The sequence below is a fragment of the Phyllobates terribilis genome, unplaced genomic scaffold, assembly GCF_046119375.1.
Source record: "Phyllobates terribilis strain yellow unplaced genomic scaffold, ASM4611937v1 Scaffold_1__5_contigs__length_1240528914, whole genome shotgun sequence".
NCBI lineage: Eukaryota > Metazoa > Chordata > Amphibia > Anura > Dendrobatidae > Phyllobates > Phyllobates terribilis.
The window spans coordinates 1,163,107,443-1,163,179,531 of NW_027362761.1; the positions used below are offsets into that span (position 1 = coordinate 1,163,107,443).

The 72,089-nt window shown below is 44.7% G+C and overlaps 1 protein-coding gene across 2 annotated transcripts; it reads left to right on the top strand.

Annotated features, from left to right (window-relative positions):
* Positions 1-937: 937 nt before the first annotated feature.
* Positions 938-37,475, top strand: SLBP (stem-loop histone mRNA binding protein). 2 transcript variants are annotated; one of them, XM_073649103.1, is made up of 12 exons: positions 938-1,096; positions 4,088-4,222; positions 5,325-5,462; positions 7,154-7,216; positions 8,249-8,389; positions 9,217-9,366; positions 10,627-10,678; positions 11,361-11,458; positions 16,844-16,975; positions 31,941-32,090; positions 33,391-33,442; positions 34,785-37,475. In XM_073649103.1, exons 1-12 carry the CDS (start codon positions 1,059-1,061, stop codon positions 34,896-34,898), a joined length of 1,263 nt encoding a protein of 420 aa, XP_073505204.1. In that variant the 5' UTR covers positions 938-1,058; the 3' UTR covers positions 34,899-37,475. The 2 variants fall into 2 exon arrangements, with proteins under 2 accessions (XP_073505204.1, XP_073505205.1); XM_073649104.1 differs by having other exon boundaries at positions 5,355-5,462.
* The last annotated feature ends 34,614 nt before the right edge of the window (positions 37,476-72,089 follow it).

Genomic DNA, 72,089 nt, shown 5'->3' on the forward strand with positions numbered 1-72,089 from the left:
TGGAGGAGGCACTGTGGGCGCATTATTTGTGAGGGATCATACTGTGTGAGGGAGTCACTATTGGAGCCGGGTACCGTGTGGACATCTTTTGGAGGCCATACTGATGGGGCCACATATGGACTTCCACCAGGGGCACTATTTCTGTGAGGGGACACAAATTACTGGGCGAGTTTCGTCTATGTGTGGTTTAGCTGAAAACAACATTTGTGACCCTCTTACAAACTTGGGAGGTACAATATTGTCCAATCAGAAGCGACCCCGTGGGTGCGTGAAAGCCGATAATGACGCCATGTACATTTATTAACTTTACAATGGGGTCCTATGAGCGATGCAAGGCTTCTATTGGAGGGGCAGGTGAGGACCCCCAGGACATAAATCTGCGAGAGCAGCTAAAACTTAATGTGAACAATGCCTGATACCATGGACAGACGCCATCATAAACCACAATAATAAAGATCCAGATGACACATAGCCAGTATGACACCACTATTGCAGTCAGTAAATCATGGCTTCCATCCCTTTATTAACTACTTGTCTCTTTCCTTCCTTTTATTTTAGCGCCAAAAAAACTCCTCGTATTATGGCGCGGAATCGCTTCAAAACTCTACACAACCACAAAGCCTCAACAACCAATCAGATGAGAGAACCAGCAACTTCCGTTCCCGCCCACCAGTTAACTGGCAGCGAGATCCAACCAATAGTCTTTCACTTTTCCCGGAATACTGCGTAGCGTGTGGAACGTTCCAAAAGCATTGTTTTGGAGGGGTGGCATATTTGTTTTCCACCCTAAAATATATTTTTTTAGTGCAGATAAATCTTAAAATTCATCACAAAACTCTAGTTATTTAACATATTTTTACATTTTTCTAAAAGTAAGTGAAATTTTTTTTTAAAAAAAGGGATAAATGGATTGTGTCTTGATTTGTACCTCCCCTCCTATTGTCCTGCAGTGGTATATTCCGGCTTGGTCAGTTAAAGGTGTCTGTTTCTGGCGCGCTTCGCTCAGTAGGTGGAGAGCGGAGCGTTGTGAAGCTGGTGCTGTAGGAAGTATCGCAGTCATGTACAGCCACAGGGAAAACCGCACTGAAGACCGCCGGTAAGTTGTGCTCTCTGGAGGGGATCGTGCTTGGTCTGTAACGGTTCTTAGAATTCTGTGGTCCTGTCTGTTGCTTTCCTGTTTTTTTTTTTTTTTTTTTATTCAATAACTTTATTAGCAATGTTCATTTACAGTAAATTTTAATAAAGGGTAAACAATATATATTTTTTCTGTTGCACCAAAGTAAAGTCTGTAAATGTAGGTGCTTAGGAGTTGTTAGTGTCCCCACCAGCAACCAACACCGCTCTCCTTTATGATATCCACATTGGTATGCTGTGATCTTCTCCCTATTACCTGATTCTGTGCCCAATTCATTTTTTATAACCTGTAAATCACTTTTTGTTACTTAAAAGCAATGGTTTTCCAAGATGGACCCTCCCTTTAAGAGTGGCTATGCATGGCTGTAAGTGTGCCTTTAAGGCGCCGTCCATTGTTGTGTATCTGAGGGGCAGGCAGGTGTCCTCTATAGGCTTCTGTGGTAAAATAGTGAAGTAAGAAACTATTAGTACACTATTGATGGGTTCATTTATATATTTCCTTCAAAGAGCCATAACTTTCTCTGTAGCCATGGGTGTTTTTTTAAAGGACTAGGTATGTATGTATGTTTTGTACAATTGCACACAAAGCAATTCAAAATTGTGTATAGAACATTTTTCTATTTTCATATATTTATATTTTTTCATATATATTGTATTTTGAGGAGGAAAACCCAAACACTTTTTTTTTTAAATAAAATGTTGGTGAGTCTTATGCGCTTTTACGGTAGCTTACCTGGGGTGAGGGGGTGCGGTGGAGCAGGGTCGCTGCTGTAGGAAGCTGGTGGAGACAAAAGATGCTGTGGGATTCGGGTTGGTAGGAGGTGGTCTGTGGAGGCAGGAGATGCTGCGGGCCCCGTGCTGGGAGAGGGTGTCCCGGCGGTGCGAAGCTGCGGGCCCCGTGCTGGGAGAGGGTGTCCCGGCGGTGCGAAGCTGCGGGCCCCGTGCTGGGAGAGGGTGTCCCGGCGGTGCGAAGCTGCGGGCCCCGTGCTGGGAGAGGGTGTCCCGGCGGTGCGAAGCTGCGGGCCCCGTGCTGGGAGAGGGTGTCCCGGCGGTGCGAAGCTGCGGGCCCCGTGCTGGGAGAGGGTGTCCCGGCGGTGCGAAGCTGCGGGCCCCGTGCTTCCATAAAATTTCGGTGGTGAGTGGAGCCCCCTTCCCATTAACTTTCCTGCGGTGGGCTTCGGGAAAATGGTGGCCGGAGGAGATGTGTGCGCAAATTGAGATCTCAAGACCTGACTCCCAAGATCTCAATTTGCGCATGCGCCGCCTCTTTTATGAAAGCCCAGGTCCAGCAGCATCACTGTTATAGGGGAAATAATTTATACTTTTTTTTCCTTATTCCCTTTATAGGAATAAATCCTGCAATCTCTTGCTCACTTATTCGGTGTACTGCTATACCACAATACTGTAGCACAGTGTTAAATTGAGGATCTTTTAGGAAGTCCAGCCAAGTTCTAACATGGGAAACACTGAGGACCTCCAGTAGGTCCTCAGCTGCCATGGCAGCCCTTGCTTTAGATCAGGGGTCTCAAACACGCGGGCCGCATGCGGCCCCTGAGGCTGCTTTATGCGGCCCGCAGGCACAGACCCCTTGACGATCCCGACCTGGTCCAGGAGGAGCCGCCGACAGCAGCGCTGAATTGCCGCACAGAGACGGTCTCCCAGCACTGCATTTCCAATGCCAGCCGCTGGCCAATCAGAGGCCAGCAGCTGATATCTGCGTGTCGGCGCAGCGAGTATGACGTCATTGCCATATGCAGATGTCAGCTGCTGGCCTCTGATTGGCCGGCGGCTGACATTGAAAATGCTGTGCTGGGAGACAGTCTCTGTGCGGCAATGCAGCGCTGCTGTCGGCGGCTCCTCCTGGACCAGGTCGGGATCGTCAAGGGGTCGGACTCTGTGGTGCCTGCGGGCCACATCTGCAGGAAGGCTGCCGAGGGAACGGAGGACAGGTGAGAATCATCTTTTTTTTTTTCTATTTTGTGTGTGAAGAACAACACAGGGGGCACATAGCCACAGGATGGGGACCTGGATGGGGCACATAGCCACAAGAGGGGACCTGGATGGGGCACATAGCCACAAGAGGGGACCTGGATGGGGCACATAGCCACAAGAGGGGACCTGGATGGGGCACAGAGCCACAAGAGGGGACCTGGATGGGGCACAGAGCCACAAGAGGGGACCTGGATGGGGCACATAGCCACAAGAGGGGACCTGGATGGGGCACATAGCCACAAGAGGGGACCTGGATGGGGCACAGAGCCACAAGAGGGGACCTGGATGGGGCACATAGCCACAGGATGGGGACCTGGATGGGGCACATTAGTACAAGATGGGGACTTGGATGGGGAACATTACTACAAGATGTTTTCCATTATTACTATATGATGCTAATTGTAAGACAATATTACTGTATGTGGCCAATTGGGGGAAATAAAATTGTAAAAAAAATAAAAAATAAAATAAAGCATGAAAAAATATTGGGCACTAAAAATGCTGTTTTATATGTAAACTAAAGTAAACACAAAAAAGTGCACGTTTATTATCGCCACATCCATAACGACCCAAGCCATAAAAAAATAAACACGGCAAAAATGTTCAAAAGGTGTATACAAAAAAAAATGGTATCACTAAAAATGTCACATTGAACAAAGAATGCGGCCCCCCAAATTCAAATTTTTTCCATGTGCGGCCCATATACCCAGCCGAGTTTGAGACCCCTGCTTTAGATAGTGTGGTCAATGGATGCCATGTTGATGTCTCACTTTTTTTTTTTTTTAAATGCCCCTGACATGCTTTCCTGTAGCATTTAAGAGGTTAAACTTGCTATCTGTGAGGGTCTCGCTGCTTTGCCCCCTCTAGCGATACATTTTATCACCTGCCTTTATCTTTGTGTAGATAAATTCATTGGTTAATTTTCTGTAAAAAAAATAATTTGTTTGTTTCCCCCTTGTAGATCTGAAGCGCCCGCCCGCTGGTCGCAGGGACGAAAGCGCCGATTAGGTGGTGATTTTAGGCGCCATAATGATGAAGAGCAGACGATATTCGACGAAGAGAAGCCGTCCAGCAGCTGTGACCAACGTCCTGACAGGTGCGATGGGTTTACATTCATCGTTACAGAATTCCCCTTTGTTTAAATTTAATCTATATTAAAGGGGTATTCCACTTAACCCTAGAACGCATGACCATAAAAATCTACACTTTCACATACCTGGGGCCTTTTAGACCAGTGTGCAAATAACATGGAATAACTCAAACAACAATGACAAACAACTATATACCTGAGGAATACCTAGAGTTTAAAAATTCTAACTAAAGTAATCTTGCAGAAAATAGAAAACAATTAACAGGGCGGGCCTGCGAGGCCCCAGGTATGCCTTCTAGGGTTGAAAATAATTCCACATGCTGTAAAATGCCAAAAATAACAGTATAGTTGCCTTCCTTGAGTCCAATGCCAGCTCCCCGCCGCAGCTGCTCTGTTCTCATTCATGTTGCCAATCACTGAGCTTAGATGGTCTACCATGGTCACTGCTGACCTCAGTGATTGGCTGCAGAGGTGACGCACTGTTTATGTGAAAATCTAGCAGTGGAGGAGAGCAGGTGCCGGACATGGCAAATGAGTACAGTCTACATGTTTAGGTTTTTTTTAGAGCTTTGAGTCAATTTTTCTGAATGCAAGAATCCCCTTTAAGATGGAAAATGTAAGAAAGCAGTGTCTTAAAGGGGCTGTCCAGTCCTTGTATATTGAACTATTTAAAGCTCCATACACCCCCCCCCCAGTGGCTGTTCTTAGGTACTGCAGCTGTGATCATGCACCACAATGGGAGCTGAGCTGCTGTTCCTGAGAACAGACCCTAAAGCGTAAGGAGCCAGTGTTTTGGCCTCAAACAAAACCTGCATATAGCTGATTGATGTCGGACCCCCCCTTCATAATTGGGAACAGGAATGATTTGGTGGGGCTGATCATGGACTCGTCTAAATGTGCCTTTGATTAGTTTATTTTCCCCAGAAGCTTTTTATCTCTGGGCGTTTGCAGCTTGTACTATTAAGCTAAATATATTTGTAAACTTATTTTTTGTTTTTTTGCAACTTACCGACTTGCTGTTAGCTGTCTGTAGACAATGTAATATTGCAGTATTGTATTCCTGGCGCTGACGGGGATGCCATTACTCAATCTGTGATTGATTTATTAGGCTGATCTCTCGGCCTTCCTTTCCTATCAGCTTCACCACACCAGAGAGCCACAAGCCGGTGTCCAGATGTAAGGACTGGGGCTCAGCCGTGGAAGAGGAAGAACTCCTGATGGAAACCGTGGAGAAAGACTTGGCAAAGTAAGAGCGAAAAATCCAATATCTCATTTCTATCTGCATGGGGTTTCTGTTCTGTTCCCTTCGGGTTTAAAATCCACTTACATCCTTGCTCAATGCGGGCACGAGTCTGCAGGATGCTCCTTCTCAGATTATGCATCCTCTGCAATGGTAAAAAGCATTTTTGCAGCAGATTTATTGGAAAAAATCTCTTTAATCTGAACCCTCAACTCTTGAAGGATCGGGAACATTTTTGTTCACTTTCCTTTCCTTCCCCTTTGTAAGTGTTTTGTCTCATCGATTGAAGTGCGAGAGCTTGTTTTTTTGCAGGACGAGTTGTAGTTTTGAATGGCACCTATCATTTTACCTTAAAACATACTGAATTGTGAGCAAAAAAAATCCAAGTGGGAGGAAATGATGCCAGTTCTGGCATTGATTTTTTTTTTTTCTTTTTGTTTTTACGGTTTTCACTTGCAGTAAGTGAGCTGGAAACATGATTGTCCCCATCAGTCCAATTATGGCGATGCTGAACATGCTTCACTTTATTTTTTTGTGACTTTAAAGAAATTCACAATGTTGTATTTTTCGTTGTGGAGTTTATTTTTTCCAAGTGGCGATTTGACATTTATTGATTGTGTATATATGTATAATATATATATATATATATATATGTGTGTGTATATGTGTATGTATGTATATATATATATGTATGTGTGTATGTATATATATATATATATATATATATATATATATATATATATATATATATATATATATATATATATATATATATATATATATATATATATATAATGAATGTATTATATTATATTTTTTAGGGAGTTGACAATGTAATAAATTCCATATTTTACTAGATCGGACTTTAACCAATGCTGCAGAGCTAAATGTTGATATTTTTCCTTTGTCTTGGGGGTTAACCTGGGCTAAATTAAAAATTTTGATATTTTTAATTTTCTATATTTTACTTTTTTTTTTGTCCCCTAATGAAACTTGTACCTGTTTGGTCGCGTATACTATATACCGTACTTTGCGGATAAGACGCACCCCAAATTTTGGGGTGTAAAATAAAAAAATAATTTTTTTAAAGTGGTGCACCTCATAATCCTTTTTACCAGGGGGGCAGTTGTGGAAAGGGAGGTCATATATACTGGAGATTAACGATGTTGTGGCCCTGGCAGAGGTGAGGTTCCCTAACCTGTCTATAGCCCTGCGCTGTGCTTCGGCAAAATGGCCGCCGGAGCATGCATAGATTGAGTTCTCTATAGACTAGATCCTAATCTGCGTATGCTTCGGCGGGCATTTTGCAGAAGTGCAGGGCTATGGACGGGTTAGGGAGCCTCGCTGCAGCCACCACCAACCTACTTTATCTGGGACCCCAATCCAACGCCCCCCCAAGGTGAAATCTGTAAGTTCGCATTATAAAACGCACTCCCTTTTTCCTCCAAAATTTGGGGTAAGAAAGTGCAACTTATAATCTCCAAAATACGGTAATTTAATATCTGCATTGAATTATATAATAAAAATCTGTTCCGTATGGAGCGGAGCTTCACAGTACAGCAGAATTAACAGTGAAAGGGATCTTGAGCAGATCCCCAGTTAATAGTAATCGGTCCCCCACAAAGTGAAAGTACAGAAACTTTAATGTGGATTTTTTTTAATTTGTATATAAAATGTTTTTTTTCTTTGTATGACAGGTACAGGAGAAAACTGCTCGTTAATGAGCCGGGTGCAAGAGAGCGGAGATTGTCGTCTGGGAGGTACGCTGCTTCCTTCTATGTTCTGTCCTAGGATAGAAGTGTTGTATGGGCTTTTTTGGATGTTCTTGAAATAAGAGAAACTCTTACTTATCCATGATATTGCCATTCGGTCCTGCAGTCACATAAATCACCCACATGATTGATGCAGCTACTTGCTGGCCTCAGCGTTCATGTAGTAGACGTGTCAATGTTTGGCTGCAGTGGTCAGTCATCGTGGCCGTGATAGAAGCGGGTCCGGACCCAATTAGTGGTGACTCACGTGTAGGACATAGTTCGGAACACCTTTTGGATGTGCTGTACGTGTATAAGATGGGAAGACCCCATTAAGTCATTCTGTACTGTTTATCCTTTGGCTATTAACCCCTTTACTCCTGGGCCAGTTTCCAAATTTTGCTCCCCTTCTAAGAGCCATTATTTTTGTAGTGAAAAAAAAAACGTAAAAAAAAATTTTTGAAGATTTTTTTTTATTTGTCACAATTTTCCGAGACCCATAATGTTTTAATTTTTTGGGAACTGGGGCCGGGTGAGGGCGCTTTTGCACCCTAAGCTGACATTTTTATTTATACGGTTTTATGGTAGATAAAAACATTGTATCCGCCTTATTGGATTTTATTGCAATGTTGCGGCGGCCCCAAAAAAATAATTTTGGCTTTTTGATTTATTTTTTTTTTATTTTCTCGTTACTCCGTTTTCCGGTTACATATGTTTTTATTGTTTCAGTGTTTCTGAACTCAGCGATTCCAAATGTTAATTTTTAATTTGATTATCAATGGGGCAAAAAACTTTTCTGTTTTCATAAATTTCCCTTTACTGTATTTTAAAGTCCCCTTTTTAAAGGAATTGACGCTGCGATCGTCCGATCGCTTGTTCTGTACATAGCAGCCCGCTTGAAAGTCAGGGACACTACATTTGACAAAATATACGTCATGTATCATAAAAGGGGTTATTGCCGGGTGGCGATATTACTGGTTTTCAATTTTCCAAGCTTTTTTTTTAAGTCTTAAAATATTTTTTTTTTTTTTTTTACTAAAGCTCTGATTCAAAGGAATCAAAGGATTCTTCAAACCCAGGAGAAATGGAAACCGATCCGGCGATTCTCGCCAGGAGACAAAAGCAAATAAACTACGGAAAGAACACAATCGCATATGACAGATACATACAAGCTGTGCCGAGGTAATAACTTTATCTTTTAAGTAATTTATCTGATCACTTTTTATAATGGTCGTGGCTCTTTGGTGGGTTAAACATGTCAAGTGCACCAAACTTTGCTATATTAGCCCCTTTCCAACAATAAATCCATGCTATTTTAGATGTGGCTGTATGCGGCATGAACCAAAGGGCCTTATGGCCTCCATCTGTGTATTCCCTTGGTCAGACTGCGGCCACGCTTCATGAGAGATGGTCATGGCAATACTGAATCCTTACACTGTATAGTAAAGTTCAAGGGAACGAAAGTGAGTTGGCTATAAAAGTAAAAAAAACTTACATGGGAAAAATGCTGTAAACCTGCAAGTATGGTGTCAATAGTCTAAAGCCATGTGGCCGTTGCACTGAAGGAAAACCTTTGTTTTAATGGTGAAAAAAGTAATTGAAGTTTTTTTTTTGGAACCCATAAGTTGTTTTTCTTCAATGCTTGAGTGGACTGAAATCACAAATTTAGATTTTAATTTTTTTTTAACCATGCTGTGAAGACGAGGCACAACTTAATCCCCCTTCCCCATAATTTAACCTTGCATTATATGGTAAAACGGAGTTGTTTAAACCTAACTTTTCCTGCAAAATAGAAAAAAAGCAGTCCTACTATTTTTTGCAGAAGCAAGTTTTCTTTGTAAGTTACTGGAGGAACAAGGCAAAGCTCAAATATTTGCCCAGTCTGGGAAAGGTTAGCCATTTATTTAGATGGCTGGAATTATGCATTTTTGCTTTTTAAAGAACTGTTATGCCTGTTACTTTGCTGTATATGTAAACTGATTTGTGCTATTTTTTTTTTCTCTTGCTAGACAATCGCGACAGCAAAAAGTTCATCCACGGACCCCAAATAAATTTAAGAAATACAGCCGCAGATCTTGGGACCAACAGATTAAACTTTGGCGTATTCAGCTACATGCGTGGGATCCTCCAAAACAGGATGTGGATGATCTGCAACCATTGTAAGGAGCTTTATTGCTTCTCTTATACTTTCTACAATAGATGCCGGTGGGAATTCTGTGACTACAGCTGCCACTATTCAGTCATTTTGCCTGGCGTTATTATACATTCATGCTCATGTGTACTGAAATCTGACATGAAATAATGTTGGGGTTCAGCTGCTGGAGACCATGTTGCAACTCTTAAAAAGGATGTGGTGGGTTGGTGATCATATATGATTAATGGACCTTTCACCTCAAACAATCAGTCCATTTTCCTTTCCTGGAGAACATGTTGGCATCCCCTAAAGAAAAAAATGAAAATAGACGGTCTTCCTCTGTCCTATCTTTCATAGTAGGGGGACAGCATTTACCGGTGGTTCTTGTCCTGTTACTGGAATATCTAACTGCCCAATGATTGCCCCATACTTAAAGGGGTATTCCCGTCTCCAAGATCCTATCCCAATATGTAGTAGGTGTAATAATATTAGCAAATACCTCCAATTAGAAATGTAGTATAGTTTTTCTGATTTGCTGTCTTTCCTCATGTGCAGACATCGCAGGACCTTAGGTATCCATGGTTACGACCACTGATGGTCAGTTAGTTGCTAATGGTCATAACCCTAAGGTCCTGCGATGCCTGCACATGAGCTAAGAGAGATAGCGAATCAAAAATACTATACTATATTTCTAATTGGAGACAATATCTAATATTACACCTACTACATATTGGGATAGGATCTTGGAGATGGGAATACCCCTTTAACAATTTATTTTTCTTTTAGTCCTATCCTTTTTATTAACATTATTGCTATACATAGCCGCTACTTGGTTAACAGCAGCAGCGCTGAGCTCCAATCGTTGCTGTTAATAAATTTGACAGTGGCACTTAAAATACCTTTCACCAGTTTGAGCTTTTTTAAGCTAGCCACATAATGGGAAGAGTGGCAGCTGAGCTCAGTAAAAAAAATTAATTTATTTTTGATATTTCCGCAACGGACAGGAGAAATTAACTTGTAAAATTAAATAATCTGGGCGTTACCAGAGATTTGATGCTGGGGGGGGCGTGTGCTTCTTCCTCTGCATGAGTTGTCCAATCATAAGGTGTCATGCAGAGGAGAAAAGGACACGCCTCCTCGCTGATCTCTGGAGCTACTGTGTAGATACACCAGTCAACCTTAAAACCTCATAACATCCATCTTTAAGTTGCCAGATTTGGAGAATTTTTAGCCTGAAAATATGCGTTGTCTGCTTTAACTAAACACCTGCAATTTTTTTTTTCAGTTCTGAAGAGATGATTTGCTCAACCTCTGACAATGAAACTGAAGAGAATCTTGTAAGTAAAATACTATATTTTGAATTATGTTTCCATGATGAGATTTTTTGGACTCCTCATATCTTTTATATATTTTTAAAACCTTTTTTTAATGTTTACTTGCTTCAATAGTCTCCTTAGGAGACTTGAAGTCGTGATCATCTGAACGTTTGTGCTATACGTAGCAGCTGCTATGTGTAGCAGAAATCCTCTTTGAATTCCATCCACACGCCGGCTTTCATAAGAGATTCACAATGCAAGTACGGGGGTTTCTTGCAGACCCTCATCTGTCATGCCAACACATCTGCGCACCATGATCACATGACAGGGGCACTGATGAGTCTGTCTTATGGCGGTGCTAGAGTTAAATGTTGCGGTCAGTGACTGCAGCGTTTAGCACGTTAACAGCTGCGGGTGGATCTTGATTCCACCCTCGGCGGTTAAAGGCATGACTGCTGATCAAGGAAAGATGCTGGCTTGGCACCTGAGCCTGCATCAAAAGGAGGTAGACTAACTTGGATATACCTATACATCCAAGCTCGTAAAGCTGTTAACCTTTCTAGTCCTTTCCTGCATTGGATACGTTCACATGCAGATTTCAACAGCAGCCTATTGATTACTTTTCAGTGGCAGAAATGTGTACAGTAAATATCCCAGAGCTGTCTATAGTCTCCTGTACACTAATCTTTGCTGTTCTTTTTAGTTTTCAGGCACTCCAACCAAAGTCAGAAAAGTGGATGCGGAGGGAGGATTTGATTTAAATGCCTGCCTAAATGATGGCGCTGACGATGACTTTGCTCAGTTAAGTGTCAGCTGATGGAGTTTCGCTCTCATACGTGTGCAGTACATGGATTTTTTTTTTATGCCTGTATATGTATATAGGGCTCCCTGAGGATGGAGCTCGTGTTCGCTGCTTGTTGTGCAGCCCTTATGTAGAACTTTATGCCAATCAAGTCCTGTGTGATGTTGGTGCCGGCAGCTATATATTTTCAGTGGAGCACTTCATACTGGAACAGCCATGCCGTCAATGCTCTATCTACTGCTCGGCGTGGATGCGTCTGGTGACCGTTGCTGGGAATAATCCATTTCTAATTCTTCCTTTTTTTTTTTTTGTTATATAACTGGTGTACTGATGTTAATTATTGTCCGATATTAAAGATACGGGGGGGGGGCGGGGGCGAGCACATGCCCCAAGAAAAGTCTTTGCTGGGTTGCCTGTTCAGAAAGATTACCAGAGTATTTTTAATAAGTAAATGGCTTGTTTTTACATTTTTCACCATTGGTGATTAGGCTAACCCTTTTCTGCTTGTATGTGGCTTTCAATAAGAAACTAAACTGATTTTTTTTTTGGGTCGCCTCAAAAATCTAGTGCAACTGATATAATTGCTCCTCTGCTCTGCAGCGCCGGTCCCACGCACAGCAAGTGATTGGTGCGGTGTTGTGCTGCTTTCTCATGTAAGGGCTCGTGCAGATGTCTGTGCACAGAGCGTGATGGATGGGCTGCCTGTCTCCTGACCTGATCTTGACAGCCCGATTTATATCCCTCAGGCTGTCAAGGTTGGATTGGAAAATTCGCAGGCTGTCCATGCTAAGACCGCGTTGTGTGGATGTCTACATGAGCCCCTAGTCTGAGACTTAAAGGACCAGAATAAAACTATAGTGTTGCCAGAAACTATTTTAATACTTAAAGAAGTTGTCCATTACTTTATATGAACTTTCCCAATGTATCCCCCTTGCAGCCCAGAAGTTTTTGTAAATACCTAGCGGTACCTTTTCTGCCCCTGAGCGGTGCGATCGTGAGCCGCTCAGAGGTATCATGTGACATGTCGCGTCAAGTAAGGTGTGACAGTGACGCGCTCCCCGCGGTGGGTGGGCTTACCCAGTGCATCACACCCAGCATCCGCTGTGCGCTTTCCCAGTGAATGAGGAGAGGGAGAGTGCGCGGTGGATGCTGGGTGTGACGTGCTGGGTAACTACACCCACAGCCCAGTGTCCACTGTGGAACACAGAAGTGAGTACCCCCTGCTGCAGCCGGAATTGACACGACGTCAGCCGACTGCAGCCGGGGGGGTCACGTGATGCCTGTGAGCTGCCAGCGATAGTGCTGCTCACAGGCAGAAAAAGCACCACAAGGCATTTAGAGAAACACTTATGGGCCCTGGGGGAATACATTGGGGGATCATATAAAGTAGTGGACAACCCCTTTAAATTGTTAAAGCGATGAGACTTAATTGATCAGCCTTTGTAAAGTTATGAAACTTTGTAACTTAATTAGCTCATTTTGCTTCCTTCCATCCATGCTGGCAGTGCTGTTTTATCCGCCTAGTTCATGCCATCTTAGTTGCTGATTTGCGAAGATCCGTATGCCTTCTCTGCTCCCATGCTTGGACTTCATTTACAAGCTCTGTCCCTGTCTGAGCATGCGAATATGAAGCCGAGAAATCCACAGGAGGATGGATCAAATCAGCTACCAAGACTGCATGAACAAAGGAGATAAATCAGCACTTTCTACATAAGATTAAAGAAAAATAGAAGCAAAATAAGGTACTGAACTATGTTACAAATACTACACTTTTTTTATTTTACAGAAGCTGATCAATAAAGTAAAAAAAAGTTTAGTTATGGTTTAAGAAGTAATTTGTATTGAAAAGCCAGGTGCCTAGTTGGGTAGGGCCGAAGGTGAATTACACTAGTTTGATGCAGGCTCCAGTCCTTTGCCTCATGAGTCTGCTCTGGTAATATGACAATGCATGTTAAAAAAACGAAGGTCTGTGACCCTTCTCCACATCGCCCTCATATTCACATTTACACCAGCATGCGAAACGTCCATTAAGAAAATAAAAACAAAAGTTTATCTTGATTCTTTACTGTTAAACTTTAAATTTATAATTTGAGTTACTAACTTGCCAGTTCCTGCTTTTAGAAATTGCTTGTGTGCATGTTACTTGCCTCGCATATTAAAAAAAACAAAACCAAAAATTTGTAAATTGCTTGGATACATAAGAGCTGGAGGTGTGTTGACTGATGGTGGCCTCGGCAGCCGTTCACTGTGCTCCCTCCCTTGTGTCACCTCTGCCGTTTGCAGCTGGGAACTGAGATCTGCTTGAGTACGGGCTGCACAGCAGTGACCCCTGCTGGCAGGAGGAGGGGCAGTGTTGGCAATTCAACATTAAAGATGTCATCAGAAAGTGACCTTTTTTTGTACTTTCATGGAAAAATTATATAGATATCTCTATCTCTGTTCACACTGAGCTTCTGCAGTGCATCCTAGGCTTCTATATGAATCCACCTAAAAACAGGATTCAGAAGGGGCGATGGATTGCAGTAACGCGAACAGCATTTAAATGAACCTTCTTGTTTGTGGTTTTCTTCTGGAAGTGTCTGATTCTTCAGCCGGGCAGACGTGGTCTTGTTACCTTTCTTTGCCCTTCTAAAGAGACACTTTCAGATGAGAAAATGGGGTTTATTTGATTTCTGTTCATGTCACTGCTCTTTATGGTCCCATTGGGGGTTCTTCTGATTCCCCTTTTTAGGAGGGATTTGGGTGGAAACCTTGGGCACGTTTTTAAAAACATTAGTGTGAACAGGGCCTAATGAGAAAATAAAAAAATCTTCCAAGTTTCACACAGACCATTGGGGCTATTTTAGACTTTCAAAAAGGATTACAACCACTCCTCTATATATACACTGACACCAGCCACAACAGGAGAGGTCACAGCTCACCTCTGCCCCCTACCTTCACAATGACTTGCACATGCTCCTAAGATGCTTTAATGCAATAGTTAGGGGCACACTGTTCATTGTGGGTTTCCTAAAACAAGCATGGACTCTGAAATGTTTCCCATGTAATTTAAAAAAAAAAAAAATGACTTTAAACAACCTTTTTGGTGATATTCCCTTTAAAGGAAGGCTCAGGATTTTATTACTTTGCAGCATCTGCTTTCCAGTTCATTTATTGCTCTGGTGGCCTCAGTCTGTTGCGATCACTTTACCTCACTGGCTTCAATAGTTATAACTCCAATGACTTCCTTACTGGTATTGATCTTGGTTTGACTTAAAGTTGAAGTCTAAGATGTTTCCTTGTGAAATGCTGTTTAAATTCTACAGTAAAGGTTTCTATTTGGACAGGGCAGTGTCACCTTAGCTATAACCAGGTGCTCTGCGCTCCTCAGGGAAAAAGTGATCGACCTCCGGTCACTACTTGCTCCCATGTCTGCCTTCCTTGCTGACTGGAGGAGTTGTCATAATGGCCTGGGCTGGGCGCGGGCCTCCAAATTTAGATTTTTTTTTTTTTATTGATTCGTCGGTGTTTGACTCTCCCTGATCCGGGCATGGTGTAAACAGGACTGTTAGTCTGACAAGGCTTGTTACAATGGCCTCTTTCCATGTTTCCTACAACATTGTCAAAACTTTTTGCTGTGATAAAACTGATACTTGAATTTTAATACTCTGTACACATATTGTAAATGTTCTTGTACATGCAGTTGTATGCCCACTGTTAACACCATCTGTAACAAATGAAAATTATTATTTTTTTTTTTAAATAAACAATTGCTGTGTTTTTGGTCTTACAAAGTCGTCTGTTTATTATATGGGGGGTTGGTGGGCTATTTTAAAAGGAAATTAGCTGCTGCCAAATAGGGGTCTGCCATGTATCTTCCAGACGAGCTGATAATCAGCAAAGCGGAGAATGTTTATTCCCGATTATCAGCTCCTGCCATCAATAACCTTGACTAAATAAAAAGCTTGTTCAATTTTTTTTTTTTTTTTTTTGTGCCGGCAAAGATTATTGGCAGCACATTGTCTGGTGTAAGTGTCATGTACTTCTGGTAACATGCACTGTACATGGTGCAGAACAATCGTATGAACAGTCGTTCTGTCCCCATCATTGTTCATTTGCCTTTATAAAGAAACTGGTAAACACCAAACTATGACAATAGCCTGTTTTTTTGTTCTCTGATCACCACTGAAATGGGCTTTTGAAGTTTTTATTCAAATTTACCCTCAACTAAGGGGTTGTTGGCGGATTTTTTTTCCCCTGCATCATGTCGTTATATAAAAGTCTCACGAGGAGGAAAAAAAATAAGCAAATGTCCCCAGAGAAAGTCAGAATAGACTTGTCAGTCTTACCAGATATTACACAAATCCCCTTGCTCCTCTGGATGCTTACTGATTACAAGCTCCAGGAGCGGATGAGAGCTGTGCTGTAATGTCATGACCAGACAGTGCCGGGAGAGGAGTGCTGAAGCACAGAATTGATTGTGCGAGCAGCGTCTCACATATAATGCTTTGGCTCTGTTCCAGGCATGTGAGTCTCTGCTTGCGCGATTGTCAACTCTGTGCTGCAGCGCTTCTTTCCCGTCACTGTCAGATCATTACATTATGAATGTCGTTGTAGTGTCAGTAAAGAGATGCATTGAAATGCCATTACAGCTCCAGGAGCAGGGAGGCCCATAACGTTTCAACTTTTCGTGATATGGGGCCGGGTGAGGGCTTATTTTTTTTGTGCCCTGAGCTGATTTTTATTTTAATACCATTTTGGGGTAGATACGATGTTTTGATCACCTGTTATTGCATTTTATATTGCGGCTGCCAAAAAAGTAATCCTGGCATTTCGAAAAAAAATTTTTTTTTTTTCCTCATTATGCCGTTTACCAACCGGATAATTTTTTTTTTTTTTTTTTTTAAATCAAATATTTTTGTTAACTTTATTTGTAACACAACAGCGAAACAAATAAAACAACCCAACCAAAGAAGGGACCCAGTCCCTATTCTGTCCTTCCCCCCCCACAACACATTGCCCTTTCAAACAAAACATTTTGGGATAATTTTTTTATATTTTGATCACACTTTCTGTATGCAGCGATACCTAATGTCTATTTTTAATTTTGATTTTCAATGGGGCAAAAGGGTGATTTGAATTTAGTTAAAAAAATCTATATAAAAACACTATTTACTGTACGAGTCCCCTTAGGGGACTTGTAGCTGTCAGTCGCTTGTTGTACATAGCAGCTCGCATTAAAGTCAGGGATGCAACATGTGACGAAATATATACGGGGTTAATGCCGTGTGGCAAAATGCAAGACTGGGTCGATAATAAATTGCTGCACTAAATTCTGTTTTTTTAATTTTCCAAGCTTTATTATAAAAATCCTATTTTTTTTTTATGTATTTTTTTAAATAAAGCTCTGAATCAAAGGATTCTTCAAACGAAGGAGAAAAGGAAACTGATCCGGCGATACTTGCCAGGAGGCAAAGGCAAATAAACTACGGAAAGAACACAATCGCATATGACAGATACATACAAGATGTGCCGAGGTAACAACGTTATCTTTTACGAAATTTATATGAACAATTTTTATAATGGTCATGTCTTTTTGGTGGGTTAATCGTGATGTAAAGTGCACCAAATTTATTTTGCTACATTAGCCCCTTTCTAACAAACGCATGCCATTTTGGATGTGGCTGTATGCAGCATGAACCAAAGGGCCTTGTGGCCTCCATCTTTGTATTCCTTTGGTTAGACTGCGGCCACGCTTCGAGAGATGGTCATGGCAATACTGAATCCTTACACTATATAGTACAAGATCAAGGGAACTAAAATGAATTGGCTATAAAAGTAAAAAAAAAAAAAAAAAAAAAAAAAAGGGAAAATATAGCTTGATTCTGAAATGCTAAAAATAATTTTAGAAAATTGGAGCTGCATTACTGCCATAGAAAATAATTAAATGCTAGCTTATGTACATATGGCATATTGGAAAATGGAACTGAAATATTGCTTTAAAAAAATTACAGAAGAAAGGTACTTGGCACATTAATTGGCCAATGTGAACCCAGCAGCCATCGACAAGGCGTACCTTATTGTTGGGACCCTCACCTGATAAGTCGCCTCTCCTGGGCTGAAAAGCCTACAATTTATGGGGCAGGAAGGATCCAGCTATATATTCCCTTAGGTTTATTGTCTTAGCTGGCACCTGTACACATTAGTATGGATGTGCTGGGCACTTATTTTCCCAGTCCTGGAAAAGGTACAAGTCCTCTACAGTGGGGAAAATAAGTATTTGATATGCTGCCAATTTTGCAAGCAAAACAAAGAATGGAGAGGTCTGTAAATTTTATTGTAGGTACACTTCGACTGTGAGACAGAATCTAAAAATAAAAACCAGAAAATCATATTGTATGAGTTTTACATAATTTGCATTTTATTGCATGAAATAAGTATTTGCTAGAATAGAAAAACAGAAGTTAATATTTGGTACAGAAACCTTTGTTTGCAATTAGAGGTCAGACTTTTCCTGTAGTTCTTGACCAAGTTTGCACACACTGCAGCAGGGATTTTGGCACACTCCTCCGTACAGATCTTTCAGATTTAGGGGCTGTTGCTGGGCAATAATGAGTTTCAGCTCCCTCCCAAAGATTTTCTATTGGGTTCACGTCTGGAGACTGGCTAGGCCACTCCAGGACCTTAAAATTCTACTTACGGAGCCACTCTTTAGTTGTCTTGGCTGTGTTTCGGGTCATTGTCCTGCTGTGAGACCTAGCCATGACCCATCTTCAATGCTCTTACTGAGGGAAGGATGTTGTTGGCCAAAATCTCGCAATACATGACCCTATCCATCTGCCCTTCAATACGGTTCAGTTGTTCTGTCCCCTTTGCAGAAAAGCACCCCCAAAATGTTTCCCCCACCATGCTTCACAGTTGGGATGGTGTTTTTTGGGGTTGTACTCATCCTTCTTCCTCCAAACCCGGCAAGAGAAGTTGATACCAAAAAGTTCTATTTATCTATCGCTTCACTGGGGGACACAAGAAACCATGGGTGTATGCTGCTTCCACTAGGAGGCTGACACTACACACAATAAAATTAGCTCCTTCCCAGCAGTGTACACTCCATCGATCAGCACCAAGTTAGTCAGTTTAGCTTGGTGTCAGGAGGTGGACATAAGTGTTTCACTACACTCATATCTACCTCTGTTTTTGGCAGGTTTTTTTCAGTAGCAATTTCCCCTTTTTTCTGAGGGTTGCGTCTTTCCCTTGGAGGGATACAGTGTGAACAGTCACTGTAGTCCCACGTAGAGACTGAGTACGGCGTGAACTGAAAACCCCGTATCCTCATCTGTCCGACAGGCCCACAGCCCCTAACAGATCAAGTTTGTTCAGGTTATTCAAACATCGGTCCTGCCCCCCACTTCTGCCCGCTCGCCCACCAGAGCCTGTTAGCGTCAGTTCACATCCCACAACCCAGTGAGGTTTGCAAGTCTGTTGCTACATCAGAGTAATCTTCAGGGACGAAGAGGTCCCCCCTCGGGTCTCCAGTCTGACAGTGGAGTGTCTGGCCAGGAGAGGATCTATGATATCAAGGATCTAATGTAACAGGATCTACACTTATTGGGATTGTTTTTGTGTACCTGTGGGGTTTTATTTTCTCACTGTACTGGCCATGATATCTCACAGGATATGTCCTCCGTGCTGCAACCCCCCCTCCTGTGCCAGCCTCTCCTCACTTGAGGCCACGGCTTCAGTGTGGCCTAGCCGCGGCATTTGGCTCTGCCCCCTGACTCGCTCATCGAACTGGCTTTTTTTTACTGAACACTCCCCATCTCCTTCTGTAGCGCCGGAGGTTGCGCACTTTTTTACCTCAAAGAACTGCCTCTTCCTCCCCACGGTTGCCATTTTCTGGCTCTGCATCATAGGAGCCCCTCCAGCCAGCGATTGACCCCCAGCTCTGCAGAACCCTGGGATCAACTTGTGGGACACTGCTTTCCTGTGGGGTAAGCGCTGCTTTGCAGTCTTGACACATTCCTCATCAATTCATTTTCTGTTCTCTAGCCTCTGGCATTTGTTAGTGAGCCTGCCTCTCTTCTATCATGCCTAACCCTAAAGGAGAGCGTTCGCACGGTTCTCCGGCCTCTACTGCGCTTGTCAAACACTTTGATTGTTCTTCCTGTAAGTGCAGACTCCCTTCTGGTCAGTCTTCTCTGTCAAGATTGCAGCAATAGCAAATACTCTGCCCTTACTGCCCAGGAGTCACCCACTGCTCCCGGAGAGACTGCCCCCTGGTCCCAGATTAACCGTCTTTTCTCAATCCATTACGGATCTGACCAAGGTGTCCCAGACCCTTGTATCAGTACTTGACAGATTGCCGATCCTGCCCTCCCATGCTGGAGGATCCCATAACCCTTCCCCACATCCCCCTAAATAATATCTGTAAGAGGGCTAGGCAGGAGTCGCTCCAGTTCCTCTTCTCCCACTGGAAGGGTAGCTTCTTCCCAGTCGTCTTCCCCAGAGATGCCAGCGGTACCGGAGTCTAACTCTGGTTCTGAAGCTGAGTCGGACCTGGACCCAGACCTGGTAGCATGACAGTCTTATTGTAGTGGTCAATCAGACTCTTAATGTTAAGGATGCCTCTTGAGAGCCGTCCGATTAGGGAGTGTTCTTCAGACATTCTAGGCGAACTCCTAGAATTTTTCCACCCATAAGGAATTTAAGGGGAGAGGGAAAATCCAACCAGACGCTACGAAAAGGGAAACTACTATGCATTTTGTATCAGTTTGCCTCAGTGCTTATGGAAAATTGGTCTGTCTCTCCGACAGACTCCCACACGGTCCACCAACACTGTCCTTCCCCTTACAGACGGGGCATCACTTAAGGACTCCAATGACAGATTCATGGAGTCAATTGCCAAGTCAGCCTTTGAAGCTGCAGGCTCTTCCTTATTCTCTGCGTTTATCACTACATGTATCAGTCTTATTTCTGCATGGGCTAAGTGGCTCCGTCAGGCCATCCTTGCAGGAGCTGCAACTGATGAGTTAGCCGACTTGGCAGACCAGATCCCACAAGCGGGAAATGATGTAGTGGCCGCCTCCCTGGACGCTACCTCCTGTGCAGCTCAAGGGTCCAGTAACAGTGGCCATCCGCAGAACTATATGGCTAAAGGCATGGCAGGCAGACTTGTCCTCCAAGAAGTCCCTGACGAGTCTACTATTTCCGGGGTCACGACTGTTTGGATCCAAGCTGGACCAGATCATAATGGAGGCCACCGGTGGAAAGTTTTTTTTCCCTCAGGCTAAATCTCGGCGCCCCCTCCAACGCAGGTTTCGGCTGTTTCTTGTCTACTACAGACTCCTCCCATCAGGAGAGGCTGCAGAAATGGAAGCAATCTTTCATCAAACTATTTGAGTTTTTCAAGATTATAAGGTCAAACGTTTAAACCAGGGATAATAAAACAAGCGAATTATCTAGGCAAAGAGAAAGAGGTGTAGGGGAATTAGAGGGGAGGGAAGGAAGCTAACACACTTAATTGGCAGGAAAAAAAGGGAGGGAAATGAAGAGGAAAAGATAAAGCAAGGGGGGGCTTAAGTCTCCGAGCAATACTACATTATAGAAAAACATGAGTATATGCTGTGAACTCAAATAATTGTTCCAAACATATAACTAAGAAAACAAAATCAAAGTTGGGTATTCCAGGTTCTGACCATCTTAATCATCTGTATTAGTGGTGGGATTGGCCTTGGATTGGAATCGTTTATTCCAGAGATACCATTTGACTATATTTTTCGAGTGTCATTTGTAATTGCAGAGGATAGTTCAAATGTGTTATAATAGATAAAATATCATCCCATAACTTCAACAGAAGGAGTTTTGGATGATTTCCTATTGGTTGCTAACAAATGTTTCGTAACCAAAAAGGTATATTGTAATGAATCTGGAATTAGTAGGAAAGTCATCTGTCTAGTGAAAATAATAAAAGGGAGGCTTCTCTAGGAATGTTTATGTTGGTAATTTTCTTTATAGAACTAAGAGATCATCCCATAGCTTCCTGATCTTGGGGCAGTCCCAGAAAATACAATAGAGGTTAGCTCTAAGTCCGCAATCTTTCCAGCATTTGTCTGAACTTGTGGAAAGCAGATTTCAACCTTTGTGGGAGTGTAGTACCATTTAGATAGAAGCTTAAAGGACTCATGAGGAGTGGGGTTAGTTGTAGATGCATAAGTAAGTTTAAGGGCTCTTTGCCATTTTTCAACATTGAATTGGTTACCCAACTCCTTTTCCCATTTAAGAGAGTATAAAGGCTTGGAAAAAGGAGTCTGCGTTAAATGGAGGCCATCTTTCAAGCCAACTCCTTCCTGGCGCCCTCATAAGGCAGATCCTCTAGAAGCAGACCTAGCTGATTCTCTTCCACATGATCTTTCTCTTCCACCCAGAGAGTCCTTCAGGGTTTGTGGTCATCTGTTTTTCAGGGACGCTTGGGTCAGAGAAATGGTATTGTCTGGATAGACGATAGAGTTCAATTTTCGGCCCAGAGACAGTTTATTTGAAACCCGACTCCCAAGAGACCCCTCACTGGTTCCAGGGTTCTTCGCAGCCATTTCCTCGCTCCTCCTAACAAACGTCCTTGTTCCTGTCCCAGCTCAGGAACTTTTTACAGGTTTCTATTCAAACCTCTTTGCAGTTCCAAAAAAAGGGACTGTTTGACCCATCCTAGATCTCAAGCTGCTGAACAAAAAGGGTCCATCTTATGATTCCATTTCAGAATGGAATCCCTTCGTTCAGTCATATACTCTATGGAATCTTAGGAATTTCTGTGTTCGGTGGATATCAAGCACTCATCTCCAAGTCCCAATTTGTCCAAGTCATCAGGTTCCTGCCCTTTGCGGTACAGCAGGACCACTTTCAATTCATCGCCCTACCTTTTTGCCCTTGCAACTGCACCCAGGGTCTTTGCGAAGATTATGGCTGTAGCGATGGCCATTCTCCGGACCAGGGGGCTGGTAGTCTTGCCCTACCTCGACGATATCCTCAAGGCCCCCCCCACGTCCTTCTCTCTAGCCTAGGAAAGCCTATCCATCACTCATGTCGATTGGATAGTAAACAGGCCAAAATCTTGTCTTGTCCCCTACCCAGCGCCTGATTTTCCTGAACATCAGTTCAGCACCCTTCAGATGAGGGTCTTTCTCCCAGAGAAAGAGCAGCTCTCCAGCGCAGGGTGTTCGGTCTTTTCAGGCCACTCAGTCTGCATCCCTTCGTTCGGCCATGGCAGTTTTTGGCAGGATTGTGATGGCTGCACAGACTATTCCCTTCCCTCAGTTCTGCACTGGGTGCCTCCCAACAGACTATGCTATCCCAAGGGAACAGGTCTGTCCTCTCCCTGGATCATCCAGTCCAGATTTCATCCTGAATAAAGGCATTCCTAAACTGGTGGCTGTCCTCCCACCCCCCCTTCCACCCCTCCCTCTCATTTGCTGGGGTCAGGCTTCTCCCCATCTACTGGCAGGTGATCCCAACAGATACCAGTCTCCTTGGCTGGGTAGCGGTCTTCCACATCCTAAATCAAGGGTCACTGGTCACCTGAGGAGTCTTTGCTGCCTATCAACATTCTCTAGATCAGAGCCATTCTTCTGTCCCTCCTCTACTGGCAGGACCTTCTCCTGGGCTTACCATTTCGAGTCCAGACTGACAATGCCACGTCACTGGCTTATGTTAACCACCAGGTGTAACTCTTGAGTCCTCTGGCCATGGCCGAAGTCTCCTCCAAGATTCTTCTCTGGGAAGAGAACAAGGTCCTAGATAGGCAGTACACAACCCCAGGGTAGACAATTGTGCCGTCGAATTTCTCAGTCACAAGGGTCTCGCGGCAGGAGAATGGTCGATACATCAGTACTTTTCAGCAGATTTGTCTCTGGTGGGGCACTCTGGATGTGGATCTCATGGCATCCTGGAATAGAAAGGTCCCGCAGTGCGTCTCCAGATCCCGTGACCCTCTTGCGGTGAATGTCGACACTCTGGCGATACCCTGGTCTTGGTTCGTGCTTCCTTACCTGTTCCTGCTGCTTCCCCTTCTTCCCACGCTGTTTAAAGAAAATCAAAGCAGAAGGGGTGCCGGTCATCTTGATGGCATCGGATTGGCCCAGGGGCCTGGTATGCAGAGGTCGTCAGTCTACTCAGACACCCCTTGGAGACTCCCAGACAGACCAGAACTCCTTTCTCAGGGTCCCATCTGCCACCGTAATTCTCGGTCGCTCGATTTGACAGCGTATCTGTTGAAACCGTGGTTCGAAGAGCGTCAGGAGCCTAGGGCCATGTGATTCAGACGATGATTCACCTCTGAAGTCTACATAGTCTCGAGTCTATCTGTTCGGAAAGCCTTTTTTCGTTGGTGTCTAATCAGACCGCGCCTATGGCCTTCTCTTCCATTCTGGCCTTCCTTCTACCAGGATTAGATGCAGGACTCTCTTTCGGCTTGTTGAAGGTCCAAGTTTCAGCGTCATCTATTTTGCAAAAGAACTTTGGTTCTGACCTGAGAGCGAGAAGCTTTCTTCAGTGAGTGGCGCATGCAGCTCCCACATATCTTACGCCTGGTTCTGGAAGCGCTCAGGTGTCCTCCATTTGAACCGCTCAGAGAAGTCTGTCCCTCCTTTCTTCGAAGGTGGTTTTCCTCGTAGCAATTCCATCAGGAGAGTGTCAGAGCTGGGAGCTCTTTCTTGTTGCTCCCCCTTATTCCACATCAGGCAAAGGTAGTTTTACAGCCAGTTCCCTCTTTCCTTCCCAAGGTAGTTTCTGCCTTTCATCTCAATGAGGACATCATCCTTCCTTCATTCTGTCCTTCTCTGGTGCATTCCCTGGAGCGCTCCCTGAAGAGTTTGGACCTGTTCACGGCATTTTGCGCTTACTTTTCCAGAACCTCTCCCTTCCGGAGGATGGATTCTTTGTTCCTGAAGATTATCGTAAAGGCATTCCAGCGTCTAAAACCACGATTGCTCGCTGGATCCGGTTGGCTATCTTGGAGGCATACTGGGTTAAGAATAGAATGCTTCCCCCTGAGATTAAGGCCCACTCTACCCGAGTGGTGGGTGCTTCCTTGGCTCTTTGCCATTGGGCATCCACCTTACAATTGTGCAAGGTGGCGACATGGTCTTCACACATTCGCCAAATTGTACAGAGTTTATACCTACACCTCAGCAGATGCCAGCCTAGGTAGAAGAATCTTGCAAGCGTCAGTGTCTAGTTCTGACCTGAATAGTTTGTACCGTTTTCTCTCCCAGGAACTGCTTTGGGACGTCTCATGGTTTCCTGTGTCCCCCAATGAAGTGATAGAGAAAATAGGATTTTTGATTACTCACCGTAAAATCTGTTTCTCTGAGCCTTCATTGGGGGACACCGCACCCTCCCATGTTGGACAATTGTTTTCTTTCTATTTTTATTTTTGGGTTTTGTGGTATATTCTTCCGTTGTTGTTTCTCCTACTGCTTTCTCACTGATTCTAGTTCCAGTCGGTGGGGTGTACACTGCTGGAGAGGAGCTTATTTTTTTGTGCCTAGTGTCAACCTCCTAGTGGCAGCAGCAACATACAACCATGGTTACCTGTGTCCCCTAATGAAGGCTCCAAGAAACAGATTTTACGGTGCTTAACTAAAAATCATGTTTTTTGTGTCATCTGACCACATTACCTTCTCCCATGCCTCCTCTGGATAATCCAGATGGTCATTAGTGAACTTTAAACTGGCTGGGACATGTGGTAGCGTGAGCAGGGGGGACCTTGCGTGTCCTGCAGGTTTTTAATAGTAATGTTTGAGACTGTGGTCCCAGCTCTCTTCAGGTCATTGACCAGGTCCTCCTGTGTAGTTCTGGGCTGATTCCTGACCTTTCTCAGAATCATCCTTGCCCTACGAGGGGAGATCTTGCATGCATTCCCAGACTGAGGAAATCAAATTCTGTTTCTTCCATTTTCTAATGATTGTACCAACAGTTGTTGCCTCTCAGCAAGTTGCTTGCCTATTGTCTTGTAGCCCATCCCAGCCTTGTGCAGGTCCACAATTTTGTCCCTGGTGTCCTTAGACAGCGCTTTGGTTTTGGCCATGGTGGAGAGGTTGGAGTGTGATTGAGTTTGTGGACAGGTGTCTTTTATACAGGTAACAAGTTCAAACAGGTGCAATTAATACAGGTAATGAGTGTGGAGTAGGAGGGCTTCCTAAAGAGAAACTAACAGGTCTGAGAGCCGGAATTCTCGCTGGTTGGTAGATGATCAAATACTTATTTCAGGCAATTTAATTGTTTGAAAATCAAAAAATGATTTCAGCAGCAGAATGGAAGGAAGGGAGACACAGACATTACTAGTGGGTAGGCGGAGCCCACACAGGATAGAACACCTCAGATTACAAAAAAGTGTTGGCCGGCCCCTCCAGCTTGGGCTCCTCCTACTCCAGCTCCCCAGTCTAAAATTTGAGGTCGCAGAGGATAGTCGCTGCGGGAGCAGCTCCTCAGAAATGTTTTTATTTTTATCGGACGGCGACTTGGACCCCCACCTCTCCCCTGGCAGATCTGCATACCCTTTATGGTGGTCCCTGCAGAACCCTGCCGGCCCCGGGGGATGAGGGACGCTTCCCGGTGGAGACGCAAACCTCGCCATTGGGGTCCCTGCGCGCTCCGCCCTGGGGGGAAGCTAAGGGCCACAGCGCCACAAATCCCTGGGGGTCCCTGTGGCGCTCAGCTGGGTGAGTACTCAGCATTTGTAAATGTGTTTGAGTGCTTCAGCGGCTGCTGCGGCGGCCGCTGTTACATGTGTACTGTTGGTGACTGTGTGTTTTTTGTCCGCAGGTGGATCCCTGCAGGACATGTGAAGCGGGGCAGGAGCGGAGGAGTCACGCGCTTTTTTGAATGCCGGCAGGGGGCGTGGCTTCGCGCCTTCCCGGTCTTTTCGTGGGCAGGTAGCGCTCTGAGCGCGCGCTTTCTCCTGTCCCTCCCCTTCCGGCTTCTCTCTCACTGCGCGGCGGCCATTGCTGATGGCCTCCTCCGGCTCCTCACTCTCCTCTCCTCCCGTCAGAACCGAAGGAACGCTGCACCGCGGCCAGCTGGGTGAGTCGCTTCTGCCTGTCAGGGCAGAAGCTTAACCTCCTCACCCCCACAGCACAGGGCACCTTTCTGCGGCACAATTAGGTGGCAGACTGCGCTGCCCTGCAGCTGCTACCTCATATAGAGTTTTTTTTGTCTGGGACTCGCACACCTCTTTCATTTAGCAGAGGTTGTGGGGAGTCTGCTGCATTAACCCCCTGGTAGGCGGTTAACCCTTAATTGGGGGACAGCTAGGGTAGCTCTCTTTAAGAGCTTTAACCCTTCAGCGTTCGTTTCTTTCCTTTTAGAAGCCACACGGTCCTAGTTACTGACAGGTTTAAGCCTGCTGTATACTGAGTGAGGGCATGTCAGATCAGGGTCCAGGAGGCGCGGACCGTCTCCCAGGTCCGCTACAGGATCAGTCTCGCGTATCTGACTCGCAGGAGTCCTCGACGGCGTCAAGTGTAGCGCAGGTCGGGGGGCTCAGTGATGTTAAAATGGAGGCTCTCACTCGTTCTATTGATGGCCTGTCTGACCTTCTAGGTCATTGGGTGTCAGCTAGATCCCAACTGTCTTCTCATGGCAGGAAGCGCCACAGGCCGGTACTGTCCTCCCCGCGCAGCGACTCGGAGATCTCTGATATGGAGGGTTCCCCTTCAAGCTCTGCTGGGGAGATGTCCGATTCGGATAAAGAGGGTCGGCAGGGGCGCTCTGCCTCTCTTTTGGGCCGTGTGGATGCTTTTATTGGAGCTATGAGGGAGGCGTTACAGTTACCGGAGGAGGTAACTAGACGCCCTGGTAAGTCGGCTCGGCTGTTTCAGGAGTCGCATAGGTCGCGGTCAACGTTACCATCTCTGGATGAACTTGATGGGGCGGTGGAGAAGGAACGCTTGTGTCCGGATAATCGTTTTCAGTATCCGTGTTCTACGGAGTCGATTGCTAATTGGATTCCTTCTCCTGAAGTGGATGTCCCTTTATCCCAGCTTAGCAAATCTTCATTACTTCCTGTTAAAGGGAAGGCGAGTCTGCAGGATCCACTAGATAGAAAAACGGAGATGGCGGCTAAATCCATCTACGAGGCCGCGGGTCATGGATTCAGAGCGGCGTTAAGAGCCATGTGTGCTGGTGAAGCTTCCCTGAGGTGGTTGGACCGCCTACGGACGGCGTGGCAAGATGGATCCCCGCTATCCGAGGTGGAAGGGATTTTCAGGTTGTTGGAAGAGGCAGCGCGATATGGCAGAGATGCAGTTCTGGATACTACGTTACTGCTGTCCAGGGCGCAATCCTCTGCTGTCAGTCAGAAGAGCACTGTGGCTTAAGCAGTGGACCGGAGACGCGGTTTCCAAGCAAGGTTTGCTGTGTTTAGCTTACAAGGGTGGTCAGCTGTTTGGGTCTGACCTCACGGAACTGATTGCTAAGGCCAAGGCAAAAGAAACGGCCTTACCGCAGCGAAGAGCTGTGGCTTCTGCGTCTGGCAAGTCTAGTGCCGGTAGTAGTCGGCGGCCCTTTCGGCCCATGGGACGGTTCAGTCAGCCCTCTTGGGGATCGGGTCGTCCCTCGTTTTCAGGAAAAAAGACCTCTCAGAAATCCCGCACTCCCTGGAAACAGAACTTCCGTCAAGACAAACGGGAAGCTGACAAAAAGCCCTCTAAGGCGGACTGACGCCAGGGTCTCACTCGAGGGTCCTCGAGTGGGGGGTCGCCTGCTCCAATTCGAGTCGACTTGGGCGTCCCACGTTTCAGACGCCTGGGTGACGCGGGTTGTGTCGGCAGGCTATTTCATAGTTTCTTTCTCGACCCCCGGACAGATTTTGCCAATCTCGCATTCCGTCAGAGCCCAAGCTAGCTGCCGCTCTACGGCGGGAGGTCGATTCCCTTCTGCAGAATGGTGTGGTGGTGCCGGTTCCGCCGGAGGACTGGGGAAGGGGGTTTTACTCCAACCTCTTTGTGGTCCCCAAAAAGGAGGACAAATTTCACCCCATTCTGGATCTCAAAAAATTGAATCTGCATGTCCGGACCCGGAAATTCCGCATGGAGTCGCTTCGCTCGGTTGTGGCGGCTCTGTCGCAGAACAATTTTTTAGTGTCAATCGACATTCGCGACGCTTATTTGCATATTCCCATCGGAAGGGCCCACCAGCTCTTCCTACGTTTTGCCATAGGTCAGGACCATTACCAGTTTGTGGCCCTGCCATTCGGGTTGGCCTCAGCGCCCAGAGTTTTTACAAAAATTCTGGCACCTCTCATGGCGATCCTTCGAAGGCAGGGGGTTACAATTCTTCCCTACCTGGACGACCTTTTGATTGTGGCATCCACAGAGGAGGAGGCGGTGAGGGCTCGCAATCTATCCCTTCAGCTCCTGGAGGACTTCGGATGGCTAGTCAATTGGAAGAAGTCATCTCTGGAACCGTTGCAGTCTATCCTGTTTTTGGGGATGCACTTCGACACGGTACGGGCAGTGGTGTCCTTGCCTCCGGACAAGCAAGCAAGTCTTCGTCAACATGTACGGGTTATGAAGTCTTCGACAGCAATGTCCCTTCGAAGGTGTATGCGCCTTCTGGGTTTGATGGTGGCGTCAATGGAGGCGGTCCCGTTTGCTCAATTTCATTCCAGGGGTCTCCAAATGCTCATTCTGACCCGTTGGGATCGATCGCAGGCTTCGCTGGATCGCAGTGTCATCATCTCACACAGGGTGCGAGAGTCTCTAGGATGGTGGTTACATCCAGAAGCGTTATCCCAGGGGAAGTCCTTCCTCCTTCCGCGGTGGTCGGTCATAACCACCGATGCCAGTCTGATGGGCTGGGGGGGGGGGGTCTGGAACGATCTCTGGGTTCAGGGAGTATGGTCGTCAGAAGAGTCTGTCCTGCCGATCAACATCCTGGAGTTGAGGGCGATTTTCCTTTGCCTCCAACACTGAACGGTCCCTTTTAAGCGGTCTGCCAGTCCAAGTGCAGACAGACAACGCGACGGCGGCCGCGTATATCAACCATCAAGGTGGGACGAGGAGCTCCAGGCTCATGATGGAGGTCTCTCGGATCATGGTATGGGCCGAGGCCAGGGTTCCAGCCATCTCCGCGATTCACATCCCAGGAGTTCAGAATATCACGGCGGACTTCCTCAGTCACGAGAAGGTGGATCCCGGAGAATGGAGTCTTCATCCGGAAGTTTTTGCATTGCTGTGCTCCCGTTGGGGAACTCCCCAAGTGGATTTGATGGCATCCAGGTTCAATGCCAGGTTACCGACGTTCATGTCCAGGTACAAGGACCCGGAGGCTGTGGCGGTGGATGCTCTAGTGGCTCCGTGGGACCAATTCGAGCTGATCTATGTGTTTCCGCCGATATCCTTACTTCCTCTGGTGTTACGTCGGATCAAACTGGAGAGTGTCTCGGCTATGTTGGTGGCCCCAGATTGGCCAAGGAGGACGTGGTTCTCAACGCTGGTGTCGCTTCTGGCAGCGCTTCCACTTCGCCCGGACCTGTTAACCCAAGGGCCCATTCGTCATCCGGACCTGAAGTCTCTGCGTTTGACGGCGTGGCTCTTGAGACCGAAATCTTGACCCGTCAAGGATTTTCAGCCGAAGTCATTGCCACTCTGCGAGCGGCCAGAGGTCCTGCTACCACTAGGATTTATCACAAGACTTGGGAAGCCTTCTTCTCGTGGTGTTCGGGTTCTTCAAGGAACCCCAGGATTTTTTCCATTCCCAATTTGTTGGCCTTTTTGCAGTATGGGCTGGACAAGGGTTTGGCAGTTAGCACCCTGAAGGGTCAGGTTTCCGCTCTATCCTTGCTGTTTCGGAAGGCTATCGCCTCGCGTAGGGACGTACGTTCCTTTTTTCGCGAGGTAACCCGTCAGTTTCCGCCGCGGAAGGCACTTGTGACTCCTTGGAGGCTCAATCTTGTCATGGAGGCTCTTCAACATGGGCCTTTTGAGCCTATGGACTCTGTTAGCCTTTCATTGCTTTCCTGGAAGGTTGCCTTCCTGGTGGCGGTCACCTCTTTGAGAAGGGTTTCTGAGTTGGCGGCTCTTTCTTGCTCGCCTCCTTTTCTGGAGTTTCACCCGGATTGCGTAGTGCTTTGCACACGGGGCGACTTTCTACCTAAGGTGGTGTCACAATTTCATGTTAACCAGGATATTGTGTTGCCCTCGCTCTGTCCAGAACCGAGGAATGCGAAGGAACGGGCCTTGCACACATTGGATTTAGTGCGGGCGTTAAAGTTCTATTGGTCTATTACTCAAGGTTTTCGGAAGTCGGACTCACTTTTTGTGATTCCAGCAGGTCGTCGTCGTGGTCAACGAGCTTCCAAGGACACTATAGCTCGATGGATTCGGTCGGCCATTTTAGAGGCTTACCGACTTAAGGGCGAGCCTTGCCCAATTAAGATTCGAGCTCACTCCACGAGAACTGTGGGTTCATCGTGGGCTTTTCATCAAGGGGCCTCGGCAGCTCAACTCTGCCGGGCGGCTACCTGGCGCTCCGTCCACACTTTTACAAAGTTTTATAAGGTGGACGTCAGTGCTTCCGCTGATGCGGCCTTAGGACGCAGGGTCCTGCAGGCGGCTGTAGTTTAGGTTATCTCCTTAACTTGTGTTTAGCGCTGGTTGCGCATTTATCGAAGTTGTTGGGAATCTGCCTCTGTTGTTTTCCCACCCTTAATTTCTGGACTGCTTTGGGACGTCCCACTAGGAATGTCTGTCTCCCTTCCTTCCATTCTGCTGCTGAAAGCCGGATTTTGGTAAGAACTTGCCTGTAATATCCTTTTCAGCGAAGGAAGGAAGGGAGACACAGCTCCCTCCCATGGCAGAAGTGTGTTGTTGTGTTTTCAGATGCAGCGTGACCCTTCTCTGATGGCGGTTATCTGGGCTGGGGTCGGCACGCTAAGGCTCTGTTCCAGCATTGCCAGCTCATCGCAGTGGTCAGGTCCAGTGAGTAGTACCTGGGACTGTGTGGTTTTTCTGTTATATGCATAACCTGTCTTCTTGCTTTTTTCTGAGTTTTTCAGAAGGGGTTATGTTGCTCCGCTGGTGTTAATTGCTCTTCCTTAGCTTGTGTACGGACTGGAGAGCTGGAGTAGGAGGAGCCCAAGCTGGAGGGGCCGGACAACACTTTTTTGTAATCTGAGGTGTTCTATCCTGTGTGGGCTCCGCCTACCCACTAGTAATGACTGTGTCTCCCTTCCTTCCTTCGCTGAAAAGGATTTTACAGGTAAGTTCTTACCAAAATCCGTCTTTTCTGGTTATTTTTAGATGGTCTCCCAGGTGAAGTGTACCTACGATAAAAATTACACCTCTCCATTCTTTGTAAGAGGGTAAACGTGTGAAATCGTCAGTGTATCAAATACTTATTTTCCCCACTGTATTTGGGTGGCTGGAATTCTGCCTTTTACTTTGTACAGATTATTTTTGTTCTCCCTTGCTGTATATGTAAACTGCTTTGTGACATTTTTTTTTTTCTTGCCAGACAATCACGACAGCAAAACGTTCATCCACAGACCCCAAATAAATATAAAAAATGCAGCCGCAGATTATGGGAGCAACAGATTAAACAGTGGCGTATTCAGCTTCATGCGTGGGATCCCCCCTCAAAAAATACGGAGGATCTGCAACCATTGTAAGAAGCTTTATTGCTTTTCTTATACTTTGTGCAATAAACAGCGGTGGCAGTGCTGTGTCTACAGCTGCCACTATTGTCATTTGCCTATTAAAGGGGTTTTCCGGTCAAAACCGATTAAGTCTGCAGTCACTGTGTGACTGCAGATTTATGAATCCACCCCTCCCCCCAGCGCACGCACTGCGAGGATTTGCTGGTTTCAGACCGGGGAGCGGAAGGTATGTATATGTTATTACATATACATGTTATACAAGGTGTGACTTTGCCCCATAAACTTGTGTTGAGCGAGGCTGCACCCTCTAGTTGGACATACCCACTGGCTTGTCGCTTCACTTCTCAGGGCGCGGCCTCTGCTCAATACAAGTATATGGAAACGAGGCTGTGTCCACTGGCCGTGAGTATGTATAATGCATACATACCCTCCATTCCCGGGTCTGAAATCAGCGAATCCCCGCAGCACACCGTATGTGAGCTGGAGGGCGAAGGGAGATTCATAAGTCTGCAGTCAATGACATATTAATGTTATACATAGCTGGTACTTTGCTAACAGCAGCAGGGCTGAGCTTCCAAGCTTTGCTGTTAACAAATTTCTGACAGTGGCGTTTAAATGACCTTTCTCCAGTTTGAGCTTTGTTGAACTAGTCACATAAGAGTGGCAGCAGAGATCAGTAAAAAGTTTATTTTCAATTTCTCCTCTCCATTGTGGAGATATTAACATGTAAAATTTAGATTATAATCTGTTAAATTCAACTGGGTGTTACCAGAGATTTGACTCTGGGGGGGGGGGGCGTGTACTTTTTCCCCTGCATGAGATTGACCAATCATAAGCAGGTATCATGCAGAGGAGAAAAGGACACGCCTCCTCACTGATCTCTGCAGCTACAATTTAAAGATGCAGTAGAGCGGATTACAGTATTGCTACACATCGACTAGTCAATTCCCTCAGCTGAAGGAAAGAGGTTATAAATGCTTTGCTAAAGCATTTACTTAACTGAATTGTTATACAGGGCTGGTTAGGGAAGGGGGGGTATAATCACAAATGGCTGAATGTTGCTGGATTGAAGGGCTCGGGGGACCTGACATGTTCCCTTTAAAGTTTACACCCCTTATTGGACTACTTTGTGCCATAATTTGAGCATGTTATGTTGCATGTTAAGCCGCACACCCTCATCAGAAAAGTTAGTGTCTAAAACCTCATAAAATCCAGAATTCATGTTCAATTTGCCCGATTTGGTGCAAGTTTAGCATCAAAAATATGCCCCGTGTGCTGCAACAAAACACCTGCAATTTTTTTTTTCAGTTCTGAAGAGATGATGTGCTCCACGTCTGACCATGAATCTGAAGAGAACTGTGTAAGTAAAATAGTAAATTCTCACCAGGAGTGTTTTTTTTTTTTTTACCTAATATTTACACTGTTTGAAAAACCCTGCGCCTTACGGTTCCAGCAAAGTGGATGGAGTTTGTAGAAATCTCATACCCGTTGTGCTTTCTGTAAAATGACCGGTGCGGTTTTGAAACCTGAATTTCTCTTGTGGGGTAACACTGAGTTTTATGTGCAAAATTTCTCCATAGAATTGCTTAAGGCTATGTGCACACGATGCGTATTTCATGCGTATTTTGTGCGGAAAATTCCGCGGCGTAAACGCATGAATTACGCATGTTAGCCTTCTGCCATGGTCCCCTATGGCATTCCGCAATTGTAATGCCCACGATGCGGAATTTTCCGCAGCGTTTTGTTGTGCGGAAAATTCCGCAGCATGTCAATTCTTTGTGCGTTTACGCATGCGGAATTGCAATCTACAATGCAGTAGAAAACGCAAGGCAATTCCGCATGTGCAAAACGCGCGAATTACGCGTGAAAAGCGCATGACAAATTCCGCATGCGTTTTCCAGGAAAAAGGACATACGGAAATGAAGCGGAAATTTCCGCTTCAAATACGCATCGTGTGCACTTAGCCTTACATGTGAAAATCTGTAGGTAAAAAAAGATGCTTTTTCAGTGAGTTTCCGCTTCAGAAAAGCTTGTAGTCTGCATATCACTATCAGTAAAGTTTTGTTAAAACCGAATACCCGAAAGGATCAAAAACAAAGCGGCTTTATATAAAAATTACCAAAAAGACAAACTGCAGAGTTGAAAAATGGAATGAAAAGGAAAACACTAAAACCCTAATAAGTTCAGAAAATCTGCATCAAACGGTTTGCCTTAACCCCTTGCTATTTTTCGCTTTTACGTTTGTTTTTTTTTTGTTCCCCTTCTTCCCATGCGTTCATAGGAGATTCACAATGACAGGAATTGGGGGTCTTCTGCAGACCCTCAGCTGTCATACCAACCCATCGGCGCCCTACGATCACGTGACGGGCGGGTCTTATGTCACGCTCCAGTTAAGTGTTGCTGTCCGTGATTGACTGCAGCATTTAACATGTTAACAGCCGTGGGTGGATCGCGATTCCACTCGTGGGTGTTAGGGGCACATGACAGCTGATAAGATGCGGGCTCAGCGCTGGAGCCTGCATCAAAGGGAGGCTGGCAACCTTGGATGTACCTATACATCCAATTTTGTAAATGGTCATTCCCTGCATTGGATAAATTCAGACATTTCAACAGCAGCCCATTGATTGTCAGTGGCAGAACTATATATATATCCCAGAGCTGTCTATAGTCTCCTGTACACTAATCTTTGCTGTTCTTTTTAGTTTTCAGGCACTCCAACCAAAGTCAGAAAAGTGGATGCGGAGGGAGGATTTGATTTAAATGCCTGCCTAAATGATGGCGCTGACGATGACTTTGCTCAGTTAAGTGTCAGCTGATGGAGTTTCGCTCTCATACGTGTGCAGTACATGGATTTTTTTTTTATGCCTGTATATGTATATAGGGCTCCCTGAGGATGGAGCTCGTGTTCGCTGCTTGTTGTGCAGCCCTTATGTAGAACTTTATGCCAATCAAGTCCTGTGTGATGTTGGTGCCGGCAGCTATATATTTTCAGTGGAGCACTTCATACTGGAACAGCCATGCCGTCAATGCTCGGAGTGGATGTGTCTGGTGACTATTGCCGGGAATAATCCATTTCTATTTTTTTTTTTTTATATATAACTGGTGTACTGATCTTAAATATTGTCCGATATTAAGGAGATCAGCGGGGAGGAGAACAAGCCCCAAGAAAAGTCTTTGCTGGGTTGCTTGTTCGGAGAGATTACTACATAGCATTTTTTAAAAAAGTAAATGGCTTGTTTTTACATTTTCCATTATTAGTGATGCTGAGGTGAACGCTTTTCTGCTTTCAATAAGAGTACCTAAACTAGATACTTTGTCACATTAATAATCGAGTAATTAAAATTGCTGCTGAGACTGCTCTGCAGCACCTATCCCACGTGACTGCTCTGCAGCACCGGTCCCACGTCATTGAATTTATTTGAGTAACTTGGTAGCTCCTGCTTTTAGAAATTGCTTGTGTGCATGTTACTGGCCTTGCGTGTTAAAAAAAAAAAAAAAAAAAAAATGTAAATTGCTTGGATACATAAGAGCAGGAGGTGTGATGACTGATGGTGGCCTCGGCAGCCGTTCACTGTGCTCCCTCCCTTGTGTCACCTCTGCCTTTTTGCAGCCTGGAGCTGATATCTGCAGATGAGTACAGACTGCACAGCAGTGACCCCTGCTGGCAGGAGGCGAGTACTGTTGGCAATTCAATATTAAAGGAGATGTCATCAGAAAGTGATCCATTGTTGTTTTTACATAAAACAAGTAAAATATTATAGCTCTGTTCACATTGAACTTCTGCAGTGCATCTGAGGGTTCTCTATGAATCCACCTAAAAACAGGATTCAGAAGGGGCGATGGATTGCAGTGGCGCAAACAGCATTTAAATGAACCGTCTTGTTTGTGGTTTTCTTCTGGAAGTGTCTGATTCTTCAGCCGGGCAGACGTGGTCTTGTTACCTTTCTTTGCCCGTCTAGAGAGACACTTTCAGATGAGAAAACTGAGTTTATTTGATTTCCGTTCATGTCGCTGCATTTTATGACCCCATTGGGTGGGGGTTCATCTGATTCCCCTTTTTAGGAGGGATTTGGGTGGAAACCTTGGACCAGTCCACAGAAATTCAATGTGAACAGGGCCTAATGAGAAAATAAAAATCTTTCCAAGTTTCACACTGACCACTGGGGCTATTTTAGACTTTCTGTCCTTTCAAAAAGTTTTCAATAGACTCATCGCAGACAGGATTACAATAAGCACTCCTCTATATGCACAGCTGATGACGCCAGGTGAGATCACAGCTCACTTCTGCCCCCTATCTTCACAATGACCTGCACATGCTCATTAGATGCTTTAGTGCAAACATTGGGGTCACTCTGTTCATTGGGGATTTCCTAAAACAAGAATTGACTAAAATTTTTCCCATGTAGCTTTAAAAAAAAAAAAACTACCAATATTAAAAAAAAATAATAATAATTAAACAAACTTTCTGGTGATATTCCCTTTAAAGGAAGGCTCAGGATTTTATTCCTTTGCAGCAACTGCTTTCCAGTTCATTGATTGCTCCGGTGGCCTCAGTCTGTTGCGATCACTTTACCTCTTACTGACTTCAGTAGTTATGCCTGTTTGTATGACATAAGACTGCTGATGCCAGTGATTGGTTGCAGTGGTAACACAGGAAAAAAAAAATAAAAACCCTTCTGCCAGTCCTGGACAACCTGATTATATCTAGGTCTGGTGATCTTGTGTACCACGTGCCCTCACCTGGGCTGTATGGGCTTTCCACCGGTGGTAGTGTCGGGCAGCAGCTCTTCAGGAGCTTCACACCCTCCAATAACTACCTTAGTGCTATTGATCCTACTTTGACTGGGGGCGCGCCGACGGCTCCCCTGGGGGCGCGCCGACGGCTCCCCTGCAAGTTAGGTGGATACTATCTATATGAGAAAAACTTGGTGACGGGTTCTCATATATCCTACCCAATACTGGATGGGCCATGTTTATTTGCGATGTCTACGGAGCTTCCCTTTACATAACCTCGAGACCTTTTCTTTGTGGAGGATCTGGCTGGCAACATGTTGCAAAACCTAAAATAAGATTTGCTTTCAAACCAGTTTAGCACTTTGCTTCATCCTCCAATTTTTGTATTTTCCATTGATTTGTCCGTGTCGTACTTTCTCCGATCTTTCTAGGACTTTCTGGACTGAAAGGCTTGATGCAATGGCCTCTTTCCATGTTTCCTACATTGTCAAAGCTTTTTGCTGTGATTAAAACTGATACAAACTTGAATTTCAATACTCTGTGCACATATTGTAAGTGTTCTTGTACATGCTGTTGTATGCCCGCTGTTAACATCTGTAACGAATGAGAATTTTTTTTTTCCCCTAAATAAACAATTGCTGTCTTATCGGTCTTACAAAGTCTTCATCTTTATTACGGGGGGGAGGGTTGGCGGGCGATTTTTAAAAGAAATTAGGGTGTCAGCCATGTATCTTGTAGACAAGCTGATAATCGGCAAATCAGAGAACGTAGGACAGTTCATTCCTGATTATCAGCTTCTGCCATCGATGACCTTTAACAAACAAAATGCTTGTTCCTTGCTTCATTTTATTTATTTTTTATCCCAGAAAATATGATCGGCAGCACATTGTCTGGTGTAGCAGTGTTTTGTGCTGCTGGTAACATGCACTGTACATGGTGCAGAACAATCGTATTAACAATCGTTCTGTTGCCATCATTGTTCATCTGTCTATATAAAGAAGCAGGTAAACAGACGCCTAACTACTTGACAATAGCTTGATTGGCACGTGGTACCAGGCTTAGTGTTTCTTTTATTCTCTAGTCACAGCTGAGATGGGCTTTTGAAGTTTATATGCAAAACTAAGGAGCTGTTGGCTGATATTTTTCTATAAGAGCATAAACTTTTTTTCTGTGTGATTCAGAAAAAACAAAAAACAGCATCCTACTGGGAGTAACAAAAAAGCCAATGTCCCAAGAGAAGGTCAGACTAGACTCATCAGCCTTACAAGATCACACACAGATCCCCTTGCTCCTCCTGGTGATTACTGACATACACGCTCTGGGAGAGGATGAGTGCTGCACTATAATGTCATGACCTGACAGTGTCGGGAGAGGAGCGCTGCAGCACAGAATTGATCGTGCGAGCAGCGTCTCACATACAATGCTTTGGCTCTATTCCAGGCGTGAGACGCTGCTCGCACGATTAGCATTTCTCTGCTGCAGTGCTCCTCTCCTGGCACTGTCGGGTCATTACATTATGAATGTCATTATAGTGGCAGTAAAGAACAGCTGCATTGAAATGCCATTACAGCTCCAGGAGCAGGGAACAGTGATGAAGATTGAGAGCCGCAGTTGTCACAATGCTCTGGATCGATCGCAGGTATCCGAGCAATAGTACCAGATCCATGGGACAGATCTCAGAGCATTGGGTGTAGTGACATGACAGTGCAGCTCTTCTCCCCAGGAGCGGAGATCTGTGTGATCAGGTTAGACACTTAAATACCATACCATAAGAGAGAACCAGCAGCCCTTCCTGTTGTGGTATTGCAGGAACAAAGTACAATAAACTTCTCCCCTCCGGTGTTGGTGCTCTTTGAACATTAAGCATGTCAAATATCCACAAGAGTTATATTGATGCACTTCTGTTAATAATCCAAATATGGGAATAACTGACAGGAGTAACTAGAGAGGCTCAATGTTGACCTTTAATCAAAGTGGAAACACTTTACTCTTAAGCTAATAAACTTTACTTGCTAATTTACATTCATCACCAAGTGGTTTGTGTCTCTTGGAAAGTCTGGTTCACTATCTGCAGCACTTATTAGTGCTATTTAAGGCTCTACAGCTCCTCCTGGCACTTTTACTTGTCTTTGCACACTAGCCTTTCCAGACCACATAGAAAAATCTGATTCTGACCACCTCCTGGGGACATTTTGTTTACACTTCTTCCCCTGTATGACACTGGCTTGCTTATGATTGGGCATCTTTGTACAGGAGAAAAAAAAAGTAAACTCCCCTCAGAGAATAATCTATTAACACTCTCTTGGTCGAAGGGGGACAGTTTTGTATTGACTGCAAAATTCCATTTATCCTCAGTGCTATGAGGTAAAAGAAAGCACTTTGACCAGCCCGTATACCCCTATATTTCTTTTTCTACTCTCTCCCCGTCTGTAACACATACGCTCCTGTACTCACCCACAGAGAAGGGGGTTAACTGATCAATGGCACAACAGTGGGACGCTATAGTATAAAAGTAATAAATGCATTGAGATCATAACAAAGCCACAATGACCACCTTACTTGCCAAAAAAAATATACTGCTCAAAAAAAAATAAAGGGGAGCACTCAAACAGAATATAACTCCAAGTAAATCAAACTTCTGTGAAATCAAACTGTCCACTTAGGAAGCAACACTGATTGACAATCAATTTCACATGCTGTTGTGCAAATGGAATAGACAATAGATGGAAATTATTGGCAATTATTAAGACACCCTCAATAAAGGAGTGGTTCTGCAGGTGGGGACCACAGACCACATCTCAGTACCAATGTTTCTGGCTGATGTTTTGGTCACTTTTGAATGTTGGTTGTGCTTTCACACTTGTGGTAGCATCAGATGGACTCTACAACCCACAGAAGTTGCTCAGGTAGTGCAGCTCATCCAGCATGCCACATCAATGCGAGCAAAGGCAAGAAGGTTTGCGGTGTCTGTCAGCGTAGTATCCAGAGGCTGGAGGCGCTACCAGGAGACAGGCCAGTACACCAGGAGACGTGGAGGGGGCTGTAGGAGAGCAACAACCAAGCAGCAGGACCGCTACCTCCACCTTTGTGCAAGGACGAACAGGAGGAGCACTGCTAGAGCCCTGCAAAATGACCTCCAGCAGGCCACAAAATGTGCATGTGTCTGCACAAACGGTTAGAAACCGACTCCATGAGGGCCCGACGTCCACAGATGGGGGTTGTGCTCACAGCCTAACACCATGCAGGACGCTTGGCATTTGCCACAGAACACCAGGATTGGCAAAGTCTCCACTGGCGCCCTGTGCTCTTCACAGATGAAAGCAGGTTCACACTGAGCACATGTGACAGACGTGACAGAGTCTGGAGACGCCGTGGAGAGCGATCTGCTGCCTGCAACATCCTTCAGCATGACCGGTTTGGCAGTGGGTCAGTAATGGTGTGGGGTGGCATTTCTTTGGGGGGCCGCACAGCCCTCCATGTGCTCACCAGAGGTAGCCTGACTGCTATTAGGTACCGAGATGAGATCCTCAGACCCCTTGTGAGACCATATGCTGGTGCGGTTGGTCCTGGGTTCCTCCTAATGCAGGACAATGCCAGACCTCATGTGGCTGGAGTGTGTCAGCAGTTCCTGCAAGATGAAGGCATTGAAGCTATGGACTGACCCGCCTGTTCCCCAGACCTGAATCTGATTTTGTATATAAAATGAGAATGCTTGGTCTGGGGGATAATGTGTGCAAGTGGGTAAATAGCTGGCTGAGTGATAGAAAGCAGAGGGTGGTTATCAATGGAGTAAGCTCAGGGGGTGTCAGGGTTACTAGTGGGGGGCCTCAAGGGTCTGTCTTGGGCCCTATATTATTTAATATATTTATTAATGATCTAGTGGAAGGGTTGCATAGTAAAATAGCAATATTTGCAGATGATACTAAACTTTGTAAAGTAGTTAATACAGATGAGGATAGGGCACAGCTACAGGAGGATTTAGATAAATTGGGGAGTTGGGCCAAAAAATGGCAAATGGGGTTCAATGCCGATAAATGTAAGGTCATGCACATGGGAAAGAAAAACAGCAGTCACCCATACTTATTAAATGGGAAACCGTTGGGGAAATCTGACATGGAGAAGGACCTGGGCGTCTTGGTTAATAGCAAATTAAATTGGAGTGCCCAGTGTCAGGCAGCAGGTGCGAAGGCAAATAGAGTCATGGCATGCATCAGAAGAGGAATAGGGGCATATGATGAGAACATTGTTCTTCCTCTGTATAAAGCGCTGGTAAGGCCGCACTTAGAATATTGTGCACAGTTCTGGGCTCCGGTGCTTAGGAAAGACATATTGGAGCTAGAGAGGGTACAAAGGAGGGCGACTAAGGTAATAAAGGGAATGGAGGGACTAGAATACCCAGAGAGGTTGTCAAAATTAGGCCTATTTACATTGGAAAAGAGAAGGCTTAGGGGAGACCTCATAAACATGTATAAATACATCAGGGGGCAGTACAGAGATCTCTCCCATGACCTGTTTATACCAAGGATGGTGACAAAGACGAGGGGGCACACTATGCGTCTGGAGGAAAGGAGGTTCCTGCACCAGTATAGAAGGGGATTCTTTACGGTCAGAGCCGTGAGACTCTGGAACTCTCTGGGAGAGGAAGTGGTGATGTCCAACTCACTTAATGAGTTCAAGAGAGGCCTGGACGCCTTTCTTGAGAACAATAAAATTACATTTTACGCTTAGTGATAGTTAATTAATCCAGGGATTTAATCTGACTGCCAGATTGGTGTCGGGAAGTGAATTTTTCCTCAATGATGTAAATTGGCCTATACCGCATGGTATAGGAATAGCGGAATAGCTGCAGTGCACAAGAAATAGGCTGAACTGGATGGACGCTTGTCTTTTTTTCGGCCTTATAAACTATGTAGCACATCTGGGACATCATGTCTCGCTCCATCGACCAACGTCACGTTGCACCACAGACTGTCCAGGAGTTGGCGGATGCTTTAGTCCAGGTCTGGGAGGAGATCGCACAGGAGACCATCCGCAGCCTCATCAGGAGCATGCCCAGGCATTGTAGGGAGGTCATACAGGCACGTGGAGGCCACACACAATACTGAGACTCATCAGGAGCATGCCCAGGCGTTGTAGGGAGGTCATACAGGCACGTGGAGGCCACACACAATACTCAGCCTCATCAGGAGCATGCCCAGGCGTTGTAGGGAGGTCATACAGGCACGTGGAGGCCGCACACAATACTGAGCCTCATTTTGACTTGTTTTAAGGACATTACACCAAACTTGGATCAGCCTGTAGTGTGTTTTTCCACTTTAATTTTGGGGGTGACTCCAAATCCAGGCCTCCATTGGTTAATAAATTTGATTTCCATTGATGATTTTTGTGTGATTTTGTTGTCAGCACATTCAACTTTATACAGAACAAAGTATTCAATGAGAATATTTCATTCATTCAGATCTAGGAGGTGTTATTTCAGTCTTCCCTTTATTTTTTTGAGCGGTGTATATATCTATATCCTCCAGCATTGGTTCCCGATGACAGGGTTTGCGGGTGGAAAGCTGTGGTGGTCTCGGCTGATCTCCCTGATTGCGTTACTCAGGAGAGGTGCATGCGTTCATCACCAGGGATTACTTTATGGGGAAGCCTGGGGCTGCTGCAGCGACCTTCCTCAGTGTCTTCAATGGAAATGATTCTGTGCGTCATCTGGACCTGCTGAAGTTCTCCAGCGCTGGATGTAGATCACATTACGGCTAGAAATCTAAGCCCTGTTGAAAGTGTGGGTATTGGGGTGTTGTAGCACAATCTGCCTTTGTGTGTAGATTTAGGTGTTGCTTCTGCCCCAGTGTGCACTCTCTGGACATTTGCTGTTTCTTAAAAGAAATCGGTCAGCAGTTTTTTATGTTATCTGACAGCAGCATGGGGTAGGGACAGAGACCCTGATTCCAGCCATGTATCACTTATTTTACTGGGTGCAGCAGTTGTGTGATACAATCAGTTTGTAATGCTGAGGTGTGTATAACCCCGCCCACACCACTGATTGGCTGCATCTGTGTGCATTGTCAGAAAGCTGCCAATCAGTGGTGGGGGCGTGGTTGGACCAGGAGGCACGAGACACCTAGTCCTGTAGTGATAATCTCCTGCTGATAAAACACTGATCTTATTGAAACTGCAAAACACAACCCAGTAAGCGACATCACTGGAATCTGGGTCTCTGCCCCTACATCATGGTGCTCTCAGATTACATGTCAAAAGATTCCATTTAACCTTTTTAGCATCTGACTTGCACAATGGACACACCAGTGAGTTAGTGTGGACGAGGCACCCTGTCATGGGAAAGTCACAAAGTGTTGCTCAGTGACATGTGGCTGCTGTAAAGCACTAAGGAACGTAAAGCAGCGATTGCTTCTGTAATACTTTAACAAAACTTGCTAAAGGATTATTAATTGTCGATGTTACTAGCCACCTGTTAGGACAGGCATCTGGGAGCCCTGGGCACAGCATGGTGCACGTACCCCTTAGTGGGGGGCGGGGTCTACTGACTGAGCCCAATAAGTGAGGACATGCACGTTTTTAGGTCGACTGGGGGTCTCCTAGGCTTATGAGGCTAGTGAGTTCAGGTGACATTAGAAATATGCAGCTCGCATAATTTAAAACCTGTAGTGTGATGCTGCCCTCTGCTGGTAAAAAGAGAAACTTCACTTAAAACTTATTTCCAAGTTATTGTTGATTGCACAAAAGTTCATGCATTACATGTTGTTATATGGAGCAACAATACTGTTCCCACAAAAGTCTGAGCCCACCCTTTTTCCATAGTGTAGGGAGTTTATAATGCCATAAGAACTCCAGGTATTGCAGTTTGTGCAGACAGCAGTACTGAGTTTCTGCATCCGAAGGCTCCTATAGGGTCCCATCATTTCATCTTTTTCATTGTATTTGTGTGTGTATATTTACTTGTTCTTAGAATGATCCAGAAGATCTCACATTTACTTTCATAATATGGCGCCACCTGGTGTTCAAAATCTATAAAATTGTGCTAGTATGGTGCCACCCGATTTTCAAAATCTGCAGTAATGTCCTAATAGCGCCACCTGGTGTTTAAAATCTATATAATTGTGCTTTGGCACCACCTGGTGGTCAAAATATATAGCAATGTGCTAATATGGCGCCACCTGGTGTTCAAAGTCTATACCAATGTGTGTCCATCTACTAAGCAGAGTACTGAAGGACACACAGTCAGGACTCTACATAGTTTAGTTTAGCCATTTTGTTCTAGAAACTTTTACAAAAAAGTTGGGATTCTATAAATTCCCTATTTTTACATTAATCATGTAAATTAATACCTTGCTGCCCACTTGTCCTGCCCCTGACACAGCCCAACGTCTACTTCCTCCAGGTCATCTAGCTTATTCTTTCCTCCTTGCTCCGGCACTACCTTGTGGTGTCATTACGTGTGACGCCGGAAGAAGAAAGAGGACGGATGGAGCACAGGACCAAATAGTTTTCTGCCTGCTTGTCAGGGAAGGAGAAGAGTCCATGCAGGAGTATGAAAATATAGCAGATATAACTTAGATGGGAAAGTAAGAAGCAGCTGTATTGTCAGCTGCCAGAAGGGGAAGGAGACTGATCCAACCCATGGTAGCAACAAAAAGAATGCATGAAAGCAAAAAAATGATATGAAAAGTGGATTTTTAATTCTAGACACACTAGAAAACTGCCCGGATGGCACACTTGGTGCCTACATCTGTGGAAATAAAGCTGTTTGGGCAGTATAAAAGCCATAGGTAGGGAGGGCATCAGCCAACCTAAACCCGACCCTGGACCCTGATTGTTTTTGTTCTTTCCTTACCCCTGTATTATATAGTATGTTAATATGATATTCAGTATGTCTTAAAGGGGTTGTCCAGAATATTGATCACCGGAGTCCTCTATATGTCAGCGCCGGACAATCCCTTTAATGTAATTAGCTAGTCTGGTGGAGGAGCTTGTCGGGTATTTATTATTTTTATTGTTGGAAATTGCTATTTAGGCAAATTCCCCAAAATTTTCTTTGAAGCGACCCTAGATTTGTAACTGATGCCACCGATGACCTGCAGGGGGCAGTATCGGCCCTCGTTCTCTCTGGGTCTTCCTGCAGAACATTCCTGGTTTTATGACCTTCATAACAACCTTTCTTTTGAGCTGAATAGTTTTGACTCCTGTTTATACCAGAATCTACAAATATTTTGACCTGAGCCGACAGCTCGCAGATCCAGCACGAAACTGAAAATGATATTATTGTCGTGTTCAGGATATTCCGATGTTCCTCCGTGATTGTTCTTCCGTCTGACCCCTCTCAAGACCTCCCTCCGCTCGCGGAAAGTGATTGGGCTGAATACTTTTTTTTTTTGGATGAGTTTCTGCTCCTCACACTGGTTTTTATACTATGACCGACGCTGCCGTGTGAGGCGGTATTCTTTTAAGCTCTAAAACTGAAATGTTCCCATTCACTGACAGCAATCGGAGATTTTAATGAGGTCGTCTCAACTTGATAATTAAAATGGCAAAACAAGCAACTTTGCAATTTAACTCATATTAAAAATCCTCTTCGTTCTCAAGAAAAGAGATTACCGGCCACCTCTGCAGCGTATCAGTGGTGGCCGGTCTCCTAGGCAAAGAGTGCAGCACTTGCAAGCTTTTTGCTATAGAGCTTATAAGTGCTGCTCTGAGGCTGACCGGATAGCTCAATTCAGTATCCTTATGCTCTTCTGAGGCTGCAGAGACAAAGCTCCCTCCGCTTGCAGCATTGGAGCACACGCAGTTTGGGCCGGCGGCACAACCATATTGCTGATCCGTGCTGTCAGTCATCTGGAGCACACCGACTTCCATCCCTGCTAAGCTAAGGGGAGAAAACCCCTTTAATATATGCACAGAAAATCCCTTTAAGGGGAAAAAAAAACATAAAAATATTTTCTCTGACCCAGGTGGAGGCTGTATTATATGGCGGTATTTTGTATGAGGGCACCGAGCTGGCTGTGACAGACCGGCACTACATGAGCATCATATTGGTGATTGTTTAGCTGTATTATTTATTGGCACATTTATTTATGTTTATTCTATGGTGGTATTGGGTAAATGTATAGTAGCGGTATTTTTTTATGTGCACTGTTTGGTGATATTATTCATATGACACTGTATCATGGAGGCTTTCTTTCTTTTGATGAAACATTGAAGACAATTTTTCTAGGAGATTATAGGCATGCGGAGAAGGTATTGCGGAGCCGAACACCTGTAATATGGCCGGCCATACAGAGCCGTACTACCGTTATATGAATGAGGATCGTATTGGTGATTGTGTAGCACCCTGAGGATTCGGCTGCTACAGGGGTATTGCACCTCGAACCAGAGGTGTGGTATTTCACTCCCGGGTAAGGATGGAGTGTGGACTAGAACTCAGTTAGCTGCATGTGTAGCACCCTGAGGATTCGGCTGCTACAGGGGTATTGCACCTCAACCCAGAGGTGTGATATTCCACTCCCGGGTAAGGATGGAGTGTGGACCTGAGCTCGGTAGGCTGCATGCACTACACACATCCCATTTCCGAGGAACAGACCAACGGTACTCCCACTTAGAAATGTGCAGGTACGACCGAGTCTGTTCCTGGCTGGAGTGGGAGGGGGGTGGTACATCCCAAGTAGTGTAGGGGCAGATAGGGGGAGCAGCCTGGGTAAAGATAGGAGCTCATTGGGTGCTGGTCACCTGAGCTCACACATAGAGGGTGTATATAAGGTGGGCACCATCAGAGAACAGGGTCAGTCTGTCAGAATCAGGAAGAGGAGCAGAGCAGAGCCCTAGAGAGAGAGAGAGGAGAAAGCAAGAGAGACCCAGAGGGGGAAGCAGAAGAGAGGACTCCAAGATCCCAAATTAAAACAACGGGTGAAGAGCCGGCATCAGGGTACCGGAACCCAAGCTGGTGGGGGCAAAAACACACCCCAGCCAGAGACCGGAGGCCGTGGGCAGCGTCTGCCACGGCCACCCACCACATCCACCACGAAGGCATACCACGTGGAGGGTCAGGGAACCCAAGGCCAAGGGTCACCCAACAGAAGGCCCGAGGGAGCTGGACCTGGGTGGATCAATAGTGGGGACGGCCAGAGAAAGGACAGAAGGAGAGCTCAGGGTCACGCTCCGGACTCGCTTGGGGGTTGGCTGGATCCAGGACCTGGTGGACGCAGCACGGCTCGGGTGGTCACTTGAAGCTGGAGTGACCGGAACATCAGCAGTGAGTAAATACCCTAAACTGCACAACCCGACTCTGTCTTCCTTTAACATCTATGCTGCACCACCACAACCCCCATCCTCTGCACCTGACCCCCTGAGGCTATACCCCACCCGTTGGGGGTTATACCATCACAAGCTGCACCTACACCATCAGCCTCAGCGGACCCTGCTGCAGCGGCGGCCATAGTGACCGCAACACAACGGGTGGCGTAGTCGACATTAAGAACTTAATAACATCTGTAGGACTGCCACACACAACTGAGTTTGACACCCTGGGCACGGACCGGGTCACAGCCACTCGGAAGACTACAACCCCCATCTGATCCGGCTCCGGATATTCCCACTAACGAATATGGCCCAGGGGGCGCGTCAATTGTTTAGCGGTATTATTTATTGGCACACTTATGTTTATTCTATGGTGGAATTAGATAAATGTATAGTAGCGGTATTATTTTCTATGCACTGTTTGGTGATATTATTCATATGACACTGTATTATGGAGGTTTTCTTTCTTCTGATGGAAGATTGCAGATGCCACAATTTTTCGAGGAGACTATAGGCATGAGGAGGAAGTTTGGCGTAGTCTGATACACGTAATATGGCCATACAGAGCTGTACTACCGCCATATGAATGAGGATCGTATTGGTGATTGTTTAGCGGTATTATTTATTAGCACACTTATGTTTATTCTATGGTGGAATTAGATAAATGTATAGTAGCGGTATTATTTTCTATGCACTGTTTGGTGATATTATTCATATAACACTGTATTATGGAGGTTTTCTTTCTTCTGATGGAAGATTCAAGATGCCACAATTTTTCGAGGAGATTATAGGCATGAGGAGAAGGTATGGCGGACCCCAACACACTTAATATGGCCATATAGCCGTACTGCCATCATATGGTAGTGAGGATATTTGCATTGTGGTGCACGCCTGCTGCTGCTGCTGTGTGAGGACAGGTAGGTTTTGCATATGGCAGAGACTCGCTCCTTCGTGTTCATGCGGGTTTTTTGCTTGTAAAGCATTTTCTCACCCTGAAATCCGATCCTATGAAGTCTTTCCACCTAAAATCAAAACCAAATGTCGGTAAAATATACGACGACGCTGCCCATGGAAAGTATTCACCTCCCTGCACCATGTGTCGTCCTCGTGTAACTCCAGACCTTTTAAATAAAGTTTATTTAAATGTTGTATAATAAACTTTCACACTTTAAGAGCTCTGCTTGCGGTCAGTGAATGGGAACATTCTTCTTCGTACCCCCCCGATGGTTGAAACCCTGTACAGATCTTAATGTTTCTCGCAGCTGAGGGTTTGTTACAATTGGATTCAGTCTAGATAGATCCCATGTGAACAAAACAGCCTGAATTGATACGTTATAAGGATGTGTTCACACTGAGGGTTTTTTTTTTTTGTTTTGTTTACGGAGATTCCGGAGCTAAAACGTTACAAGGCGAGAAACTGAGCGGAAATTCTAAAAAAAAAGAAAACTTCCTTTAACCCCTTCATAACCTTGGACATATAGGTACGTCCAAGGTCTTCTCCCCTGCATTTGGAGCGGGCTCCGGCGCTGAGCCCGCATCTTTCCCTGCACATAACAACTTATTTGATCAGCTGACATGTGCCCCTGCGGGTGGATCCGAGATCACGTAATCGCAGGGCGCCGATGGGTTCTCATGACAGCCAGGGGTCTGCAGAAGACCCCCGTGCCTGCCATTGTAAATCTCCATGGCCAGCGTTAACAGGAGATCATGTTTTCTGTTATATGTAGCCTTGCTATGTATAGCACAGGAGATCAGACGCTCGCAGCTTCAAGTCCCCTAAGGGGACCGTTGAATACAGTAAAAAAAAAAAAAAATAGTTTTATAAAAATATTTAACCCCTTTACAGCCTGGTATGTAATAGTACGCACCAGGCTGTCACCCCATGTTCACCGCGGGCTTCGGCGCTGAGCCCGCACTGAACCAGACACATGTCAGCTGATTTATACAGCTGACATGTGCCCGCAACAGCCGCGGGTGGAATCTCGATCCTCCCGCGGCTGTTAACATGTTAAATGCCGTTGTCAATCTCTGAAAGCGGCATTTAACAGCGCTGCTCCTGAAGTGCTTCACTTACCCAGCCCATCGGTGACCCCGTCATGTGATCGCGGGTCACTGGTGGGTGGGCATGACAACCCTGGGTCTGCAGCAGACCCCAGTGGTTGTCATGTACTGATTGCTATGATCGCCACCTAGTGGTCGGCGCTCATAGTACAGGAGCATTTCTGCTACATAGAGGTGATCTGCTCATCACCTCTATGTAACAGAGGCGATCGGACAGCTGCTGCTTCTAGTCTCCTATGGAGACTATAGAAGCAAGCAAAAAGTGAAAAAAAAAATGTTTTTAAAAAAATATAAAAGTTTAAATCACCCCCCTTTCGCCCCATTCAAAATAAAATAATAAAAAAAAAACACATACACATATTTGGTATCGCCGCGTTCAGGATCACCCGATCTATCAATATAAAAAAAGAATTAATCCGATCGGTAAACGGCGTAACGAGAAAAAAATTCTAAATGCCAGAATTACGTTTTTTGGTCGCTGCAACATTGCAATAAAATGCAATAACGGGCGATCAAAAGATCGGATCTACCCCAAAATGGTATCAATAAAAATTTCAGCTCGGCGCGCAAAAAATAAGTCCTCACTCGGCCACAGATCCCGAAAAATGGAGACGCTACGGGTCTCTGAAAATGGCGCCATTTTTTTTATTTATTTATTTTTTTTAGCAAACTTTGAATTTTTTTTTTCACCACTTAAATACAAAAGAACCTATACATGTTTGGTGTCTACAAACTCTTAATGTCCTGGAGAATAATATTGGCCGGTCAGTTTTAGCAATCAGTGAATGTGGTAAAAAAAAAAAAAAAAAAAAATCTGTGGTATTGCACTTTTTTTTCAATTTCACCGCACTTGGAATTTTTTTCCCGTACACCATATGGTAAAACCAGTAATGTCGTTCAAAAGTACAACTCGTCCCGCAAAAAAGAAGCCCTCACATGGCCATATTGCCCAAAAAATAAAAACGCTATGGCTCTGGGAACAAGGGGAGCAAAAATCCTTGAGCTCAGAAATGTCCGATATATCAAAATATAAAGTAAATTAATCCAATCAGTAAACGGTGTAACAATAAAAATGCCAGAACTATGTTTTTTTGGTCGCCACAACATTGCAAAAACAGGTGATCAAAACATCGTATCTACCCAAAATGGTATTAATAAAAACACCAGCTCGGCGTGCAAAAAATAAGCCCTCACCCAGCCCCAGATCCCGAAAAATGCAAACGCTACGGGTCTCGGAAAATGCCGCCATTTTTTTTTTCGTTCAAATTTCGTGTTTTTTTTTCACCATTTAAATAGAAAAGAACCTGCATGTTTGGTATCTACGTATTCATAATGAGCTATGGAATTATAATGGCAGGTCAGTTGTAGCATAGTGAACATCGTAAATAAATAAAAAATAAAAAAAACTGTGAAATTGCACTTTTTTTTTGCAATTTCACCACACTTGGAATTTTTAGTCCCCGAATTCCAAAAAGAATTTCAAAAGTACAACACGTTCTGCAAAAAACAAGTTCTTATACAGCTATATTGACGGTAAAATAAAAAAGTTATGGCTCTGGGAAGAAGGGGAGCAAAAAATGAAAGCGCAAAAACTGAAAATCCCATTGTCGTGAAGGGGTTAAAACATGGAGTTTCCCGCTCAGTTTCTGCTCTCAAAACTCAGCAAAAAAGACACCGCGTGCACATAGCCCAACTCTTCAATCAAAACTTGTGCTGTTTTAACTGCTCATCGTGTTTGGAGAGTTTCTGATCTAAAAATTCAGCAAAAAAAACAACGTCTTTTAAGATTCAAGAAGTAACAAAAAACTGAACATTCTTAGTGGTGTTTTTTAAGTTGGGTTCCAGCCATAATCCTATTGAAAGAAGTCATGTGCACATATCCTTAGGTTATGTTTACACTGAGTTTCTCAAGTTTTTTGGAGCTGATCTGTTCCATAATCTGTTATGAATTTTTTTGTGCTTTTTTTTTCATCCTGAAGAAGCTTTGAAAACGCTTGGTGGGGAAAAAAAAGATGACTGTCACTTCTATAAAGTGGATCCTGATGCTCCAAACTACTTCATAGGTCGCCTCGCTCACTTTGATGTGGGCTCCGGCACTGAGCCCGAATCTTTTCAGGCACATGACAGCGGATCTGATCAGCTGTCATGTGCCCCTAACAGCCATGAGTAGAATTGCGATCTACCCGCGGCTGTTAACATGTTAAATGCTACTGTCAATCTCTACAGCGGCATTTAACATGCACCCGCCGGATGCGTGTCGCATACTCTTCTCAGTTCCAAGACCCCTCCAGTCTGCTCTGCTTCCCCAGCAGACTGACACTTTTGCTGGTCACTCACCAGCGACACACTCGACTCTGCTCAACATCCAGCAGACTGACACTTCCTCAGGAGACAGCCACTCCATGAAGCTACTTCCTGGTTCTTAGCAAAACCCTATAGGTGCTTCTAATCAAACACTGCAGAGCTGCGATTTAACCCTGTCCTTCCCAGCTATGCTACAGAACTTAGATATTTAGTTACATCTGTCCCTGAAAAAGTATTGTGACAACAAAAATGACTGCCATTACAGCTCCCACAAGGCCTATGAACCAGTTTTTCCCAGGCTCTTGGGCATCCTATTGAGGATGCAAGAACTGGAGAAATACAAACACTTTGGTTCCTCAGCAGCTGTTGTGACACTACTGCCATCAGCATTTTCTGGTAGTCCATAGCCCTTAGGGGATGCTGGGATTTGTAGTATCATAAAAACGGAGAGTCCCAGGTTGTTTTTCGGGTAACTGACTCTGCACAGATTGTGGATGTAATGTTACAAGGTAGATCGAAAGTAGTTCATTTGGTTCAAATGACTGGATTGAAGTTTTTGCTGGTGATTATCAGGAATGTGAGAAAGCAGGACAGGGAAGGGCGGTTACCGGACATTTAATATTTAACCCCCTCGCTGCCTCAGGCCAGTGCTAAATGTGTTTTTATTGTTCCATATCCCCCTCCAGTTAAGGGTTATCAGTATTACTGTAAACTTACACGCTCAGGTGGATGTAGCTTTTCTCCACACTTGTCAGCGCACCTTGGAACCGTCCCTTTAAAGGGGTTTAAAAAAAAAACATTTTAAATAGGTATTTAACAGCTAATAGTGGGGTGATTGGTTCAGGACAGGTATGTATTGAAGTCCCTCTATCTGGAGGACCTAGTATATCCACGCATTTTACAATTATTGATTTCCATGTGAACTGTGTAATTTCTCATTTTTACCAGCAGTGGTGCTGCAGAGAATTTGAACACTTGGTACCAAGAAAGTCTGTGATCAACTGATCGCCAGAGATACTGCTAACAAAAAGGACTTGTAGAGATCGAGACTGATATATTTATTTGCAGATCCATTCATTTGAATCGACGACTTTTGTCCACTAATCAGACCAAACATGGAAACACTAGGTTTTTGGGTTTTGTTTTTTTTTTTTTTTGCATCCCATAAGTGCAAAAAAGTGGACTTGGGCCTCACTCATATGTAGGTTTTTCTCCTTTTTTTTTTTTTTTTTTTTTAAAGGGTAGCACATGGTCACATAACAGCCTTTTAATTGGTGGACTTTTGGTTCATGAACCGAAATCATACATTTCAATGAATGGGTCCATGCTGTGAACAGGCAGCACATGGACACTATGCACATTACAAACATGAAAGGGGGGGAGGCCGAAGCACAAAAAATGATGATCCATAGCAATAACGTAGTAAAAAGGTATAAATTTATTAGCAATAGGGGTGAAGTTACACACATAAGATACAAAGTATTAAAATGGCGCACACATTAGATGGAAAAAACTCAGGATCAGGTAAGATGTACATATGGTTAAAGATACACAATCACCTAGACCTGAACTGATTTAAACAGATAACATTTGTAATATAAAGCATAGTTCATGGAGACCTTAAATTATATATAAACCATACTGAGTAGCATGACAGTAAGTCCCCAATAAAGAGTATACCTGTTCCTGGTATGTGTGCGCAAACCCCAACGCGCGTTTCGGCGAGCAGCCTTTGTCAAGGGGTATGTGCAGAATGATATCAGTGCAGTATAAGAAGGCACGAACAGCCAATAGAAGAGGTCCCACCTACCACGCCCCCCGCCAATTAATCACGTAACACCAACGTATCTGTGAATATACCGCACGTGGAGCGCAAGCAGGATGTGGTGTACCGTTGTCACAGAAACCTGCATGTAGCATGGAAATAACGCCCACAAATATTACCCAGGAATGCAAAGCGCAAACCGGAAGTGACGCGCCCGTTCCTGCGGTAACCAGGACGCGCTCCAGCGGCGACGTCACTGGGACGTCGCCAACTGGAGGGAGTGCAGGGACCACGGGACGCGCGCGTACAGGTAAGCGAAGCAGCCTGATGGGTTAAAGAGGCAGGGAGGGATTACAGCCACAAGGGTATGGATACAAATACCCATGGAATGGGTCTGAAAGATTAATAAATACATTTATCGTGTATATATGAGGCCAAATGTATATAAAGTTAATGGGCAATTTAGACAGAGTGTCATATACATGTAGTAATATATCAATAATGTATCAGAATATATTCAGCTCCAGGGGACAGTGATGGGAGCAGCCTTTGCGCCCTCCTATGCCAATCTGTTCCTGGGGCTGTGGGAAAGGGACCTCTTCCTGTCAGATCGTCTGTCGTCGATGTGCCACGTCCTGTCTTGGACGCGGTACATCGACGACATTTTGATTATCTGGCAGGCTACCGATTCTGAATTGTTACCATTTATGGAAATGCTGAACACCAATGACCTTAATATTCACATTACGTATCAATATAGTGCAGTGATGGTTGAGTTTTTGGATGTTTCCCTGAGGAAGGATGGAGAGAGTCGAGTACAGACCAACGTTTATAGGAAGCCTACTTCAACTAACATGCTTCTACATGCTTCATCATCTCACCCTCACCATGTAATACAGTCGGTGCCAGTCGGACAGTTCCTGCGCTTGCGCAGGATCTGTTCTACGGACCTGGATTTCGAAATTCAAGCTAAAGATTTGATATCTAGATTTCGTGAACGAGGTTATAGTGGGAGATCTCTTAAAAAAGCTTATCATAGAGCGAAATTTTCATCACGTCATGATCTATTATACAAGACGCAAGAGAAGCCACGGAAGGAGGTAGTTAGATTCATTACCAAATTCCACACACAGATTCCTGCCATGAAAAGGGCATTAATTAAAGCATGGCCAGTGTTAAAATGTGATCCCATACTATCCAAATTTATTTCTTCTACACCATCTATCACATTTCGTAGATCTAGGAATCTTCGGGATCACCTTACTAGAAGTCACTATGTGGGTGAATCTAATCCTTCTTTCCTTGAGACTTCATCTAAAAGATATGGTTGTACACCATGTGGCCAATGTAGAGCGTGCATTAATGTTGACAGAGCCTTTGATTTTTGTGACTCTAGTGGTCAAAAAGTATATAAAATCAAACAACGCATTAACTGCCTTACTAAGAACGTAATATATTATGCCACATGTCCGTGTGGCCTTATCTATATTGGGTTAACCACACGACAACTCAAGATAAGGATTAGGGAACACGTTTTGGGTATTTTTGCAGCATTGGAGCAGACTGACATGCCTAGTCTTAAAACTATCCCACACCATTTTAAACATTACCATCAATGTAATGGCAACTTGTTGAGAGTTAAAGGAATTGACTGCCTAGATATGGGGATTCGTGGGGGGCCCATGTCTAAACGCCTGGCCCAACTTGAGGCCAGGTGGATCTGGACACTTAATACCACCAATCCACCCCCCCCCCCCCTTTTTCTCCCCCCTTCCCCCTCCCTTCTTTCCCTTTCTTTTCCCCTCCCCTCTTTATCCCTCTCCCTCCCCCTCCTTTCTTCTCTCCCCCCCCTCTTTTTCCTTCTTTTTTCTTCTCTTCTATCATCCACATGCACACTGAGGATATTTGTTATTTTATTTGCTTTGATTTTAATTATACGTTTTATCTTAGGTACGTCCCTCAATGTCCCATTCTGCGTTTTCATGATGCGTATGATCACTCAGGATTAGAACTATGTGTCATGATGCATACAAAATGCCTCCCCCTACAACCACAATCGGCTTTGTATTATTATGTTGTATGAGATCTCGGTTCACATATGTATAATGATTGTATTGCTGTTAATATATTATACTGCAATTCCTGCATTCAAACATCCTTCTTTACAACTATATTGGGGTATGGATTATTACCATATATGACATCTTGCTTTGCTTATGTACAGTGGGTACAGAAAGTATTCAGACCCCTTTACATTTTTCGCTCTTTGTTTCATTGCAGCCATTTGGTAAATTCTAAAAAGTTCATTTTTTTCTCATTAAAGTACACTCTGCACCCCATCCTGACGGAAAAAATACAGAAATGTAGAAATTTTTGCAAATTTCTTAAAAAAGAAAAACTGAAATATCACATGGTCATAAGTATTCAGACCCTTTGCTCAGTATTGAGTAGAAGCCGCCTTTTGAGCTAGTAAAGCCATGAGTCTTCTTGGGAATGATGCAACAAGTATTTCACACCTGGATTTGGGGATCCTTTGCCATTCTTCCTTGCAGATCCCCTCCAGTTTCGTCAGGTTGGATGGTGAACGTTGGTGGACAGCCATTTTCAGGTCTCTCCAGAGATGCTCAATTGGGTTTAGGTCAGGGCTCTGGCTGGGCCAGTCAAGAATGGTCACAGAGTTGTTCTGAAGCCACTCCTTTGTTATTTTAGCTGTGTGCTTAGGGTCATTGTATAGTTGGAAGGTGAACCTTCTGCCAAGTCTGAGGTCCAGATCACTCTGGAAGAGGTTTTCATCCAGGATATCTCTGTAATTGGCCACATTTATGTTTCATTTAATTGCAACCAGTTGTCCTGTGCCTGCAGCTGAAAAACACCCCCATAGCATGATGCTGCCACCACCATGTTTCACTGTTGGGATTGTATTGGGCAGATGATAAGCAGTGCCTGGTTTTCTCCACACATACTGCTTAGAATTATCACCAAAAAGTTTTATCTTCGTCTCATCAGACCAGAGAATCTTATTTCTCATAGTCTGGGAGTCCTTCATGTGTTTTTGAGCAAACTCTATGCGGGCTTTCATATGTCTTGCACTGAGGAGAGGCTTCCATCGGGCCACTCTGCCATAAAGGCACAATTTGGTGGAGGGCTGCAGTGATAGTTGACTTTGTAGAACTTTCTCCCATCTCCCTACTGCATCTCTGGAGCTCAGCCACAGTGATCTTGGAGTTCTTATTTACCTCTCTCACCAAGGCTCTTCTACCATGATTGCTCAGTTTGGCTGGACGGCCAAGTCTAGGAAGACTTCTGGTGGTCCCAAACTTCTTCCATTTAAGGATTATGGAGGCCACTGTGCTCTTAGGAACCTTGAGTAATGCAGAAATTCTCTTATAACCTTGGCCAGATCTGTGCCTTGCTGTAATTCTGTCTCTGAGCTCCTTAGGCAGTTCCTTTGAGCTCATGATTCTCATTTGGTCTGACATGCACTGTGAGCTCTGAGGTCTTATATAGACAGGTGTGTGCCTTTCCAAATCAAGTCCTATCAGTTTAATTAAACACAGCTGGACTCCAATGAAGGAGTAGAACCATCTCAAGGAGGATCACAAGGAAATGGACAGCATGTGACTTAAATATGAGTGTCTGAGCAAAGGGTCTGAATACTTATGACCATGTGATATTTCAGTTTTTCTTTTTTAATAAATTTGCAAAAATTTCTACATTTCTGTTTTTTTTTCAGTCAAGATGGGGTGCAGAGTGTACTTTAATGAGAAAAAAAATTAACTTTTTAGAATTTACCAAATGGCTGCAATGAAACAAAGAGTGAAAAATTTAAAGGGGTCTGAATACTTTCCGTACCCACTGTATATTGTAATTATTGCTGTGTATATATTCCATTGCAATTCTATCTATTTCCTTATGTATTGGTCATTAGACAAGAAGTATTTCAATTTGCATATATTCTGATACATTATTGATATATTACTACATGTATATGACACTCTGTCTAAATTGCCCATTAACTTTATATACATTTGGCCTCATATATACACGATAAATGTATTTATTAATCTTTCAGACCCATTCCATGGGTATTTGTATCCATACCCTTGTGGCTGTAATCCCTCTCTGCCTCTTTAACCCATCAGGCTGCTTCGCTTACCTGTACGCGCGCGTCCCGTGGTCCCTGCACTCCCTCCAGTTGGCGACGTCCCAGTGACGTCGCCGCTGGAGCGCGTCCTGGTTACCGCAGGAACGGGCGCGTCACTTCCGGTTTGCGCTTTGCATTCCTGGGTAATATTTGTGGGCGTTATTTCCATGCTACATGCAGGTTTCTGTGACAACGGTACACCACATCCTGCTTGCGCTCCACGTGCGGGATATTCACAGATACGTTGGTGTTACGTGATTAATTGGCGGGGGGGCGTGGTAGGTGGGACCTCATCTATTGGCTGTTCGTGCCTTCTTATACTGCACTGATATCATTCTGCCGAAACGCGCGTCGGGGTTTGCGCACACATACCAGGAACAGGTATACTCTTTATTGGGGACTTACTGTCATGCTACTCAGTATGGTTTATATATAATTTAAGGTCTCCATGAACTATGCTTTATATTACAAATGTTATCTGTTTAAATCAGTTCAGGTCTAGGTGATTGTGTATCTTTAACCATATGTACATCTTACCTGATCCTGAGTTTTTTCCATCTAATGTGTGCGCCATTTTAATACTTTGTATCTTATGTGTGTAACTTCACCCCTATTGCTAATAAATTTATACCTTTTTACTATGTTATTGCTATGGATCATCATTTTTTGTGCTTCGGCCTCCCCCCCTTTTGTGTAGTGTTACACGATGATCCCCTATTGAATTAGTCCTTAGGTGGGCAATCTGTTATAGATATGGAATATATTGTGCATACTAGGGCCACTATAACCATATTGCCTCAATCTATTAAGCTTCTCTGTCACATTACAAACATGGACTAGTTTGTGCGAGTTTTTTAAAGTCACTTTTCTCTTTTTTTTTTGTCCTGTGCTATCCGTTGATGTTTTTGCACGCGGTTCTCTTTTTTTTTTTTCTTTTAACCTTTTTTTTTTTTGCAACTTTTTAGCGCATGTTCTGCTAAGATTTGCAAAATTTGCACAAAAATTTCAGATGTACATAAAATCACTCCGAGAAGGTAAGGGACTGGGAGTACATTTGCACAAAAATACAGGAAGCAATTGAATAAATCTGAAAAATCACAAGACTCAACCACAATGACAAACATTTTTTAAAATAAATCAAACACCTAAAATAGACTTTTAAAAATATATAAAAAACCCACCAAAATCTAGACAAAGAAAAGTCACAAATGCAATAATGAATCCGGGCCCTGAGCCTTTTTCAGGCACAGGTTTAATTTAAATTCTCAATTTCCGCATTGGATGGTGAATGGCGCAGATGACGTTGCATCAACTGGTGCCTGTCAGGACTCGTGCACGCCTGGCCGGTAATGTGAAATCTGGCAGACATTTTTCACTTGCATATGCAAAAGTGAGAATTGCAGGAAAATCCCTATATAAAATATACTAAAAGACACAAAATAATTAAAACATAAATATTAGGCAGCTCCATACTGAGAATGACCTATATTAAAGGGGCTCTCAGTGAAAAAGAAATAAAGAATTCCTAATTTTGAATACATTCTTAAACTACTTTTATTATCAAATCACGTTTGTTTTAGTTTAGGAAGGTGATCAATATTGTACATTAATATGGCCGCCGCCTGTTAACATTCTAGAACAGGTTTCTGTCAGTGTAAACAGGACAGAAGCCTGTGAGCATGTGCAGTAGGAAACAAGGCTGCTGTGACCCGGACATGTCATAGAGTAATTCCAGGTCACAGCAGCGGAGCATCCTACTGCACACGTTCACAGGCAGCGGTTGTAACATTCTAGGAGGAGCCTGTGAGCATGTGCAGTAGGAAACAAGGCTGCTGTGACCCGGACATGTCATAGAGTAATTCCAGGTCACAGCAGCGGAGCATCCTACTGCACACGCTCACAGGCAGCGGTTGTAACATTCTAGAAGGAGCCTGTGAGCATGTGCAGTAGGAAACAAGGCTGCTGTGACCCGGACATGTCATAGAGTAATTCCAGGTCACAGCAGCGGAGCATCCTACTGCACACGCTCACAGGCAGCGGTTGTAACATTCTAGAAGGAGCCTGTGAGCATGTGCAGTAGGAAACAAGGCTGCTGTGACCCGGACATGTCATAGAGTAATTCCAGGTCACAGCAGCGGAGCATCCTACTGCACACGCTCACAGGAAGCGGTTGTAACATTCTAGAACAGGTTACTATTAGTACAACAAGGTGGCAGACATTTTAATTCTGTAGTGATTACCTCCGGAGACCAAACAAACGTGATTTGTTAATTAAATATATTTAGGAATTTATTTATGATTGCATTTTCTTTCTTGCTTTCTTTTTTTTTTTTTTTTTTTTCTCTAATCCATCAAAACCTCTTTAAGGTGACTAGTGCCATCTGTTACAGTGGCGGTCCATTTCAGATGATCACTTTTGATTTCCCAGTCTAGCACCCCCTGTTTTGCTCGGGGAAACAAAAGCCAGCAAAAATGGTGGGCATTCAAAGGGCTGTCCATGTAGTGTAATATTATTTTATGTACAAGTTAGGCTCACTAGGTGAGGTGAATCCTCAAAATCCAAGGTCGAGGTGGGCACACGGGCATCAGTGTAAAAGGCAGTTGAGGCATGCGGAAAACAGGTAGCAGAGGTCCTGGAGGCCACAGGCGGGGAGCAGAGGTCCTGGAGTCTGCAGGCGCGGAGCAGAGGTCCTGGAGTCTGCAGGCGGTGAGCAGAGGTCCTGGAGGCCGCAGGCGGGGAGCAGAGGTCCTGGAGGCCGCAGGCAGGGAGCAGAGGTCCTGGAGGCCGCAGGCGGGGAGCAGAGGTCTTGGAGACCGCAGACCAAATAAGACTTAATACTTAGACACAGGTGTGTGTCTTGGTGCGCCTTGTATAGGCCTAGATATATGATCACATGGAAGCACGCCAGGCTACTTGCAAAGCCTGATATTAGACCACCAGAAAGTTTAGTGGACCTGGGTGAAGGGAGCAAAGCCTGAACCCAGGAAAGGTGTGAAACACATGTTGATATGAACAACACCTTAAAGCAATAGTATGTTGCCATAAATAAAACTGAAAAATGATGTCTAAGAAAAATTCCATAGAGAATAAAAAACAAGGCATCAAAAATATTAAAATCGCCTTGGTCCTTAAGAGCTGTTTCCAGCTTTGACATTTATAGATATCTAATAGATGTGGGGCCACCAACTACCTTACTTTACGTAGTCGTGTTTTACACAGTCACTTCATGTTGTAAAAAAAAAAACTCGCTCTTCCAATGTAAGAAGAAAATCTGCAGGGTTCAGATACTCACCGGTCTTATCACTTTTCCCCCGGAGCAGATGGTCCTTATCGCCTGTGACTCCACAGCATGGAACCGGCAACGATGAGACATACACTGCTCCATTACTTTGGTGTTTCATCATGTCCAGCCATAGGGCGGTATATACTTAGCTCGGGACTGATATATTTGGGGGTTGATGGGCCCCATTAGTTACTTTGGGAAGGTTGTAGGAGCTAAGGATGGAAAATATTCTTGTAGCAGCAAAATAGCAAGTAACTTAGTCCCTGAGAAATTATCTTGGAGACCATGGAAAACAGAGGGTAGGGGGTTCATTGGTTTACATTAGGGTTGGACATACCATTGCTATCACACAGGGACTGAAAAGGTTTAGGGGGCACTTCCACCAGCAAAGCTGGTGGAATTGTGCACTGTGATGAGCTTTTGGACCACAAAGGGCCCATATACTGTTCTTGTACAGGGGCCTCTTCTGTCTGTGTCCGCTCTTGGTTTACATCCATCATGTCATCCAGATAAGCTTTTCAGAGATGCCCTATACAGGTCCCTCTATAGACTTTGGACCCAAAGTTTTTGCCAGAATTCTGGTGTAAAGTTGTTTGAAATGTCACAAAACTTTTGTGAAACTTTTAGAAAAGTGAGAGGAAGACCTGGACGGTCAAAAGGGACCCCTTGTAATGCGTGTGGTTTGGGTGTGACTGCAACGCCTGCACCCACTATAGATATGTCCCTGTGTATTTTGGTCTTTATTACCTGGTCCTGTGCCTGCAATGAGTATTTTTGTAACATACAGGAGCAGAATGAGAGGGGTGGAAGCCCCGAGCACTAATAGTCTTGGCTGTGCTAACCATTGAGCCACCAAGCATGAAAAATCTTCCAGCACCCGACTCAGTGGCTATGCTCTCTCAATCAGTCCACCAAAAGTTTATGTTCAGTCCTATGTTCGGAGGTTAAAATAGACAGTTTACCTTAGTAATAAATGACATTTAGTCCAGCAATAGTTGGATGACTGACACCGTATGTAGGGTCTAGGGGCCCCTCTGGTAACTGGAGTGAAGGTGTTACCACAAACAATCTCATAAAAAGCTCCGCACATCAATGCTAAAGGGAAGAGTTGAGAAACAGTGAATTAAAGGATTACATTATAACAAGCCCCTTGTATGATTAAAGGCATAGTTAGCCTACACAGGATAGACTCTAAGATGAGAATAGCATGTCCCGACAGACTCGCAGGTATTAAAGGCAGACAATAACAAGAGAGCGAGGCCTCGTATACTTCTCCGTGCCATGCCGTAAACTTACCCATAAACCTTTTACTTTTACAGCTTCTCAGAATTGTTCCAGGGGGTTCCCATGCAATACGATCCAAGGATTGTGCAGCTGTCACTCCGTCCAACGAGGGTATAAAGCCTTTCAAAGGTCAAGTCAAATACCGTAGATATAAAATAATTCATCACATTTATAGAAGGCTGAAATACTAATTTATTCACCTGGAGGGCTTGATTTAGTGAAGCGAGCAATTGCCTGGGATTATAGAGTTCGCAATTGTACCATCGAGGGTATGAATTGTGTATTTTAGCAGCGGTGTTCTTAACATAGGGACAGCCAAAAAACGAGAGCTCCAGCTTTAAGGGGTTGTCCCCTTTCAAAAAAAAACTTTCTTTTTCAACTATCTGTAAAAAAACAAACAAGCTGTGGGTTACTTACCATCCTTGGGTCTACTGCTGTCTCCGTCACTGCCTCAATCTTTGTTGTTCGGCTGCATGGGTAAGTTGCGACCGATCATTGAGCTCAGCGGTTCTTGCCATCTACATGGAAATTGCACTTTGATATGGAGTATGATGACACGCACAGCTTCATACTGGGCTTGAGATTGGTAGTGATGGTAGAGTGAGAAGTTTTAGGACCCTGCCCAGATGGCGGGGTGTCCATTTTTTTCTTTTGATATAAGTTTGAGTGGATTCCCCTTAGAATATGACAACCACAGACCAATTTGTATAATGGTTTCACACACGCTAGGCTCATTTTGGTAAAGAGCCCTACTGCTTCTAACTCCAAGGCTTGCTCACTCTGCCAGGAGACCCTTCGCTTTAGCTCAGCTCACCGTCTTGACTCCAAACCTCTGGTTTACAACCTCCATCCTTTGTTCACCCCAGCCTTTCCGTAGAGGGACATGCCTGCTTCCCAATGGTAACCAAGTTCTGGCTTATCTTGCGCACAAATCCTCAGGAGGTCCGTCCACACTTTTGCCAACTGGCTCAATGTTCTCTTTCTAAGACCCTTTTCACCACAGTGTGGTGGCACAGCATATCAACGTCAACATACGTGATTACTCAGCAGCACCAGGCCCTTCCCAGGCTCAGCTGGCTTTCAGATCTTCCACTCTCCTGGACCTACTACAGCACTACTTGTGCATTGGTACAGCAGGGGGCCCACAGTAAAAAACAAAAAAACAGTACAATAGAACACTTTCACTTAGAACAACCAAAAACATCTGAGTAGTCCACGCAACACAACCCCCAAAAGACGCACATGCAGTCCAATTGCTTCTTATCCTTCTAAAAGCCGTACATTAAACGTTTAGGGCCAAGCAGGGCTGATACTACATAATACATTCAGGCCTCAATCTTGATCCCTTCAACAACTCTCTGAGCTCCTTTCTAGATCTGATCCTGTCGTCCTCAAGCTGCTCCTACTATGATCTGACTGCAGTCTTTGGACTCAGTTTGCCCCTCATCAGCCATCTTCAGTTACTTGGGGGAAGTTCAGTCCAGTGCATGGTAATAAAACCACACCTCATGTACAAGGTCTAGGATCTCATGGGGTTAGTCAGCACTTTTTTCGGTTGACACAAAACCTCCTTTTATTGACCCTCCACTGCCCCCTATTGATAGCGTGGTGGCACTGCACATCTGTATCACCCCCAGTTTATCCCCCATCCAATCCAAGACAGTCCGATGCACACCTCATAAACTGTTACCCAGAAGACTCCAAACCCACGCACATCCAGCCACAGTACAGTGGTTGAGGCTTCCTGAAGCATGGAAATACAGGCATTCTGGGGGTATTACAGTGCATTTTAGACAAAAATTTGACGTAAGGGAGTTGACTGCACCGTATTTTGACTTGTAAGTCATCGGAACTAAGTATCTGCTTTAAGACTGGCCCTACTTATAAGTTCATGTGACAGAGGAAGGTAGATGTCCTTGTGTAGAGCCTTGTATCACAAGTAGCACAGTTTTTAGCAGTAGTTTTACCTTTAGTCATGGTGGCAGGACCATGATTTTTCTATATATACATAAATATTCACCCTATCGAAGGTAAGTCTGGAGTCATCATCAGACTGGCTCAACAGAGGATCCTCTGGCTGCCTACGGCAATATCATGATAATGTGGCAGAAAACAGTTGCCCCATGTGCTGAGGGATGCCCCATGTGGTAAGGGTTTAACAACATTTAGGGGCTTGGAGAGGGGGGGCTCCCTTCTGATCGGTGGCCCTGTGACGTCATCTCAAGGAACCGATAGTTATCATGGCAACCCAAGGTCTTCATTGATAACCCCTGGGTTAGCCAGCCAGCTGCAACAAGCCTGTTAGACCAGGCCAGGAGCATGGTCTAAGAGGCTCCTGTCAGTGTAACACTGAAAGGTATTAAGTATTGCAATGCATTATATCAGCGATCAGACTAACAAAAGTTAAAGTCCCAATAGAGGGACTAAGTAAAAAAAACAATAGTTTAAAAAAAGTGAAAATATTTCTTAAAAATATCACAAAATAAAAAAAATGAAAATAATTTTATACCAATGAATATAGGTATATTTATGTAAAAACTAGTGATGAGCAAGCACTAAAATGCTCGGGTAGTCGTTTCTCGGGTCGAGCAAATCATAATGCTCGTGTGCTCAACCCGAACAACGAGCCCAATGTAAGTCCAATAGTGGCAATGACCATTCAGTGGCTGCAAAGGCAGCCAAAAATTAGGACACACTCAAATACCCCTTTGAAGAGACATAGAGGAGGCCCTCATTAAAAAAAACCTGTTACCATTGTTAAGGAGTGGGTTTCCTATACTAGTAATGCCCATGCACTAGGTGCATGGGCTGAAACACATTTACTCCTGGGGGGGTATACATGAACATACTATGTAACATACAAGCATCATAAACACCCTTAAAAAATTATGTGGGTGTTGCATCACGGTCACCCTGGTGATATGGTGGTGGTGGATGAGGAGGACAACAGAAAATAGACAAAATCAGGAAGCGTATACCCATGTCTGGGTATGAAGAGGTGCATGGGAATAGACCCCCCCCCCCAAAAAAAAAACCCACTAGATTTGAGTTTATGTTCCGCTGCTATAATCCGGTGGTGTTGAGAAGTCTGGCCCAATCCAGCCCTTGTTCATTTTGATAAGATTCAGCCTGTCAGCATTTTCAGTTGACAGGCTGATGCGCCTATCAGTTATAATGCCCCCGGCGGCACTAAAAACCCGCTCTGACAAAACGCTAGCGGCAGGGAAGGCCAGGACCTCCAAGACACACAGAGCCAGTTCATGCCACGTGTCCAACTTGGATACCCAATAGTTATAAGGCACCAAGGAATCACAGATGACGTTGGTACGATTGTCAAGGTACTCCTTCAACATCTTCCAAACTTTTCCCTCGTCAGAGTACCCCACCTATCAGGGCCTGTGCGCTGGGAGGGTCTGAGAAAATTGTCCCACACCTTTGACAGTGTTCCCCTGCCTCTGCTGCATTATATTTGTGTCTCCCTTGCCTGTACTGCTTGGTTGTCCAATGAACTGTGATCTCTACAGCCAGCCTTTTCAGATGGGAATTTTTTTTTTAATTCCTCAACAAGGGACTTCTGGCACTGCACCATTTTATTAGACCTCTCCGCCACAGGAAGGAGAGATGCAAAGTTTTCCTTGTAGCGCCAGTCTAGAAGTGTGACCAACTAGTAATTACTGTTGCCCAAAATTCATACAACACGTGGGTCACGGGATAGGCAGCGGAACATAAAGTCAGCCATGTGTGCCAGACTGCCAACAGTCAAGACTTCCCTGTCCCCACCAAGAGGACAACTGTTCATGTTCTCCTGATCCTCCTCCTGGTCCTCCTCCTCGTTCTCCCTCTCCTCAGGCCATCAACGCTGAACAGACGGTATGAATGTTGTGTGGGTAGTACCGTCTGTAGAGGAGGAAATCAGCTCCTGTTCCTCCTCCTCTTCCTCCTCCTCATTATCACCCAATCCACATTGGGATGAGATGAGGCTGGGCTGTGTGGAATCAACCTGTATGGTTCCTTGCTCCATCTCATCATGCTCCGGCTGCAATTCCTCCTCTTTAATTGTGAGCAGCGAGCGTTTCGGTAGACAGAGAAGCGGGATGGTGACGCTAATTATGGCGTCATCGCCGCTCACCATCTTGGTGGAGTCCTCAAAGTTTTGGAGGATGGTGCAGATGTCAGACATCCATGCCAGCTCATCAGCTTTTATGTGCTGACTTGAATACCGACGGGCATGTTGAATCTGGTACTCAACAATTGCCCTCTGCTGCTCACAATTCCTTCCCAACATGTGCAAGGTTGAGTTCCAGTGCGTGGTGACATCGCACACCAGTCGGTGAGCTGGAAGCTGCAAACGCTACTGAAGCACGGCAAGGGCAGCGGAAGATATAGCTGACTTTCTGAAATGGGCAGACACATCGCATGCTTTGACAAGCAGCTCAGGCAGATCCGGGTAGGTTTTGAAAAATCGCTGAACCACTAGGTTGGGCACATGGGCCAGGCATGGTAGGTGTGCGAGCTTGCCTTGCTTCAGAGCCGCCACCAGGTTCCAGCCATTGTCACACATGCCTAGTTGTAGGTTAAGCTGTGCCAGCTACAGATCTGCCTGCTCTGTTACAGCTGTCAACAACTCTGCAGCAGTGTGCAGTTTGTCCCCTAAGCATATTTGCTTCAGCACATTTTGTTGCCGCTTGGCCGAGGCAGTGCTTCCAGTTTCCGACTGATGTGGTCATTTCAAAGATGGAGGCTGAGGAGGAGGCGGAGGTGCAGGAGCTATAGAATGTGGGGGCGACCCTGATTGACCCAGTGTCCGCAATCCTCAGCGTCGGGAGGACGTGTTCTGTCCCAGGTTCGGACTGGGTCCCGGCTTCCACTATATTAACCCAGTGTGCCGTCAGCGAAATGTACCATCCCTGGTCACAAGCACTGTCCATGTGTCCGTGGTTAGGTGGACCTTCCCAGTAACTGCGTTGTTGAGGGTACGGGTAATATTCTGGGGCACGTGCTTATGTAAGACATGGATGCCACACCGGGGGAAATAGTGATGGCTGGGAAACGAGCACCGAGGTACGGCTGCCGCCATGAGGTTGCGGAAAGGTTCTGTCTCCCTGATACTAAAAGGCAACATTTCAAGTGCAAGCATTCTAGGAATGTGGCAGTTTAGTTCTGTGTTTAGTTCTGCAATCCCCGCATGTTTATTCGCTGTTGAAACAGCGCCAAACGTGGGGCAGGGACTCGAGCTCCCGCCCGATCATATCGGGAAGCACTCGCCAAGCATCTCGAACAGTGAGATGCTCGGCCGAGTATCGAGCTGTTGCGAGCATGTTCGCTCATCACTAGTAAAAATAAAAATAAACAAAAAGTACACATATTTGGTATTGCTGTATCCAGAACGACCCGACCTTTAAAACTGTCCCACTAGTTAACCCCTTCAGTGAACACCATAAAAAATGTGAAAATGTAAAAGTTGGGGCTAAAACAAAATTTTTCTGGTAAAAATGTAATTATTTTTTCTTCACTGCCTAATGGTATAAAATTCTATGACACAACCGTGGAGTCAGTATGATCACTGTACCCCTAGATGAATTCATTGACAGGTATAGTTTGTAAAATGGGGTAACTTAAGGAGGGTTTCTGCTGTTCTGGCACGTCAGGGCTCTGCCATTGTAACATGGCACCCGCAAACCATTCCAGAAAATCTGAACTCCAATATGGCGCTCCTTCCCTTCTGAGCTTTGCACTGTGTAAAAAGTAGTTTTCTACCACATACAGTGGGTACGGAAAGTATTCCGACCCCTTTAAATTTGTTTCATTGCAGCCTTTTGATAAATACTAAAAAGTTCATTTTTTTCCTCAATAAAATACACTCTGCACCCCATCTTGACTGAAAAAAACTGAAAAGTAGTAATTTTTGCAAATTTATTAAAAAAGAAAAACTGAAATATCACATGTTCATAAGTATTCAGACCCTTTGCACAGGCACTCATATTTAAGTCACATGCTGTCCATTTCCTTGTGATCCTTCTTGAGATGGTTCTACTCCTTCATTGGAGTCCAGCTGTGCTTAATTAAATTGATAGGACTTGATTTGGAAAGGCACACACCTGTCTATATAAGACCTCACAGCTCACAGTGCATGTCAGACCAAATGAGAATCATGAGCTCAAAGGAACTGCCCAAGGAGCTTAGAGAAAGAATTGTGGCAAAGCACAGATCTGGCCAAGGTTACAAAAGAATTTCTGAATTACTCAAGGTTCCTAAGAGCACAGTGGCCTCCATAATCCTTAAATGGAAGAAGTTTGGGACCACCAGAAGTCTTTCTAGACCTGGCCATCTAGCCAAACTGAGCAATCGTGGGAGAAGAGCCTTGGTGAGAGAGGTAAAGAAGAACCCCAAGTTCACTGTGGCTGAGCTCCAGAGATGCAGTAGGGAGATGGGAGAAAGTTCCACAAAGTCAACTATCACTGCAACCCTCCACCAATCGGACCTTTATGGCAGAGTGGCCCGATGGAAGCCTCTCCTCAGTGCAAGACATATGAAAGCCCGCATAGAGATTACTCAAAAACACATGGACTGCCAGACTATGAGAAATAAGATTCTCTGGTCTAATGAGATGAAGATAGAACATTTTGGTGATAATTCTAAGCGGTATGTGTGGAGAAAACCAGGCACTGCTCCTCACCTGCCCAATACAATTCCAACAGTGAAACATGGTGGTGGCAGCATCATGCTATGGGGGTGTTTTTCAGCTGCAGGGACAAGACGACTGGTTGCAATTGAAGGAAACCTGAATGCGACCAAGTACAGAGATATGCTGGATGAAAACCTCTTCCAGAGTGCTCTGGACCTCAAACTTGGCCGAAGGTCCACTTCCAACAAGACAATGACCCTAAGCACACAGCTAAAATAACAAAGGAGTAGCTTCAGAACAACTGTGACCATTCTTTACTGGCCCAGACAGAGCCTTGACCTAAACCCAATTGAGCATCTCTGGAGAGACCTGACAATGGCTGTCCACCAACGTTCACCATCCCACCTGACGGAACTGGAGAGGATCTGCAAGGAAGAATGGCAGAGGATCCCCAAATCCAGGTGTGAAAAACTTGTTGCATCATTCCCAAGAAGACTCATGGCTGTACTAGCTCAAAAGGGTGCTTCTACTGAATACTGAGCAAAGGGTCTGAATACTTATGACCATGTGATATTTCAGTTTTTCTTTTTTAATAAATTTGCAAAAATTTCTACATTTCTGTTTTTTTTCAGCCAAGATGGGGTGCAGAGTGTACTTTAATGAGAAAAAAAATGAACTTTTTAGAATTTACCAAATGGCTGCAATGAAACAAAGAGTGAAAAATTTAAAGGGGTCTGAATACTTTCCGTACCCACTGTATGGGTTATTGGCATAACAAATCGTACTATCCATTTTCTACTATCATCAAAAAAATTGAGAACTTGGGGCATAATCAACATTTTAGTGGAAAAAAATGGTAATTTTCACAGCCAAATGTTATACAATTCTGTGAATCTACTGTGGGTTAAAAATGCTCACTACAACACTAGAAGAATTCCTCAAGATGTGTAGTTTCCGAAATGAGGTCATTTCTGGGTTTTTCTGCTGTTTAGGTATGTTAAGGGCTCTTCAGATGTGACATGGCATCCACTATCTATTACAGCCAAAATTGCGCTTAAGAATTCAAACAGTGCTCCTTCCCCTCCAAGCCCTGCTGTGTGACCAAACAGTAGTTTTCCACCACATATGGTACATCAGGGCCTCTGCAAACGCGATATGGCGCCCGCTATCTATTTCAGCCAATTTTGAGCTCCAAAAGTCAAATGGTGCTCCATCCCTTCCGACTCCGAGCCCTGCCATGTGCCCAAACAGTAGTATTTCACTACATATAGAGTTTAAGCGTACCCAGCACAAACTGCACAACAAATTGTATGGTGCATTTTCTCTTGTTACCCTTTTGAAAAAACAAAATTTGAGACTAAAGCAATATTTTTGTGGGAAAAAGCAACATTTTAATTTTTTTCTTCCACGTTACTTTAATTCCAGTGAAGCCCCTAAAGGATTAATAAACTTGTTGAACCTGGTTTTGAGCACTTTGACGGGGGTCGTTTTTAAAATGGTGTCACTTTTGGGTATTTTCTCTCATATAGGCCCCTCAAAGTCACTTCAAATGAGATGTGGTCACTTAAAAAATTGGTTTTGTAAATTTCGTTGGAAAAATGAGAAACTCCTGATAAACTTTTAACTCTTCTAACTTCCTAAAATAAATTATTTTTCAAGAATTGAGGGTGATGTGAAACAGACAAATTTTTTGTCACGTTTTCGATATTTTCATAAATAAACACAAATCATATCGATCAAAATTTACCAATAAAACGAAGTACAATGTGTCCCGAAATTTTTTTTTCAGGATCACTGGGATACATTGAAGCGTTCCAGAGTTATTTCCTCATAAAATGACACTTGTCAGAATTGATAAAATTGGCCTGGTCAGGAAGGTGAAAACAGGCTTGGGGGGTGAAGGGGTTAAATATATGTAACACAAACACCTGATCGAAACAATAGCTAATTTTCTGATGATAGATGATTTCCTTTAAGTTGGAAATGTACAGTGAAATGTCTGTCTCTGGTTTCCTAAATTCCATTGAGAAATTTTGTTCAGTTCTCTGGATTATTACCAATGATTTAAAGATCCTTTGGATGTCAGGCTGTGTGCCGGAAGGTGAAAAAATACAGTGCAAAAACCTCACACCGTTTCACCATATTTTTTTGAAGTGGTTTTTGGGCCATGCAGCTTGTAAACATGAAACGCACTAATTAAAACCAACTTCTTTAATTATCTTGCCAACACTCTTAGCGATATTTCCCCATTTAAGACCACCTTGATAAAGAACTGTTTCCTTACGAAGAAGAAGCTTAGTTCTGAAATGCATTATAAATGGATTTTTTTTTAGATCAGAAACCTGTTTTGAGCCTTTCTTCATGACTAGCCTTACTGATTTTTACTTGAAAGTTATGATCTTCTTCAAATCCAGCACCAACTCGAAGACTAGATTCAAGCTTGGCAGTATGACGTATTGAGGTTTTGATTTTCTGCAGAAAAAAAACTTTTCTGGAGAAAGCACCAGGTTCCTTTCATTATATTCAGGACCCACTTATCGCATGAAATGGTCCTATACAAGAACGGGAGGAGAGAATAAATCTGTTCCTGAAACCTTTATGTAAATCCAGCCTTCAAGAAGGAGCCTCTTGCATGAGCGGATTCTCTGGAGAAATCTCTTTTGCGATGATGATTTGACTTGTGCAGGCGACGTTCAGCATGCAAGAGTTTGGGGAGCTTTTCCATCACGAGAAGAGGTATGAAAGACCTGTAGTTCTGTAACGTCGGCGCCTGTGCCTCCTGCTTGGCAGAGACGCCGATCCCCTCACTTCCGCGGCCCGGGTACTGCATCCTCCGCTCCTCCTCCTGTCCTCCCCGCTGTGCCTGCCCGGAGTGCGCGCGTCGCATGCAGATCCCCGGGCACAGTACTTAGGGTGCGCGCGCTCCCTGCTTCTTAAAGGGGGCGTGTGCGCCGTCTTAAGGTGTCCCCAGCTAACCTTCCTGTCAGTTCTCAGGTCCCAGTTGTGCCCGCCAGCCTATCAGTCTTGCCCATCGGCCTGTCTACCAGCCGTGCCCGTCATCATGTCTACCTGCCGTGCCTATCTGCCATGCCAGTCAGTGCTTGTCATCAGTCCCGTGGGAGTCGCCTGCTCTCACACAAGGTCAGTCCAGGAGTAGCACCTGGTCCACTTTCCTGGTCCTTCCTTGGTTCATGGAGTCAACTAAACCGCCATATAGCCAAGGTCGGTCCGTGTGAGGTCCCTAGTTACGCCACTCCGGTCCCTCCTTGTACCACGGCACAGTGGTTCCACCACCCATCACCGTAACAGTTTGCACAGTCCATGGAATCTGGTGGCTCCCAAGCTCCTTCGGTCTCGGACCTTTACCAAGAGGTCTCCCGCCAAAGATCGCAACAGGATACAATCCTGTCTTTACTGTGGACTGTACACACCCACCTGGATGCCCTGTCCACCCTGGCTGCACCTGTCTCTACCCAGCGGTAACTGCACCCAGCGTTGGAC

What these genes read in the sequence shown, in the direction of transcription:
- SLBP (XM_073649103.1), top strand. Translation starts at nt 1,059, where the DNA reads ATGTACAGCCACAGGGAAAACCGCACTGAAGACCGCCG. An exon ending in GTGGAGAAAGACTTGGCAAA is followed by an intron (nt 5,463 to 7,153) that starts GTAAGAGCGAAA and finishes TTTGTATGACAG; the next exon opens with GTACAGGAGAAAACTGCTCG. An exon ending in ATGAAACTGAAGAGAATCTT is followed by an intron (nt 10,679 to 11,360) that starts GTAAGTAAAATA and finishes TGTTCTTTTTAG; the next exon opens with TTTTCAGGCACTCCAACCAA.